General features: G+C 37.6%; 2 protein-coding genes across 2 annotated transcripts in view; both read left to right on the forward strand.

The window, feature by feature from the left end:
- The first annotated feature begins 23,809 nt into the window (after positions 1-23,809).
- Positions 23,810-49,755, forward strand: LOC136256998 (tyrosine-protein phosphatase Lar-like). Its single transcript, XM_066050091.1, has 10 exons — positions 23,810-23,945; positions 24,008-24,304; positions 30,598-30,743; positions 37,870-38,008; positions 38,060-38,226; positions 38,275-38,398; positions 41,024-41,215; positions 41,268-41,657; positions 49,195-49,378; positions 49,427-49,755. Exons 2-10 carry the CDS (start codon positions 24,016-24,018, stop codon positions 49,611-49,613), a joined length of 1,818 nt encoding a protein of 605 aa, XP_065906163.1. The 5' UTR covers positions 23,810-23,945; positions 24,008-24,015; the 3' UTR covers positions 49,614-49,755.
- Positions 49,756-62,811: 13,056 nt separating this feature from the next.
- The window catches only part of LOC136255982 (phosphatidylinositol phosphatase PTPRQ-like), a 15,331-nt gene continuing 6,053 nt past the window's right edge, over positions 62,812-72,089 (forward strand). The window contains exon 1 of the mRNA XM_066048889.1: positions 62,812-62,950. The gene's annotated coding sequence lies outside the window, so the exon portion shown is untranslated. The remainder of the gene's footprint in view (positions 62,951-72,089) is intronic.

The following is a 72,089-nucleotide window of genomic DNA, read 5'->3' on the forward strand; positions in this document are numbered from 1 at the left end:
AGGTGCTATAATTATTTTGCATGATCATCTAATACAAAAGAATACTATAGTATATACAGTGTCCCATTAAATACTGTGCCTGATGGTGTGCAAAGTATAGGTTTAGTTAGTGTGCGGCTTAAGATGGTGATCCCTTAGAGGAACTTCCCATTAAATTGTCATTATAGGTACGTAGCTCTTATAGCAATGTCTTATTCAGCAACCATGCAGAAATATCTCCAAAATAGATTAGTATGTGCTATTCCCTGTATATAGTCAGAGTATGTGTATATATCACAAGAGTGTTTCATGCAGTTTAGAACTTGAGGTATTACATTCATTCAATTCTGAATTTTATCTTTACTGTAAAACATGTGACATTCATTACTGAAATGGTTTGCTGTACCTTTTTTACTCTAGTTACAATTGGACCTACAGTCACCATATCACCACCTGGTCCCATACAAGGAGCTATGGTGGGTAGTCCCCAAATAATCCAGTGTATAGCAAATACTACTACTGTGTTGGATGTCAACTTGGTGATGTTTACTTGGATCAAACCTGGAGGAGGCACTATTACAAGTGATAGTAGAGTGACCATCAACCCAACCACTTCTAGTGGTAACAATTACACTAGCAGTATCCAGTTTAGCTACCTGATGGAGGGAGATGAGGGCACATACATGTGTAATGTGACAACATTTGGTATTACTGGATCAGCATCAGTTGTACTGGAGCCTTTGAATGGTAAATAATCACACACACGTGAATTTTGATTTTCACACTAAAGTTTTGTGAACTATTCCGAACAGCCAAAGCAAACCGTAAAGTAAGATGTGACCTTCAAAAAAAGCTAAGGTTAAAAAGAAGCTGTGAAACTGAAAATCATGGCCAAGAAATGAATTCAAAAAAGTTGGAATAAATAAATTTTAATAATATTAGCATTGCCATGTCATTAAAATGTAACAATATTGTAGCCGTTTCTTGACTACCATTCTTTGATATCATTTCTTTATAAAACTATCCATACTCTTTGTAGAGTACAGCCCAGTTGATTTGGATAATAATGTCATATTTTTCTGTATGCAAGCTTCAAAGCCAGTGCTTTTGGACTTGTTTTTGGGATTCGTGATGTTATATGGATTTGTGTCAATGCATAACTAAATAATTACTACTAATTCAGAATCATAAGTACATATGTATGGAATGTTGTTTTGAAATGCATGACTTACGGTATTTACATGTATTAGAGTGTTGTTGTATGCTAGGTATAGGTTGTAACTCTTTGATCATCTTTGAACAGTTTCCTTAACTAGACACAAGGTAGTGGGTCGTAAGCCAGCAGACAGCACTGTGAATATATTGACAGGAAGAAAGAAAATGCGATTTTCATGCATTTGTAGCTCCGTGCTACCTTTATGAATGAAATGATTTTTGCAGTGGACATGCACTTCACCATCAGTAGTCCACATACCAAATTCGAGCAAAATTGCTCTATGAGACTTCAAAAATTGGCTTAGTTTCTTCGTGTTTTTATTCTTCTTTTTATTTCTCACACTTACAAAAGCTGCCATAAAATGTTACTGGGTTGGTTATCTGATTGCCTTGAAATTTGGGACCCAGAAATAGGGTATAAAGGCACACCTTGGTACTAAGTTTGGCTGGAATATGTTAAACAGTAAAGGAGTTATTAGCAATTATTCACGTAAAAATAGCACCAATTATGTTGTCACATCTACAGGGTAAACCACTTATGTGAAGAAGAAACTGAAAATCAGTGTGTGGATAGGTTAACTATTGATCCTCAAACTTTTTGTGGTATGAAAGAAATTGAGCTTAATATCATGAAGATACAACGAAAAACCAACAGCATGTAATAATTGCGCGATTGAGATTTGCTAATAAAAACAATTACTTGCCATGCCTACCAGACAAACCGCTCAGTAGAATGATTTGAAAATCAGTGTATAGATTCTTAAAAAGGCCTTTCAATAATTTAGAGGAAACCACAGAGTTGTAACACAAAATGCAATAATTACTCCGTGTAGTGAGTGTGAGATCAATATACTCTAATAGAGCAGTCACCCTAATAGAGCAGTCAGCTAAGAACTGGATAACTCTATCAAAGCATTCAACTATGTCTTGTAGAGAATTTAACTCTGTTAAAAGTCACCCTATAGAGACATCAGCTACAATCCAGTGAGAATTTGCTACACTTCAAGTCACCCTGCAGATATTTCAGATAGAAACAAATCACCCTTAGTCACGTTCACTATGTACCTTTGTTCAAAGTTTATGGAGATTAGCAAACCTATACATTTTTGGAAAGCTTAGAGCATGAGAAATCTGAAAATTAATGTTTACATTTGCACAGATTCCTGCAAGGTCAGCATTTTTAAATTTCAAAACGGCAGCCAATAAAGTAAGAAATTCCCGATATATCAATTTAAATTTGACATAAAAGTTCACCAATAAACTCAACAAATTCTCTGGTGACATTTTTACATCTCTATTTATTAGAGGTGATAGTTAATCAAGAATAATTAGAAGTTTTTACAAACGGAATAGAAGAACATCAATTATGCTGCAATAACTCAAGAATAGTTCTAAGCGAAAAGAATTGTGGAATATTCCAGATTAATTTAATGAGATCTATGTATAACTGGAGCAAAGTATAAGTTTGGCTTTCACTGAAACAGTTCAAGTCTAAAAACAGCAGAAAAATTGAGTTACTCTAATAGAGCAGTCACATACTCTAATAAAGCAGTCAACTTTGAGTCCATATTGCTAATGTAGCAGTCACTTTTATGAAACTCCTAGCTAGTGTGCTTATGTTAGACATAAATTTCAGGAGATTAGCTAATACTAGGTTTGAAAGAATAATTGTAATTTGCATAAAATATTTTCTCTTAAAAGAAACTTTGTTAATTAGCAATTGGCAACTATGACTTCACCCTGACTAGATCCAAGAGCACTTTTGCACGTACCAGTTGGTGGCATGCATTGACACAGTTTACTATGTCAAATAACTTTGCTCAAAATTTATGGGCCAACATAATTATTATTAGAAAGCTTAGAGCATGGAGATCAATGCTTACATTTAAACAGATACCTACATGTTAGTTAATTAGTAGTTTGAAAATAGCAGTCCATATGGTGCAAATTTCTCCATATATCAGCCTCTTATTGACAGAGAATTGCAACAAACACTATTTCTATGTTCTCACACCCATATAGAACCATTAATAGCCTCTAAAATGCTAAGAAACTTAAAAGCAATTCATTTGGCAAATAGTTATTGCATGAAACAAAGTGAATAAGTGAATTATTAACACTGAGATGTAGGGTACAGCTATGTATAAAGACATCATGGCTATGTACGTATGTACATGTACATGTATTTATATCTATTACAGTTAATTCAAAGATATGAACCTTATGTCTATTACAGTTAATTCAAAGATATGAACCTAACAGTCATCATGATCAACACTGTCACTGTTGTCATTTTCGATGTATTATATACAGTACGATAGTACTATATATTAGGGATCATGCAGAATTGAGCTTTTCCAGGTCAAAATATCACCCTAAAACCAGTCTCAATTTCCCTTCATGACAGCTTTGCAACATTGGCTAGGCACAGCCAAGCTCAAAAATGTCTTTAGACTAACCCCAAACTCTTCCAACAAAATTTCTATAGCATTTTAAAGTTTTTCTATTCAACAGAATTTTACGCTGACTGACTGACTGACAGCCAAGCATAATTTGACATATGTGCTTGATTTTGCCAACCACAGTACATACAATACACACATCATGGGCTTGCCTTTGTCCTCCTTTGTGTTCCAGTTCTCTTCACTGACAATGCAAGGTGTCAATTTACACTACATAATGTGATACGGCTCAACTGTGGCTGTGTTAGCTTATCGCCAGTATTTTCCATAGCAATATGATTGATAGTGGAGACACTTCGCACGCTGTTCTTTGTTTGCAACGCTGTGTAATGTGAAAAGTATAGCTGAAAATGAATCGTAATGGCTTGCTACAAAATTGATAGTTGGGGGCTTGGGGCATGTGTCCAGGTGTAAGGTTTTCCAAGTGCCCTTCTTCTTTGATGCAGTATATGTGTGGGTTCACCAGTCATAATTATGTTAGTCCCACATTTAATCCCTATATTTCAGTCTATACAGTAGTGAACAAGAGAGGTTGCCTATATGCTGCAGTGGACATTTAATCCCTAATTCAGTCGTGGTTATAGACTGAATGAAGTATAGGTCCACTAGTATATCTGTAGATGTTAAGGCAACCTCTCTTCTTTCACTACTTTTTAGCAATTCCCTTGTTTCTTCACTTTTTTGATCGTAATCCAACTTCATTTTTCCTTCTACTTGTATGTATAAATCTCCGTCACTTGTGCATCTGTACCACACAAACACAGTTCTGTGCAAGGTAAATCGTTGCAATAGCACCAGCATTTTAGCATGGAGCAGTTACTTGTAAGCCTGCCATTAAAAACATCTTGGCTAGATTTTTGTCATCTTCTGGATAAGAATCACTCCATCGACAATGGCAATATTTGGATTATTTAAAGATGATAATCATTCTGTCACTGGAAAAGAAATTTACATTGGATTAACAGTTAGGTAACAGTGGATACTAATTTTCAAGATCATGTATCAATTTTAACTTGTTGGTGCATGTCTATCTGGTGCATAAAATTGCTCTTGGTGATCATGGTGAATTCATTGTTTATGTAAAAAAGAAACTTCCCTTTTAGGAGAGTGCTAATTCCATTTACTTTTAAAATGAAAATTCTTTCAAAATTCATCTAGTGCTAATTATGCTAAACATATGTAAGCATATTAGCAAAAAAATGGACTCAAAAGTTGACTGCCTTTAAGCGAATGCTCTATTAGAGTATCTAAATTTCAGCTTTTTTTAGGTTTGAACTGTTTTAGTAGAAGCCATTATTATACTTTGCACTAGTTATACTTTGCACCAGTTATACTCCAAATAATCCAGAATATTCATTAATTCTTTTCATGATAAAGTATTCCTGAATTATTGCAGTATAGCTAATAGACGTTCTTCTATTCCCTTTGTAAAAACTTTCAATTGTTCATGATTAAATGTCTCACCTCTAATGAAAAGAGGTGTAAAAATGTCACCAGAGAATTTGTTGAGTTCATTTATTAAACTTTTATGTCAAATTTAACTTGATATATTAGAATTTTCTTATTTTATTAGCTGTCACTTTGAAATAAAAAAATGCTGACCTTGCAGGAATCTGTGCAAATGTAAACATTGATTTTCAGATTCCTCATGCTCTAAGCTTTCCAATAATGTATAGGTTTGCTAATCTCCATAAATTTTGAGCGAAAGTGTATTTTTTGACATAGTGAACCTGACTACCTGTAGAAAAATCAGCTAGAAAGATCAGCTAGAAAGGAGTTACCCTTTATCAACTAGAAATAAGTCACCCTGTGGAGAGATCAGCTATAAATAAATTACCCTGTAGAGAGAAACAAGTCACCCTCTAGAGAGATCAGCTAGAAACAAATCACCCCATAGAGAGATCAGCTAGAAACAAATCACTCTGTAGAGAGATCAGCTGGAAACCAGTCACCCTCTAGAGAAATCAGTTAGAAACAAACCACCCTATAGAGAGATCAGCTAGAAACATATCACCTTATAGGGCCGGGAGTTCAACTACATTTCAAGTCACCCTGTAGATAGTTCTGCTAGAAACAAGCCACCCTGTAGAGATATCAGCTAGAAAAACATGTTACCCTGTAGAAAGTTCAACTGAATTTCAAATCACGCTGTAGAGAGTTCAGCTAGAAAAAACCCTTTAGAAAGATCAGCTAGAAACATTTTGCCCTGTAGAGAGATCAGGTAGAAACAAGTCAACCTGTAGAGAGATCAGTTGGAAACAAATCACCCTGTAGAGATATGTATCAGCTAGAAACAAGTCATCCTGTAGAGACATATCAAGTCATCCTGTACAGAGAGATCAGCTAGAAACATAATCACCCTGTAGAGAAATCAGCTAGAAACAAATCACTCTGTAGAGAGATCAGCTAGACATAAGTCACCCTGTAGAGAGTTTAGGTATGTTTCAAGTCAACCAAAGAGAGTTTAGCTAGAAACAATTACCCTGTAGAGAGATCATGCACCTAGAAACAAGTCACTCTGAAGAGAGATTGGCTATAAACAAGTCACCCTATAAAGGGTTCAACTACATTTCAAGTCACCCAAAGAGAGTTCAGCTAGAAACAAGTCACCCTGTAGAGGGATCAGCTAGAAACAAGTTATCCTGCGGAGAAATCAACTAGAAACAAGTCTCCCTGTAGAGAGTTCAACAACAGTTCATGTCACCCTGTAGAGAGTTCAGCTAGAAACAAGTCCACTCTGTAGAGTGATATCAGCTAGAAACAAGTCACCCTGTAGAGAGATCGGTTAGAAACAAGTCACCCTGGAGAGAGTTCATCTATACATTTCAAGTCACCCTGTAGAGCTAGAAACATGTCACCCATTGAGAGAACCGCTAAAAATAATAATTCACCCTGTAGAGAGTTCTACTACATTTCAAATCACCCTTAGAGAGTTCACCTAGAAACAAGTCACCCTGTAGACAGATCAGCTAGAAACAAGCCACCAGAGAGCTCAACTATATTTCAAATCTCCCTCTGTAGAGAATTCAGCTAGAATTAAGTCATCCTGTAGAGAAATCAGCCAGAAACAAGTCGCCCTGTAGAGAATTTAGCTATAAACAAGTCACCCTGTAGAGAGTTTAGTTGCATTACAAGTAACCCTGTAGAGAGTTCACTTACAATTATACCATCCTTTAGAAAGTTCAGCTGTGTTGAATTTTTTTTTCTGTAGAGAATTTAGTTGGGTTACAAGTCGCTCTGTGGAGAGTTCAACTACAAACCATTCACCATGTAGTCTAAGAGTACAGCTACATTACAAGTTATCAGCTACATACAAATTTCACTGTAGAGTATTCAGCTACAAACAATTCACCTTGTATAGCTAATAGTATGGTGAGCTGATCTGACAGTAATGGAACCGGAGTTGTAAAAAGGGGTCTTCCACACACATCCAATTACATGAACTTGTAAGACCGTAACTTAGTGGATCCGGATTCCAAATGGTCTGATGGCTAGTATCAGCTCTGGAGAGGAGTTGTGGGACTGATTGAAAGATTGAAGTGGGAGGTTGAACATACATTTCATATGCATCACTGCTCCATCTCCCTAATGTTTTGATTAGCCAAGTGGGTAAGCCAGTGGCTGCTACAGTTGTTGCTGCCCCTATCTGAAAGCTATGACTCGCAAAATGCCGTTCATCAAAATGGGTTTGCTGCAGCAGGCCGCAGAGCGTAACTGTGAGATTCAGCCTCGTGAGAGGAGAGAACCATCCTCCATGAAACAGTGGACCTTGCCTCTGAGACTCTGGTACTTGACTAGCATACTGATGCATGGCTTGGACAGGACAGGTGGAAGTACCTGATGCATGGATGGTAATAACATGGCCACGGTGGAATGGATCAGTCTTTGACTGATGAATTAACATGGTGTAGTGGTCATTCTCCATGTGGAGATCTGGCCAGGTAAGTTCAGCAGTGGCAAATTCACTAGCCCTCAGAAAGCCGTAGAAGGCTAGGGTAAATTCCACCCATAGCAGATATTTCTCCAGCAGGGAAAAGGATGCTTACAGTCTCAATTGTGTCTTTTAGGTGCAAAGTACCGCAATAGTAATAGGCAGGCAAATTCTCTTCTTATTGACTTGTACCCTCTTGATGCCAGTACACAGGAGGTGGAGTAAAATATCCTCAGCTGGGTCTGGGAAGTGATTTTCTATGTGTTCAAGGTGAATCCCAGTAAGATATACCTTGATCATGTTATGGGATACTCTCTGGGCGAGATAGCAGCAGAAGTAATGGAAGGTAAGAGGTGAAGCTGGGACTGGCCTGATGTTAAATACTGTAGTTCACAAAGTTGCCAAAGTGCATGAACCTCAGCTTGATACGTGCGGCGTGTAGAAGGGGCTGCAAGTTGCTGATGGTGATGGAGGAGTCTTTCAAGTAGTGGGCTGGCCATGCAGGGATGGTGTCTTGCTGTGGAGCTGCTTGTGGGGCTAAACATTGGAAGCATGCCACCTGGAAATGAGGCAGAGCATCTGCTATTGAATTGTCCACATCTGCAATGTGCGTTACAATTACATTTATGTTATGCCAGGCAGCACAGAAATACAGCAATCTAATGAGGGCCATAACACCACTCAATGTCTAGGCAAGCTTCTGTATTGATGTCTACTCTGTGGTGCATGAACTTTACCTTGCAGCTTAAATCTATCAGACGCCTGAGAAAGATTCGCCCTGCTGGTATGACATTGCAGGAAAAGGAGAGCTTGCCAACCAACGGCAATATGTGGTGCTTTGTACACTGGGTGAGAGATCTTAAGATTTGTAACTCCTTGAGGAGCTCTGACTTTTGTTCCATGGAAATTCCAGCCTGCAATGTACTAGTGTTTGTTATGTCTAAGTAGTGAAGAAGATGGTGGACATTGCATCTGTGCTGTAGTATCCAGTGTAGGGCAGAGGCAAACTGATTAAAGAGGAATGGGGCTGGGTTATGACTGTCGCTCAAAAATTATAACCTTGTAAACATCCTGCACAATGAAGCGTAAGCACGCAAGCAGCCGTACCTCACATACCCCGGACGATAGTAGAGACGATGATGATGACGACAATGAAGATAATGAAAAAGGAGCTAGAAATTGCACTATTCAGTTTGACACATTTAAGAAGTGACAGAGAGACTTCAATAAAGAACTCAAACCCCTCACATGGCTGGACTGCATAACTCAGACACGCATCAGCAAGAAGACAGTAGTGGCACTACGATGTTGTAGATTTAAGGAACGAATAGAAAGTTCGAGAAACTTTAGCGATAAGTGGATAGTGGGAGCCAACTCACTGTGTACCAACAACATACGCGACCACGCCAAAACCATACAACACTGCACGGCTATGAGTCTGTTGGAGAAGGAGCACGCCATTGCAAGAGGAGATGGCCCATCCACCTACGCTCCCATTGCTAGAGCTATTGAAAAGATGCCTGTTACTGAAAGTGCTAGACTAAGGCGGAAATTTGACATAGCCTATCTAGTAGCTACTGAAAAGCTGTCATATTTGAAATACCCAAGTATTTCTGAACTAGAGAAGAAACATAGAGTAGACATTGGAGTGGCTTATACAAATGAGAGATCTGGAAGGGTATTTGTACATTGTATTGCAGAAGCAAGGAGAAGGGAAATAGTCAATAAGATTAACCACACAAAGTTCTTCTCTATTTTGCTAGATGGCTCCACAGACAAAGGTAATATTGATAACAAAGCAATATTGTTGATTTATTGTGATACTGATGGTCATGATGAAATAATTCACACCAGAACTGTGTACTTTAAACTGATCAGACCAACATCCGTTACAGCAGAAGGACTTTTTGATGTGGTACAAAAATGTTTAAAATGGCCTAGGAATACAGTCAGTTGATATTGAAAATTGTCAAAAATTTGTTGGTATTGGAACAGACGAAGCATCAGCAAATATTGCTAATGCTGGATTGAAAGGTATAATTGAAAAAAGATTGACTGGGTTTACTGGATGTGGTGTTTAGCCCACCACTTAGAGCTGGCCATAAAAAAATGCTCTGAGTGGTACCTATTTTGATTCAATAGATGACATGCTATTAAAATTATATGTGACCGGATTTGCGAAAAGGTACCTTTTCCACACATTTGACATACCAGCAAACAAAATGATGTACCACTTGATGCCTTATACTGATTAACTTTCTCTTAGTATCAAAATGTAGCCAGATACTGTAGCTACATTCATTGACAATTTCAAGCAATTATATGCCATGATCAAAATTTTATGAAGCTTTAAAGTTCAAAAAATGGATCAAAATTTGTGTGTGAAAAAGGTACCTTTTCGCAAATCCGGTCACATATTATCTCTATGAAAAATCTCCCGTGAAGTGATGGACATAATCAATGACTTAAAGGAATTTCTAAGTTTTGATGACAGTAATATAAGCTGATTAGAGCTAACGGGACAAGGTGAGTAACACACAAGCTTTGTGCAATGAAACGAGTCCTTTCTAAGTACAGCCACCACCTTGCAGCTTTATCTGTAGACCCAGCTGTAAAAAGTACTGACTGGGCAAAGTTGAAAGGGTATTATTTACAGTGGACTAATGCAAAGTATGTTCTAGGATGTGCATTGTTTATTGATATCCTGATACCATGCAGTAGTTTCTCTAAAGTAATGCAAAATGATGAGATAGATATATTAGGGGCACTTACGAGTCAATTGAAAACCCTATGTGAAACAGAAACTCTTGCTTCTAAACCCCTGGAACAACGGTCAACCTACAGTGCAACACTTAAAAAGTTTACAGATGAGGATAATAAAGTTTTGTACCAGTCACTAGAAGTAAAATATTTCACACAAGTGAAAGAATATTACTTGATTCACTATGAAGATGTCTGCAGAAAAGGTAGTGACTGCATAAAATCAAGACTAGACCTTAGTAATTACAACCCTTATGAGGAACATTATAGTTCTAAATACCCTGGGCTGGGAAAAGTTAATACAAGAAAACAGTCCTTTACATGAAATAGACAGGCTTGTAACAAGGTTTAAAATCCCACTTGAAAGTGCTGGATGTACAGAGGAAATTCACAAAGGGTTTCAAGACATGATAGAATATGCAGGCAATTTTATACAGCTTTCCACTATGGATTACAGCAGTGTTTGGTGGAGACTGTTTCATAGCCCAAGTAAAACAGACTGGGTAAACGCTTTGACTCTAGCTGAACTTTTGTTCTCTATACCTGCATCCAGTGGTAAAGTTGAAAGAGTATTTTCAACTTGTAATGTCATTAAAATTGAAAATAGATCTTTACTGTCAAATTAGTCACTGGACGACCTTTTGCTACTTAACACTGACAAAGTTCCACTAAGCAGCTTCAACCCAGATAGAGCAATTGAATTATGGTGGAGCGATAAAACTAGAAGACCAAATCAACACAAAAGGAAAATATATAAGCAATGGCACCAAGTCCAAACTAAAGACAAAGTTATTATACTAGACAGTGATCATAGTGATGTAGAGCAAAACTCAGATAACTCTCGGTCGTCTTCAGGTGATGATGATACAGGCGCTGACTTGCTAGAAGAATGGGTTCATCTGTTTTGGGCGTCTGGATTCAGTGGAATGGAATGGTGGACTGGAATGGTGGAATGGACTGGAATGGTGGAATGGAATGGACTGGAATGGAATGGAATGGTGGAATGGACTGGAATGGTGGACTGGAATGGAATGGTGGAATGGAACGGTACTTTGGTAATTTCAATTGGTGGTCACCTCTTTATAAAGACCGTTTTACTTTAATGTTTAAATTGTTGCTATCTTGTTGTTTTAGAGTGTATCCCCATACAATGGTCTTATTGATCAGTTGTGTGCCACATGCCTAGATAAGTTTGAGTGATATCTGATTTGTAATACAGCAATATATCCCATGCAAAAACAGTTTGGCTGTACAAAAATGACGTCCCCATCAAACTAAAAGTAACTAACAACCAAAGGAGCTAATATCTGGCAAATAACTTGCTATATAATTTATAAAAATTTGGTCCTTTATCATTGACTTGTACAATCTTGCTTCATTCCTAATTAATTCCCTGTAACTCTAATTGGCTAGTAATTTTTTCTCCTCTACAATGCCGGACTATTGAGAAAGGTACCAATTTAATAGCCTATTAGACTTACAGGGAATTAATTAGGAATACAGTCAGACTGCACAAGTCAATGATAAAGGACCAAGGTTATTGTAAATTATACTTGGTTGCCAGTATATATTAACATTCATTTCTTGGCCTCACCAGATATTAGCTCCTTTAGTTGCCAGTTGCTTTTAGTTTTGTGAACACATATAGCCAAGCTGTTTTTTTTTTATGGGGTATATAGCTATTACTGTATTGTACCAATGTACCATAAATCAGATATCACTGGCTTTTCTAGACATACCATGTGGTACACAATTCATCAATAAGACTGTCTTATAGGGCTCTAAAACAACAATTCAGATATTAAAGTAAAACGGTTTTTATAAAGGGGTGGTCTTTGTTAAAAGGTGGTCTTTTTAAAGAGGTAAACCTAATTGAAATTACCTAAGTACCGTTCCATTCCACCATTCCACTATTCCATTCCAGTCCAGTCCATTCCACCATTCCAGTCCACCATTCCATTCCACTGAATCCAGACGCCCATCTGTTTTCCTCATGAAGCTACCTAGTGTGCATTTTTACCTGTATAACATGTTATTATTACTTATGTATTGTTTCCTGACTTGTATCAGTATATGTACTAAGCAATTGTAAGAACTATTTGTAAAACATAATAATATACCCAGATAGAAGGTGAAATTCAATATTGTGGCTTGATTTTCAAAAAAAATTACTGAAGAGCCATAACCCCAGCTCCTGCATGCTGACCATGGTACAGTGCAATTTGTGTGGATGGCCACACATATGTTTTTGGTTATTTTGAACCCTGTGTGTCTATGTAGTATATCTGCCCTTCCAGTAAATGCCGAGAAGATTCCAATCATCTTGGCATACAGGGATCAGCCTGAAGGAATTTTTCAGGCAAATCTTTGCCAGAAAAGCACCCTTGCCCAGTTGGTTGACAATGGCAAGTGCATGATCAACAGAACAGTATGTAAGGGTGTACTTATCCAGGTTAATAAAGTCATTAATGCCTTGATATCTCGGTGCAGATAAATGGTAAATGGTGCACCTGCTGCCATCATGTTTCGGAATTAGGCCTAGGCCAGAGCAGCACAGGTTTGGCAGTGAATGGTTGACATAAGGGCCCAGAATGCAACCTGTAGCACATTCTGTGGTCAGTGCAGCATTTAATACTTCTGGTTGTTGGAATGCTGACGGGAGATTGTTGCAAGTATGTGCAAAGTGTGCACCCTCATATCCTATGGAGCATCCATGTGTCAGTTTGTGTATTAATTGCCTGACAAAGGAGCAGTCAGGGTGTGAATGCAATTCATTCTCAAATCTATCGATTAACACAGGGGTGAAAGACCAAGAAGAGAGTGCAGTGCAGTGGACAGTGCACTGAGTGTAAGTAAGAGGTGTGCTTTGAATAGGGTGCACTGTGCAAACTACTGGAGTGCCCTAATGGGGACAAGGTTTTAGAACTAGGTGATCAAAGAGGAGTGCTCTGTGCAGGTGCAAATTTGCATGAGGTGTGGTGAAAAGCCATGTCACACTCAAGAATGAGTTAGTGTCTAGAGTGAGGACTGAAGTCCTCGATTGCGCTTCCGCTGTGGGCAAGCAGATACGGGGTGGTTCCCTTTGCAGAGAGTGCAGATGTGCTGGTATCTGCACGCATGGCGGATGCAATTGCCACGGTTGAAGTCTCCACAGATAGGGGGTCTATGGCTAGGTTGCTGAGGTGGTTGGTGGCTGACTCGAAAGGGCAACCGGAGAAAATTCTCAGGGAAGTGTACCGTGGCTTTGCAGTACGGACAGGGCCAGTGTTGGGCAGTTTGACTAAGGGGCATAGCAGAAATGGCCTCAAGCCAGTAATAAGAATGCCACTGATCCCATCGCATAGAGGAGTTGGCAGCAGCAAGGGCCCTAAACTTTCTATCATACTTCAACCAGGCATGCAAGGGCAATGACTTACTAGCAGAGCAAATGATGGATTGGTAAGCAAGCAGTTCTAAGGCTCTAGCAGGGTACTCTCGTAGCAGAACCATGGCATAAATATTCCACTCCTCCATCCGGGCTGCTAATGATGAAAATTTTATCAATGGTGTGAGTGAAGATGAAGCTTGCCTAGCATCATCATAACTACAATTATTGAGCCACACACAACAATCAACATACTCACCATTGATGATCTGCTGACAAAGGTGGGGTGACACTGGTAGAGTGGCACACGTGTGAGCACTGATTGCAGGAAGGTTGAATGTTGGCTGACGGAACAGAGCTGGCTCTAAAGTAGGGGGTGCACCATAAACTGAGGCTGTGCCAAGTGGGGGCTGCTGTAACTCGCTGTGGCTGTGCAGAAGTAGGAGTGGACGGTTGGGTATCAGTTGCCTGCCATAGGAACTGCTGTAGCAGTGCCGTTAGTGTCTGTAGAGTAGATGGTGTGACAGATGACACTGTAGGGGGCCGAACACTGGAGAACGTTCATCAGAGGTAGGGCGGTGGGTGACAATATGCACGGCGGCTGCTGGGGAGTGCTCATCGGTGTTATAGCAGTGTTAGGAGCAGTAGGAGCAGGCAGCACCATCATTGTAGCAGCACTTGTAGGTGGGAATGGTGTAGGAGTGTTTGTTGTTGTGGCTAGGTCCAGAGACTGAGTGCTCAACCCTGGCTGGGAAATAGAAGGCACCGACACTGACAGTATCAGAGTTATTGGTTGTGAGGCTGTTGACACACCTTGTAGTATAGGAGTAATTGGTTGAGAAGCCATTGACACACCTTGCAGTTGCCCACTTTGCTGAGATGAAAGAAAGTGAAGGAACTGCCTGCGCGATCTGTTGGCCAGCTTGTGCAGTCAGAATTTCAGATGCAAACCCTTGGCTAGCTTGCGGTGTCAGCATGCTGCCACTCGATAACTGCTGTGTACCATCAGCTGGGAACAATGCTGGAGACGATGTGGGAGGATGTAACACCTCATGAAGTTGCTTGTCCATCACAGATTTCGTCCCTGTTGCCGGTAGGTTGTGGTGGATAAGTGCAGATGGAGCACCCCCACTGGAAGGTTGACCAATTGCTGCAGTGATGCTGTGGTGACATTAACAGAGCCATCAGGGTTATACTTCTTTGAAGTTCTTGGCATCTTTGACTATTTGCAACAGCTTCAATCTTAATACTGACTTCAGTATATGCAATTCCAAATAGAGCCCCTTTAGACAGGAGTAGAGATCACGTGATTGTCGTTTGTATGTGCAACGGAATCGATTAACAAATGTGGGTTCTAATTCTATCAACTGGGATTCAATACCAACTACACCCGAGGCTCCCTTGTCTGTTCAGCAACTGTAGTATGTATATACACATTGAGCTGGATCCTCAAAACTCATGGATCCAATTACACACAATCTTGAAATTTGGCTTATTTGTAGCACTGCTTGACCTGCAAAAATATTTCAATTTTTTTCATTCAAATGCCTGATACAATATTTACAGTCAATCAAAATTTTCACCATACATTTCCTATGGAGAAGCCGTAATAAAAGTGCAATACCCATTACAACCCTTTCCCGAATTTATATTGAAACCAGGCCACACATGTCTGTTGTTGACACTTTTACTGTCACTATTGATCATCTGGTTGGCTGAAAAGAAAAAAAAATCATAATTAGGTTTGGGCCAATTATGCTTTGAAAATTGCCTATTATGCTTTTGAGCAGTGCTCAAAAATCCAGCCTATTATGCTCAAAATTATACTCTCAAAATCAAGATTATGCTCGCAAACTGACAGTTTTATTAGAGTAGATCTGCATTTCCTGACTACTGTATTAGAGTAAGTGACTGCTCTATTAGAGTATCTCGATCTTATTTCCATAAAGTGTGAAGAATCAGTCAAGAAGTAGTAAAAATAATAATACTGCAAGGTGTAATAATTTGCAGTGTGTTCATGTTGTGCAATATTTTTGGCGCATGCATTACATGTTTTATTACATGCATTGCATGTTTTAATTAAAATTCTCCTGTTATGCTGGCATAATGCTTGATGCTTTTGCTAGCCTATTATGCTCGAAATTATGGCGGCATAATTGGCATAAGCCTAATCGCAATTCATTTTTAGCTGTTTTTCAGGATCCAATACATACTATATGCACTTATAACATTGGCAACATGTGAATATTTAACTGTATAGCAAAGGCCATTTTGATTAAAGGAGATGTAACCAGTTTGTGTTTACTACAGCAATTATCACATTTAATCTTACAAGCAGCCGTCACGACAACCACAACCAGCTATGATCTAATATGTTTTTAATTCAGGCCTTATTGTAGTGCACTTGCTTCAATCAGGTGCCACAACACTGGACCTTTGGGTTACTAAATCAAGAGAATCCATAGGCAGTGTTGCGTATTTATATTAATTTCTTGGGTCACACTTGCTGGTTGACTGTTTGGTATTATAATTCATCAGCTTTAGATTCAGCATCAAAATGATGAGTAGTACCTGATGTACATATTTTCCTACACTGTATATGTAAATTGTACACCTTAAAAGCATAATTGAGCCTCTAACTTCTGTGTGCTGATTCATTCACAACGAATGAATATTTGTTGTGGTGCCAATTCATATGCGTACATAGCACTGTTCAATCATTCTAAGTAGGCATACAGTACATCAATATACTATGATTTTAGCAGTGAATATGGACATATGAGCAAGCACAGTTTTTAGATGCATTGACCTATCAACACCAACTTCATTTATGAGGAGTAGCCCAAATTGATAGACATGTTATGTATGCCATGAGCTTAGTTGGTTAGTCATTAGTGCCAAAGCTTACTAAAAAATAAGTAGTTAGTAACTTCTAATTGCTGTAAGATACTTTGGATCATCAGGAAAGCACCTTTAGCACAACTAACACTGCAGATTTTCTTGCTATTTTAGGCTGAACAGTATGTTTTAGCTTTTATTGATGGATTGTCATGACCCAATATATAATTGATAGACCTGAGTGTGCTTTTGACTGTCAACCTATATATTCAAAACGAACTTTGGCAATTATGCAATTTTTGTAGTTCCTATAGTCACCATAGTCAGTAATCCAGCTGGTACACCAGTTAGTGGATCTACTAACACATTTGACTATCCCATATTGAGTAGTGTCACTCTGACATGTATGGTGATAACAAGTGATGGATCAATACCTACAGTGGCCAACTACCAGTGGAATACTACAGGATGTTACACTCACCCTGATCATAATAGTGGTAATCCAACATGTTTTCCTACTGGTCAGACAACACAAAGTGTAACGGGTAATGATCTAACTGCAGAGGATGCTGGTGCTATCACTTGTACTGTAACTGTTGCTGATGTCGACTATACTAGTGGATCATTAACACTTCGTATATCAGGTGTGTTGATGTGTGCATAGTTGTTTATAATTATAAATACAGTGGAACCTCAGTTATCCAAACCCTTTAGGTACAGTACGTAAGTCTGAAAAGTCCATAAGTCTGAAATTATGATGTAATACTTTCAAAACAAAAATATACATACACCTGTACACCTGCACATATGCACACACTGTACATGTACGTACAACAATACAACTACACGTTATAGTGTCAGTAGTTATTATAGCACTGTTTATCATTTTTATAAAGTATCGTATGAAAATGCTCTTCTACTATTAAACAAAGTCTGCTAACAAATATTTTGTGGCTGCAGCATGTATTGGTTTCTCCATAAGCATTAGTTGGTGAGAGGTAGTCTCTTCCTATTGTTCCATACAAATCACAAATACCTCAAATGTTTCCTTGTGGGATACCAGATGTGGGTCTCATCTGGGGACTCTCTTTCTTCATCCTCCCATTCATCCTGGTGACCACACACTTCAGCTATGATTTCTTCATCACTTAACTGCCAAAATCCTGGTCACCAGTCAACCACTCATCAGCTTCCTCTTGTATCATCACAATCAAGACACACGATAGTGTCATGCAGCTCAAGAAGCCAGCATACCACACCGTGGTAGATATTGACAGGAAGAAAGAAAATGCATTTTTCACATATGTACCCTGTGATCCCTTAAGGGTGCCCGTGGCTATTTGAAGCCATACAACATAGAGTTTTTAATTGTTTCTTGTACACAGACAATGTGTAAAATGAATCCAAATGCTACTTACATTGGAAGCACTTCCCTTGCTCTTCAACATAATCCAAACGGAATTCTGCTAGCCTATACCGTTTTATAGTGACGTGAAATTCTTTATAGAGCACTTTAATTGAAACTAGTCCTTCATTTCTACACTAGCACGCTGGAAATCACGTTGAATATACTTCAGCTTATAACTCACAACTCTATGTTTAGTATCTTTCGTAGAACACAAGTTAACACTTAAAGTGTGTTGCACAATCCAATACCTTGTGTTTTCATTGCCATAACTCACGAAGCCATAAGGCTACACACAAAATCAAAACATAGACCTCTAGAGAATTTATCAGTGAACCTCCATACAAAATTTGAAGCCTTCACAGGTATCACTTGAAAACTAGTTTTATTTTTAGTACAAATGTGCAAAGATAACGTACGCCAAGCATTAATGATAAATAACCACGCAAATGCTTATCAACCATGAATACCAACTTTTCGCAATAATTATAAACACTGTTACAAATACAAACAAGTTCTTATTCCTCTTCTTCACACACTGGAATAGCTTCCTGCTGCACCTGGACTCCCCAAGTTGCTCTTCATGTGATAGGTTATACTGGCACACTAACAGTCAACAGCTTGTAAAACCTTTTGATTCCAGCTGGTAACATCATCCCCTACATTAATCAGGCTTACAATTACAAATGTGAATGCATCAAGTAAAAATCAGGCCTTCATGCACAAACCATTTAAGAGAAATAAACTGTTTTATACTGAGACATATTCACTGGATGCATGCTATATAGTGGTATAATTGAAAATGAACAGTGGTAAAAATTTACTTGATACATGGACATGGTACATTCGTAGACCATGAATATGTACAATTAAAAAAGCATTTTTAGTTTAGTGATCTGAAGGCCTGGTTTTTCTTGATGCATTCACAAATACAAGCTACCAGCATACACTATCACTCAAGAAAACGAGGCATGAATGCATATTGGCACAAGCAACATCTGCATTCACGCATGTCAGTTAAACTAACACTTACTTTTGGGCTAATTCATGCTAGTGTACGATACCTCTTGGATTTTCAGACAATCATTAGCTAACACTTCCTTGATGATTTTTTCTGCACTACATACTGTTTCTTGCTTGTGTTCTTTGGTGCAAAACATGGCTGCTTAACACGGATACTTCAAGTATGTGTAATAATGCAATTATTATGCAATAGCCACATGTGGTTGAGTAGGCTGGCACTTGAATGGCTTCAAAATTAGTGAGCACCCTTATTCAATTGAAACCAATATTGCTGTAGAGTTTCTAGCTAGGTAGGGGATTGTCCACATACCAAATTTGAGGAAATTGCCTAAGCCTTTTCCGAGATATGAGTGGCCACAGTTTTTTTCCTTTTTTTTTTCTTTTTTCAACTTCTTTTTGCATACTTTGCAAAATCTGCCATAAAACACAAACACATACTCGCATCAAGCTAAACTTTAATACACGTAAAGAAGTTATTAAAGCAATTTCAGTACCAGTTTTAGTGGGAATCCAATGAAAACTCGCAGAGTTATGACCAATTGCATGCATAAAATAAGATCTAACTTCTGTAACATCTATAGGTAAACCACTTCAAGAACTTGCATTGTCAGAACATCAAATTTGTTCCCAAAGATTAGCCACAAGATAAATATAGTCCTTGATGTTCAGAAAGTCAAAATTCTGCCCATCTATTTCTTCATAAAGTACCATCTTTTCTAGCAGTAACCTCTTATATCTTCATTTCAGATTGTTACTACTTGATCCATACGTAGGCTGTATCAGGCTTGTAGTATTGTTGGGTATATAGAAACATAGTTTTGATGGAACCATCCCAACTGGCTAACTCTTTGCTACCAGGATGGGAAGGGGCATCGTTGATTAGAAGCAAGGCTTTAACAGGTAATCTGTAGATTTCAAGTAGCATTTGACCTTTGGAACAAACTTTGTCTTGAACCACTGAGTAAAAATTGCTGAATTCATCCATGCTTTTTTCTGTGCATAATAATCAACAGGTGAAGAAACTCTATTGGAACACTTTAGTGCTCTAGGGTTAATACATTTATCAATTAATACCAGTGGTAAACGAAATCTCCAAAAGCATTTGCAGTGGTAAGGAAAGTTATCTTTAGCCAGTTTGAACCCTCTAGCATAATTTTCAGTGCCATTGGCCAGTATACAATAAATACACTTAATACCCTCCAGTTTAAGCCTGTCAAATATTTATGTCCTTTTTTCCTATTAAACCAGCTAAGAAAGGTTCCATGTCCTCCGACTGATGTAGAGTCTAATCCAGCTCATTATAGTCAGGCTTTATAATTATGCACCTTTTGGTTCCTGAAATGTGCTCTATTCTTCCTTAACGAATGCTTTGAGACGATCTTCACTTCTAATTATATCACAGGTACATAGTAGGCTTTGTGAGATTGTATTCAGTTGCAAGTGATGGTGTCGTTTGTCCCAAGCTCTACATTTGACGTATCGTCAGTTTCGTTTCTATTGACAAATACTGTTCTCTTCCCTTTTTTGCCAACATCATTCTCACTACAGGAAGCCATATTTTAATTAACATGTGTCATGTACAAAATTAAAAATTTGGTTGCAGAAGGGTTTGGTTTACTGAGAATTCGGATGAGTAGGTTCCAAACATGTGACAATATAGGAGTACCCTGTCAAGGAGGATGTGTAGAATTAAGGATGCTTTTGCCCTGATGGTCTGGTCATTTTAGATGGTCAATGTGTTGACCCCATAAGATGCACAGGTTAGTAGATCATCTCTGTGCAAGTGTCAAAATAATTACGACATTATGGCTATGCATATCTGAATGTGGTGCTGTGACATAATACTATGTTAGTCTTTTAAGTTCACCTGAGCCATTGCTTCCCTGAACAGCAATTGTTAAACAGGCCACTTGGCATACAGTGTAGCAAAAGCAATAATTATGTCAAAAAGCATTTAATTATGCCCATACAGTCTAAAGGACAATAATTAAAGATACAAATCGGTTACTTAACAGCAGTAAGAAACCATTAGCATGCATATCATATAGACATGGAAATTAATAACTGAACATAAGACTATATTCACTTACTGCTGTAGGATAACTGAGGTTCCACTGTATAAAGGAATAATAATCACTTTTTTTTGATTTCAGGTGATTCTCCCACTTGCTTTTATTGTAATTTTCCCTACTAGTTTGTAATATCCATAATTTAGCTTATTCAATTTTTGTCAAGTTTTTGCAACATAATTATGTAATTCATCATTAGTAAACTTCTATAGTACAGCATTAAAAGAAAGAATGGTGCCAGGTATATATGAGACTATAATTGTTCGACAAAATGCATGCCCCCATACTAATTTATAATAAGCGCAGTAACATTTTGCTTAGTGTTTGACTATGTTCTTCCTGTTACTCATGGAGAATGATACATGAAGCTAGCCTAGAATCAATCTGCTTACATACTTTAGCTGTTGGGGGCGTGGTGGAAAAATTATGGACAGTTTTCATTTTATCCGTGATAGACAACACACAAAGCCATAAATGTGCCACTGTGAATTGACTCCTTGTGCTGCTATAGTGACAATAAATGGGACACAAAATAGGACAAAAGATGCAGGTATCAAGCCAGTATATACGTAGTCTTAGTAGTTACGTATGCTTTTCTGAAGTCAGTAAAAAAATCTGTAGCATCTTAAATGGAAGTGTTTAAGGTCACACGAAAACAGTTTTGGGCTTGGGTATACCTACCCAACACTGCCAAGGAGCCATAAAGGTATTACAAAGCTGGTTTCTGATATGTATTTGTTTTCACAAAAGACTGCAAACCTACGTATGTGACCCCTACTATACAGGACTACCATACTGTATGTATGTATGGTGAGGACATCAGAATTATAACATATGCATAGTTTAAATGCAGGTGTTTTATTAACGATCCCACTGAACACTTCCACAATGTCTGTACAGTAATAAACATTTGATCAATTGCATATCAATGGATTAAACTTAGAATACCTACTGTTACCGGGTTATAATATATTTTCAAATAAATTATGGTAATGCAAAGACTGCACACTTGAGTAGCAAAGATTTTGCCATGTGTTATTCAAACATGGACTCACACTAGAAGAACTTTCCTTGGTCATTAACATATACTTGTAGTCTTAGTGGTCCAAAGCAATGACTGTCTGTAGAAACGTCTTGCTTTTAGGCATGAGTTAATTAATTACTCAATGAAGTACTGTTACGTAGAAGAAAATACGTAACAATGACCACACAAACCCACAAGCAATAGACGAGAATGGTTCTACCAATTCATCAAAATCTCAGCCGACCAAGGTATGCCTGCGCCACACACATATGGCACTGACACAGAGCTTAATGATGATGATGAAGACCATACATTAATTAATGTACCAATATCTTCAACAGAGCTACTCCCAGTCCACAGATACCCTTCAAGAGAGCATAGGCCTCATCAAAAATTTGATGACTATAACACTGTAATAAGACATCAATCTTAGTGGGATGTACCTGGTAATAGACCATTTATTTGTAACTTTTACAGCAGTAGGACTATAGTGACCGGATCTGCGAAAAAGGGACATAATCGCACAAGCCTAAATTTACAGTATAAAGCATTGAATACATTGGGTGAAATACTTACGTATCATTGAAAAAATTCCGTAAAATTTTTAACCTCTCTTTCTTAGTGAAGGAAGGAACTAACAATAAAACCTGGATATCATCTTATTCACCTGCTCAAGAGGAGATGGAAAATCTTTGTTTCATTGCAGTATACCTAAGTTATGAGCGTTTGTTTACGTCATGTCGAAGCAATCATACATGATTAATATTTCTTCACGAATTTTGCTTTTGTATGCAGTGAAGAAGAGCAAGTAAAGGAAAAATGTACCCAGTAATTGATTCCCCTGTTCATGGTGAACACGATGGTGAAAATTTTAGCCCCGTACCTCAATCCCTTGGTAAGTTACAATGGTTTTTGTAAGTTTCTGTAATTTATTTTCCCTATACTTGTTCTACAATTCAATTTTTCTGTTGTTGCTACTTTGTAGGACTGTAACTCCCAAAGTTATTGGCAAATGAAGCTGAAACTTTGCCAGTGGGTACACTTGGCTAAGTAGATTATAAATAATTAATAAACAGGAATTCGAAAAAAAGCAATTATATCCTGTTTTCGCAGATCCGATCACAATGTATATTATTAATCATGTGTTGTGAATGGTAATCTACACCCTTGTTGTGCATCATACACACACCATGTCTTATTTGATTGCTTCAATATATCAAGTTATTGTACTGTTATTGCTATGAGTATAAGCAGGTTCATTGCAGTAGACTATTCTACCAAACATTATTACTATGCCATTTGGAAAAACCTATTATATGTATGAATATTACATTAGTTTCATTTCTTGCTGGTCTGCATGTTCCATTGGCATCTTTGGCCACACAATACACTACCATGTAACAACTTCTCTATTTTAAGCGTGCACTTGGAATAAATTGCAAAGTTATGTATTTTGTATGCCATTTTGTCACTACTTGTATATTTTAGGAATAGCAGTGACTGGAGTATTAATTGGTAATAGTCAAATTGTTACCGGTAATCTCCTCACTGACAACTCTGTTATTAGAGATACAGACAATGGTCTGGTTGCTCGTTGTGTATCTGGACTTGGACCTACTAGTAGTGATGATAATACTGCACTGGGTATATGGTACTTTAATGGAGCTCCGCTACCTTATGGACTATGTGAAGATCCTGTTGTTAATGTAATACAATCACGTATAGCAGGTCTTCGGAATTTTGTTGGAGTAATCAGCTTGTGGCAGTGTGTACCATCCTTGACTCCTGCTGCAGAAGGTGTTTACACATGTGTAATACTGGATAGTTCAATGATGAACCAGACAACAAGATTGGGTATATAGTTTAGTGGAAGAAGTGAGTCACTTGATATGTACCCCATCACCTCATAGTTAACCATATTTCATCTCTCTACACAGCTGCTCCAATGATAGACCCTCCATTATCATCTACTGTAACAGTTTCTGTTGGTGATTCCCTCACATTGTCCTGTACCTCTCGAGGTTCTCCCCCAGACACATTCACGTGGAGGAAGGATAGTGGTCCAATAGTACAGTCCACTAGTATCACTACAGTGGAGCACACTAGTGTTACTGTAGTGTTCCGTGCTAACTATTCCATTGATATGGTCACTTTAGATGATAGTGGAGCTTACACATGTACCGTGACTAATCCTTTGGGAAGTGACAGTGAGATCATCACTGTTGATGTTATGGGTAGGTTTCATGTATGTTAGGCCTGAGCCTATTATGCTCAAAATTTTACCTATTATTCTTTCCAGAATTTCCCCAAAAATTCTCCTATTATTCTTTTTGTTATTCTTGTATCCAACCTATTATTCCATAATTATTCTCATTCAGTATATATCTGTGGTTAGTCGCTTAGTTTTCAAGATGCTGCTATAAGTAGTTTTGTTAGATAATAATGCTCAAAGACTTGAAGAAGATAAACTGGTATAAGATGTACAAGTTTCAGAATTGCAGATAATCATGCAGTTAAATCCCTGATGCTGGCTGCAGATTGTTAACATGGAACGATCTGACTGCTCTATTAGAGTATTTGAGTGTTCTATTAGAGTATATCGATCTTTTAGAGGCTTTTCAGCTCCTTTTAGCCAGCACTCCTGTCAGCTTTATATCATTTGTAGTAGCTTAACTCTTTCTTCTAGGTAATCAAGAAGAGGCACGCCTCCTGATTCCACCAATTATTCCCGTGGTCATCCGATTATTCTAAAATTATGCCTGTAACCATCCTATTATTCCGGAATTATTCTCACGAAATTGGTGACCTATTATTCTCAAGATTATGCCGGCATAATAGGCGCAGGCCTAATGTATGTACATATTAATGTACTCTATGAGTCACTGTGTTACAAAGCCATATAAGGCCATGAAAACGTTAATTACATGTTTCTGGTTTTCTGCATGGTTATTTTTAGCTGAATAAATTGTGCATCTATCACACAATGATAGTCAAATCTTCATACACAATTTTTTACAATTGTACTGTTGAAAGCTATGTCTTGTAAACAGTTTTTTTTCTATTAAGATGCACTGACTTTATACATCAACTATGTTTGCCACAATTCCATGTTGGTTGATGTTGGCGAGTTGAGTGAACCAGAAAAGTATCATACAGTATGATAGTACTGTATAGTAGGGACATCGAAGGTGTGGGGGTGATTCGTGATATAACACAAAAATCTGCTGCGATTTTTCCTCACAATGACATGACAGTATTGGTTGGGTAAAACCAAGCCCAAAAGTGTCTTCAGATCGACCCGAAACGTTTCTGTCAAGTTGCTACAGAATTTTTGTCAACAGAATTTTCTACTGCCTACCTGCCTGCCTGCCTGACACCTTTAGTCAAGTGTAGCGGAAAACTGGCTACAGCTCCAGCCCTACTACTTTTGCAGAAACATTTCTAGCTCGCTTAAGAAAAAACCTTTGGTATATTGATAAATATACAATACTCGCACTATTGTCTTACCTTTTATCCTTCTTTACCATGGCCATCAGTCAAGGTGAGTGATAATAGGCTGCAGTATGGTTCCATCTACCAGTGTATATTGCATCAAACTATTCGAATACACATGGTCACCAGTTGTACCAAGCTATTTGAACACACGCATACGTGACTTGCTGTTAATATCGATCAGTGAGAGCAACTCGCGGCGAACTATATAGCAATGTGTAAGTCAATAAATATAGTTTATTTAGTAACAATGTTAAACCAAGTCGGGTCATCCAGGTCCTGCTTTACAGATTATTCAGGTCTGACCCCACATGCTAAATTAAATGTGGACGTGTTACTGCACGTCATAGCGTAGCCCTGCTTCTTTTGTGAGCCACGCCCACTTACGTAAATTACTGTCTGTAGACATGTGCTAAATTAAGTGTGGATGTGTTACTACACATATAGCATAGCCCTGCTTCTTTCGTGAGCCACGCCCACTTACGTAAATTACTGTTTGTAGACATATGGTAGCCATGCCATCAGTCTGTAGGTATGCACGAATCCACGTCCATTATTGCCTGCAGGATATGTAGAGCCACACCCACTGATCAATTGTGTCATAGTCTAGTATAATAGTGTTATGATTAACTCTAAAAGTATTGTGACTGGTTTTGTGAAAAGCAGGCTATTTGGTGGTCATGAGCTTGTAATAAATCTTCACAAACAAGTATAAGAAAAAATTAAGAATTTTAATTAGAGTAAGGACAGTGTGTAGTGCTCTGCAATAAAAAGTACTGAAACAAGCTGGATCGGAGTAATACGTAATGTTCAAATACTGTAAAACAATAAGAAGTGAATATCCCTACTGTGCATTGAGTGTAGCACAGTAGGGATGTTCACTTCTTATTGTTTTACAGTATTTGGACATTATGTACTACTCCGATCCAGCTTGTTTCAGTACTTTTTATTGCAGCACTATACACTGTCCCTAGTCTAATTTAAAATTCCTAATTTTTTCCTATACTTGTATTTAAGTTTGTGCAGCCTTACAAAAGATATTGAAGTTTTAAATGTCACAACAACCAAGATGACATTGTGCTATACTTGTAACATGCTAGACACCCAGAGTGGAAAATTAATTAACCATTTAATTATTGCACACATCCTGTAGTTTGTATCTTAATTGTATACGAAGCTAATTGTATTTGGTAATGTAATCAAATCTTAAGATGTAGGTATGAACATTCAAACAATTACCAATTGTTGCTTAACCCTTTCACTGCCACAACTGCCATGTGGCGGTTTCGATTATAAACGCCCGTAGCATCACATTTTAAACGCTCTGTAACTTCAGTCGAGCATTTTAGTAGCCCCTGCGCTTATCCTGTAGTGGGCACGCCCTTAAGTGAACGGGAACAGGGATAACTGGTCTCTCACGCACTATTGCGCGGTTAGATGATGCAATCACGTACTTTTGGAACGTCGATAACAAGCATTGTAGACGATTCTTTGATGTGATAATGGCACTACTAGTAAAGAGACATAGTAAGGAGAGGGATTATATAGGTTGGAGTGGCATGTTGCTACTTTTGTACGCCTCGAAACAGTGACCTTGTGCTTGTATGCGCATGCGCACTTTCTTAAATGCTGGAAAACCAGACTTAGAGATAATCGCTTCAACTGTAAACTGGTTAGTGATGTTTATTGTGTTATTATAAACAGTGCTAGCCTGTAAAGTAGTGAAATTTCAAGTTTGTTTTCGCTTAGATCGATTTTCGTACTTTAAAGTTATATAAGGGATTTGTGGTTGCTCTTGTGTAAACAACAACTTCATAATCGAATTCCTTGTTCTATAGCGAGTAAATTGATATATAGTTTTATAGGATTATATGGTATGGTGTGTAAGTTATAGCAGTTTAGAAACAGTAGATTGGAACCTCTACAAATTTGGCGGTGAAGGGGTTAAGTAATTTAAACTGGTTTGTAGCTAATTCCCCAATGGTTCTGGAAGGCAATGTATGTGTACAGGAGCATTGTACACCCAGGCCTTGAGGCCTACCCAGGAAGCAAGGCAGTTCCCACCACTAGAAGCAATCTACAGTACATATAGGTCATGCGATATGACATTTTAAAGTTAGCAGTTTTCCCATACATTATCAATGGGAGGGGGTAACAGTTGCCCCTTCTAGGCAATCACATGGACAATGTATGGGAAAATCACAAATTTCAAAATGTCGATATCTCATGATCTATATTATATACATTTTAAAATTTGGAGAGGTTAATTGTGAGATTCTCACCTACAAATAATGCTAAATTGAGAAATGATATTAATTGAATTTGCTGTTTTCACACACATTATTTATGTGATTGCCCAGAAAGGGCAACTGTTGCCCCCTCTCATAGACAATGTATGGAAAAACGGTAAACTTTAAAATGTTGTATCTCATGACCTACGTATATATGCTATCCTTTTAAAATTTGGAAATGTTACTATAGACATTTACCCCTACAAATATAATAATAATTGTAAAATTCAGGTTGCTAGGGGCAGCTTTTGTTATTATGAAATTCACCCACTATAGTTGGGTAGTGTTCACCTGAGCTTGCTTTTTGTTAATAAGGCTTACGGTGGCACTGAACCAATTAAGTCCAGCCGCACAAAACAATTTGTTTCAACCCACGCACTTAATGAGCTATTTTAGGGTGGCCCAAAATTTTGCTAGTGTACAACTTAATCTACGCCTTAAAAGCTGTTGTGATAGCCTGTGTTACTTTAGTTTAGCATACAAAGTTTCGTGAAATAACACACCTTCATTTTTCGCTTATAAAACTCTCAAGTTTTAACCCGATTTTTAAAATAACTTGGCCAATGAACAACCTATCACTAAGCCACTTCGGTTCCAACCATTTCTCACCTTGTAGAACAATTCTATGCTTTCCTTTTCATTGATAACAACATGGAAAGTAGTGAAAATGTACACCTGTGGGCTGCAACATTGGCTAACAACTCCATCAAACCTGAATCACAAAAATTTGAAGTGTACTATTGTAGAGTATCACTCACCCAATGCCTATACCAAATTTTGATGGTCTGTGGTGCATAATTTTGAAGTTATTTAGAGAGAAAGGAGACTGTGTGGCTAATCAGGGTGCAGTCTGTATAACAGTAATCACATGATGGCAGCTGGTGCCGTTCACCAGTGAATTAACCAGAGTTGTGACAAGCTAATAGTTTTAAAGCGTGAATAACATCAGTTGTATCAACAAAAGTAGCTGGGTGGTCTGACAGAGCTTGTTCTGTTAGTCCACTGAGACACTTTGCTATTGTCTATGAATTTCCACATTTGTTCGTACATTACCACAAACATGCTGTACAATTAACTTTGTGCGGCTGCCCTTAATCAGTTCAGCACCATCTTAATTTCAGGTTTCAAATCCCCTGCCACATTGCTATGTCTCACCACCTAACTTTGGTCATTATTATGACATCATGCCATTATTTCATCATATCAATGTTCAATGATTGTGTGGGAGTAATAAACTAACTTGCTTACATAGCTAGGCATCAATGAAGACAGGATAAATGGGCTGAAGACCCATCTCAATCTCAGTAGGGGGGATTTTATTTAATTAACTATTTTACTTCTTCAGATAGCGGGACAAATTGAAATACTTTAATAGAGCATTTCAGCTAACTCTAATAAAACAGTCAGGTGCATGTACAATTGTAATGAATAGTAAACCGCCTACCCGCATTGTTTAGGCTATAATTTTCCTAATCTAAAATTAACAATAATTGGCCTAACTCTTAATACATGAGCCAGCTGCCCTAATGCTGTAAAACACTTTAAATGCAGAACTGTTTATCAAAAAAGTGCTTGGATGAGAACAAGAATATGAAGCTTTAAGATTATCCCATACATTTAGTATAGAAGATTCAGGTGCACAAACATGTTTACGTGAAAAACATGCTAGATCCAGTACAAAACCATTGGGAGTGAACACAGGTTCACCTCTTTGATATTACTATATTTGGCAGGCCATAGATGAATGCAAACTGACTATAGTGAAGCCATAAATGATATGGTGGTACCAAATATCATATGGTAAAGCTTCTAAACAGTGCCCAGTATTACATGATCCCATTTAGAAATTTGAGTAATAGCAAGTTGATTGTATGCTAAAGCATACTGTAGTTTAGTGAAACTGCTGACTGGACTGCAGTACTGGATAATAAAGTAGTTGTTTTAGTAATGGTGCATGAAAGTCAATTATATATAACTACTGCAGGCCAGGCATGTTGATTGGATCAGTTGGGCAGGAGGATCAATTCAAGACCTCTCAATATGTGCATGCAAGTAAAGTCTATGTTATGCATCATTGTTTAGATTTTGTTTAAATAAGCTGCACAAACAGCTGTGTAGTAGTAGCGAGCTAGGAACATGTATGTACTTTTAATCAATTTTTCAAATGCGAATGTGTAATAAAGAGTTCACATTGATGGGTTCATATATTTTACTAAATACACAGCTTGCATGGGAATAGTTGAACCTTGTGGAAGAAGTGTACCTGGACATCTCTGAAAGCTAATACTGCCCCTGTATCTATTCTATGATGTTCTATACAGTAAATAATTGCATGATGTATAATCACCAAATTTATATACCTAGTTTATAAATATAGGAAATTAGAGGGTGGAAAATTTGGCACACAAAAGCTATGAATTAGCAAGGAAATTTTTGGTGAACAACTACAGTAATTATATGTGCAATATCATACGGCAGGAAATTTCAACAGAAGATAAAGTTGATGAATCAGTTAAATTTTTAATTTGTCAAATGTTAAATATAAACATTTTATATTTGATCCTAGATTTCTTGATTCATCAACATGTACCCAATACTCCAATGTATTGCTGGATTGTATCTTCCTTTATTCTCCTTTGAAATTACATATAATTGTTAAATGTTGGTCTTAAAAATTGCTTTTGTCATGTGTGGTATAATCTACCAAACTTTTGTCCTATGTAATTACTATATAATTCTTACAGCGTTGCCACCAAGTGTAGCTCCTAATGACTTCACACCTACTACCACTACATCAACCAGTATTTCATTCCAGTGGACTCCTCTATCTGAAGAAGAAGCCAATGGAGTTGTTAATTGGTATATCATCAGCTGTAATGAGTCAATTGTGGTAAGTAATGAATATTATTTATTTTATTTATTTATTTATTAAGGTTTTACAGCACAAATGCTGAAGGTCTGTAAGACACCTGGTCCTACAGCCTGTTTAAAGTTGTTACAGAAAGTGTGTTTGAAAAGGTGGAGATGTTAGTGAAGCCCTACACTTCACAGTGTATACATGAACTGTGATAGTTATTACCTAGATAATATCTACCACGCAGTCCAGTAAACTAAAGTGTTGATGGTGTTATAAACTGCTTAGTGAACAGATAAATTGGAGCAGTTACTTACTATTTTACTTAAAGTGCCATCCCAGTAGGAACCCATATAAAAAAATCAGTACTAGAAATCAGGGAACATGTTTATTGGATGAAAAGTCTGTACACTGTATTTCAATATAATGAATTGGTATTGATAGTTGCATCTTGTACCAGACCTTCAAGCATACACATATTGTACCATCATACAGTATGATAGTACTGTATAGTAGGGACCACAAAGGAGTAGGCATGGCCCACAAAATAATATCACCCAAAAAACAGCCTCAATTTCCCCTGACAATGATGAGGCAGTATTGGTTAGGTAAAACTAAGCCCAAACAAGCTTTCAGATCGAACTGAAATGCTTTCAACAAGTTGCTACGGAATGTTAAAAATATTATTTAACAGAATTTTTTACTGACTGACTGAGTAAGTAAGTAACTGACTGACTGATGCCTTCAGACAAGCATAACTCGATAACGGCTTACGGGCTTGATTTTTTCACTGTTCGACATCACTTCGGCCCGACAGGTGCCTTTTGGCATACTGCAGTACATACAATATATTCTTCATGGACTTACCAGTGTCCTTGTTTGTCTCCCATTCATCTTTGCTGACAGCAAAAGTGTTGATTTGGTGATAGCATGTGATGGCTTCCCTTCGTAACGGAAATCATCCATATTTTTCATAGTGGTTATTTTGATAGCAGAGGTGCTTTTCAAGCAGTTCTTGATTTGTACTGCTGTGTAACGGGTTGAACATAGCCAACAATGAAGCGCAATGGATACTTCACTTTTCAGATGATAAATGATATAACTGGGGCGCGCTAACTGGGGTGCGTGGCACCATTTCTTTCGGTATACGTGGATTGCAGAGGAGCTTTTCGAACAGTTCTTGATTCGAAATGCTGCGTAACGCGTTGAACATAGCTGACAACAAAGCATAATGGATACTTCACTTTGCGGTATACATGGGTTCACCAGTCATAATAATCATTTACAAAAAAAAATTAACAAACAAGTACACAGAAAAATTTGGAATTTTCAACTAGAGTAGGGACCATAGCATATCGATAAAAAGTACTGAAACAAGTTGGAGTAGTCCATAATATTAAATCACAGTAAAACTATAAGAAGTGTTATATCCCTACTGTGCATTTCCGTTATGATATCTTGAGCACAATAGGGATATACCACTTCTTATAGTTTTACTGTGATTTAATATCATGGACAACTCCAACTTGTTTCAGTACTTTTTATCGATATGCTATGGTCCCTACTCTAGTTGAAAATTCCAAATTTTTCTGTGTACTTGTGTGATTGTATTTGTGTAATGTCCACCCCTAGCTGGCTTCACCTTCAGCTATGCTGGTGGATATTTAATCCCTACTTTTGTCATGAATTCGAACCTGCTGTGGACAGACAATATGAAATCAAATGTTCACTTGCATAGTAGCAGGTGTTGGTGACCTCCCTTGTTTTTTTATTGGTATGATTCTTCCGCAAAACTAGAATTCGTAATTTTTTGATGTTGTTTGCCATAAGGTGTATATTATAAGTACTTTAACTTAGTGATCAAGGTGGCAAGTTAAGTGTTATATGTAATACTGTGTAATGCAGCCCAACTTTTGCTAAAATGTGTTAGAACACAGTACAGTGGGACCTCAGTTATCCAGACCCCACTTATCCGGATTCTCAGAGTTGGGGTCACTACTCTAAAAATGTAACTTGTTACTTATTTCTATACAATGTAATGCATTACAGTTACATAATGAGTTACATATTATATACAAATTACTCTGAGGGCTGTAACTAGCAATATTATTACATACTACATTTGTTTGTTACAAGCTATGAAATTAATTAAGTCCAACCTTCTAAATACATGCTCCCAGCCTACGACTACAAGTGACAAGAGTGATACACAGGTTTCTCTGGTGTAGTTTAGCTTCAAAGACAGGCTTTGTTGTAGTATCTTGGTCTCAAGGGCACTCCCCATGCTTGTTCTTAAAAAGAAGTAATACGCTACAATTTCTGGATGTAATATCCGTTACATATTACTAGTGATGTGCGATACGCCTGAAATGGTGTATCTGTATCTAACAGCTGTGTAGTCACGATACGATATCGATATGCGATACAGTGTATCCTTTGTACAAAGAAGCCAAATTTAATTAAGTGCGTGGGCGGCCGATGAATTTTTTATTTTTTAGTACCAGCCTTTACATCATTGCACTATTATATAACAAGCTTAAGGAGTCTAGGAAACAGGTAAAAAACCTAGCTACACTTTTAAATTGAAGAAAGCCAGACCTTCATATTTCCGTGATTGCGCAATCAAAATATTGATACGTGTATTTGTGTATCGGTATCGCGATACAGCTGGAGTATCTCGATATTCCGATATATCGATAAGTATCGCACATCACTACATATTACTCGTTACTTTGTTATGTAATGCATTATATGACTTCGTTACAACATAAGCATATTATTACATAGCGCATTACAAATATAACTCATTACCCCCAACTCTGCAGATTCTTGGTAACCAAGATACAGAAATGACTGCTCTATTAGAGTAGTAACTGTTCTATTAGGGTATTTGAATAATACTGATATTTTTACCAATGTTCCTTATGCTATTTTAAGGTTATTTATACAGAAATGAAAATTTCAGACTTTTGAACCACCCCTGGTCCCAAGAGGTTTGGATAACTGTGGTTTCACTGTAGCTGAAAACACTATACTTATGTGCTATATGTGTAAGTCTTTTGTTGGAATCTCCATAATAGTAAAGTGAATTAATTATCACAAAAGGTAATTGCTATTACATATCAATTAGTAGTAACTATAACACATGTACAGTGTACGTCATTAGCTATAAAATCATACATCTATGTAACATACATATCATCTTGCTTTTGATGTATGAAAATAAAAGTTGTATTCTACCATATTATACACTACATGTACAATGGACATTCAAAGGTACCGCTCAGGGCTTAACTTGCATATTGCCTGGGAAATACCCACAAATCAACACCTTCAAGACAGCAGAGAAACAAATAGGACACAAAAGTAAGTCCATGATGCATGCATGCATGCACTAAAGCTGCTATGGTTGGCCAAAAGGCATGTCTAGGAACAAACAGTGAAGAAATTGCATTAACCATAGTTTTGAATTATGAGTTAGTCAGTTAGAAAATTCAGTTTAGTAGACTTTTTATGTTTACATAGAAACTTGTTGGAAGGGTTTGGAATCACTCTGAAGGCATTTTAGGTCTTGGTTATGCATAACTAATACCACCAAGCTGTAATGAAGGAAAAGTTAAGCTGTTTTTTGGGTGATATTGAAGGGCAAGAAAATCCCAAACCTCTTTTTATGCAGTACTACTGTACTGTATGGTATGTACTTACCTAACCACAGTGACTCATGATCAGGTGTGCTTGATAACAAATAGTGGGGTCAATATAGTGAATGCAGCATCAAGACTGAACTGGTTTTGGTCACAACCTACATCTTACTATTACCAATTCTATCAAGTGTGACGATCGATGTACAAGACCTCTAGAACTAGCTAGAAAGATTGTTAGCACATTTTCTGTGTCATGGAAAAAGAGGCGGGACCTTGCTAAAGCCCAGACAGGTAACAGTTTGCCATCTCACAAATTGGTTGCTGATTTTCCTACCAGATGGGGATATACACTGTATTTCAAAAGATGGTTTTCTGTATTCTCGAGCAAGTTCAAGCAATCCATATAGTATTGAGTGCTGACCGCAGGTATTCACATCTGTTGCCAACTTGGCAGGATACGGAAGTTCTTGAGGCTATCAACACAGTGTTGTCTTCTTTGGATGACCTCACAGATTTTTTCTCTGGTGAGCATTATGTATCAATCTCATCTATTAAGTCTGTATTCATGAAGAAGCTTCGGTTAAGAAAGATGATGACATTTCATTAGTCAAAAATTTGAAGCGTTGCATCTGCACTTATCTAGATTCAAGATAAATGGATTCCGAAGTTCAACACCTCCTAGGCATCTCTTCTTTCTTAGATCCAAGGTTTAAAACTGAGCATATAGCTGAGGAAAACCAGTCAGCTTTTAAAAAGGCAATGATTCAAAAAAACTAGTTGTTTACCATCTTGCAGTAGAAGCAAATGAACCAGAACTAGCCCAGTCTTTACATACCTCAGTTGCTATGGGAAGTAGTGACCCTTGTGATGAGCAGCCTCCTCCAAAGAGGTCCAAGCTTGAAAGAATTTTGAGGAGCTCCAATGAGAGTGAACAGTGAAGGCTGACACCAAGGGACAAAGTAGTGAAGGAGGTATGATCGTACATAGACAGGCTATGCATAGATGTTGAAGATAACCCATTAGAATGGTAGCGTATTGAGTGCAACAAGTTCACCATCTGAATGTGTTTTCAGTGCTTCAGGGAAGATTGTCACACCCCATCACAGCCATCTAAAGCCTGCAGTGGTTGACAAGTGGTTATTTCTGTCCCAGAATTTTGCTTAACTCTGAATCAGTCACTTAATTGTAGTATTGTGTATTGCTAATTTGCTGCGTGTGTGAATACTGTGTGTGGTTTGTCATTTGAATGGAGTCTTTCCTTGATGTAATGTACACAATTGTTATTATTTCACATATGAAAAAGGTTACAATCATGCATCATAAAATACAAAACTACATACGTATATCATCATATGTAGATGTCAGTTTTCAAAATACAGTGGAATGAGCCTGTCTAAGCTGGAGACCAATTGGCTGACCTTAATACTGTACATAGGTGGCTGCATCAGACATCAGACAGGTGAATTTCAATGAGGTAGCCACTTAGACAGGTTCCACTGATATTGAAGGTATTTAGTTGTACCGAGGTATTTTTCTAAATACCGTACCAAAATTTTAAAATGCAATACCACCCAACTCTTTATATATACCACACCTGTGGTTGAGATCAAAAGCACCACGCTGTGGTATACAACTGATATACCACAGCAAACTGTGGTATATAAGTGAAATACGTACCATGTTTTGTGGCTACACTTATCGTATATGGTGCAACTTCACACATTCCGCAAAATCCTTATCTAAACGGTAAACAAGTCTCACATCTGATCCATCAAGGGTTTTTACTGATTTTGATCTTCAACAGGTGCTGTTCACTATAAATTGCTATTTATAATTGTTTCATCTACTGAGTTGTATTATAGCATGTTTACTTGGGATATGACAAAAATATATGCACTTGCACCCTGCGGGCACTCATGCATATATTTTTATCATATCCCCCATATCTGTGTTATTACTATAAAATATACAGTATAACAGCACAAGAAGGTCCTCTGCAATCAATCTGCTCACTACAGAAATTACAGATGATTCTCGTAGCAGACAGCTTGCACTGAAGGAACCGCATATATTTCATGGGAATGTAGTTTGCTAATGGCTTTGATGCCCAACCAGTTCAAAGATATGATATGCTTTGACTCATTGTATTGAGTGACACAGCGCATTAAATTGTGGCTAGACTCAGTGTAGTTGCTAAGTTTCGACTGGTTGATAGTTATTCTAAGATGAATGATCAGTGAATAATTGTTTTGGCAATGCATGGATGCATATTTCTACCCATCACACGTCAGTCATTGAGCAGACCACAGAACAACACAAAGAGTACAATTACCTCAAACCACAGGTATGTTTCAGTATATATGTACCTTCCAGGGTATCTTTCTTTGTATCAGTAGTTGATGCGTAGTTGGGGCACATTTTAATCACAGCAATTTCTGTAGTGACTCGATTGATTGCAGAGGCACTTCTTGCACTGTTTCTTCATTTGTAATGTTGTATAACAAATGAGCCAAAGCTGGAAACAAAGCAAACGGCAACAACTCATTCCAGTAATTGTTAGTCAGAGTACGCGTGAAGTCCATCTACAGGGTTCTGCCCAGAAATTCCTGAGTGGTGGCCTGAAGTTAACATGAACTGATATACTGTGTGTTATATTATGGTATATATTGCATGTGTATCAGTGATATATGTAAGAATTGTACTGGTCGGATTTAAGAGGGTACTGGTAGGTTTTTTGAGGTAGTCCACTACCGACCAGTGTGGGCAGAACCCTGTATCTATTCTTTGATGCGGTATGCGTAGCTCACCAGTGATAGTTGCAAAATAGTAAACAAACAAGTATAGGGAATAAATTAGAAGTTCTGTATTTGAGTGGGGATCATAGAAATAAAAAGCAATGAAACAAGGGAGGTCATTTACACCCGCAGCTGTACTAGTGGATGTATAATTCCTACTCAGTAAAATATAGCCATGACTGAAGTGGGAATTAAATGTCCACTAGTATATAGCTGCAAGTGTAGATGACCTCCCTTGTTTCCTTGCTTTTTATTTCTATGATCCCTACTCAAATATAAAGTTTATAATTTCTTCGGTTCAGGGTGTACATATATAAGTGCAATACACCTCATAGCCATTGTTTATATATCTGTGGTTTGGGGCACATATGCCTAATATATAACCAGTGGCTCCTTTGAAGTATGATATCATCATGGTATATGTTTCTAATAGACATTTTACTCTGATTCGTCACATTCCATAGAAAATCCATGAAAGAGTTCATATTAAAAATTTCCCACATAGTTAAAAACTTCAAAGTATAGCAAAAATAATTGTTCGTGCACTGTGCAAGTACTATAAATCATTAAATTTACGATTGACCATACTCTCTCACATGTAAACTAGTAGTTGTCTAGAACAGATGATACACTGCTATATATCTTGTTTGCAGAGGAACATGTATATGCCATTAGGAGTATATGAAAAGCATGATGAAAAATTATTTTTTGATGTACTCCCAGGTCAACGTTACTGGTACTGCTACAATGGGAACAGTTTCTGGTTTGGGCCCGTTCACTGATTACTCTTGTACAATACATGCTGTCACTGGGTCTGATGGTCCAGTGAGTGATCCTGTTATAGTGAGAACACCTGAAGCAGGTATGGTTATTGGTTAATCATGTGGTTACATGTGTGTTACTCTTTCAATAGCTCCAGGTCCTCCAGTAATCAATACAGTTACTAATATCAGTAGTAGTGTAGCACGTGTGACATGGACCAGACCTACTGTACTCAATGGAATACTAGCCACTTATACTATATCCTATGTAATTAATGCTGATACTAGGAGAGTAACTGTTGACTACAATGGAGAGGAAGTAAACATGTGTATTTTATGTAACCGTATCTCATTTCTTGTGTAATAGATGCAATCCTATAACATTACTGGACTAACTCCATATCAACTGTTCACAGTAACTATCACTGCTACTAATGGAGGGGGAACCAGTGGCCTTAGTAATGAGGAATTTGGTAGATCAAGTGAAACAGGTAATTATACCAAAGCCTAAGAGGGCTGCACAAGATTTTGTTCATCATGCAGACATACAATATGCAAGCATCAGTTAATAAGTTAATCAGTCAAAATTCTGGTAAAATAATTTTAAAATTCATGCAAACACATTGGAGATTGTTCTAAAGGCATGCTTGGATTTGATTGGATATAGTTAAATACTGCCAAGTCCTCATGAAGGAAAACTCAATAATGGCTAATGCTACAGGTCTGATTTTGTTTGCAGTTAAATGTTGCTTTTGCCTGGAATATGCCTTTTAACTAGGCCTGCGCCTATTACGCTTTTGAAATTGCCAATTATGCTTTTGAGCAATGCTCCAAAATTTTCCTATGTTCCAATTATTCCCAGTTGTGTCCCATTATGCTGCAAATATGCCATATAAACGTTTATCTTGACTGCTAGGCTCTATTAGAGTATCTAATACATCTGTGAATGCTCTAGCGATATATCACATGTGGTGACTGTTCTATTAGAGTATATTGATCTTTACCTAGTGTTTCTTTCACAAGTCACTGTAAATCTGTGTTTGCACACTATCCCATCCTGCATCATGCAAAATATGCAGAGTTACCACTTCTCTGATAACCAGTACACACAACTTGGGCCTATTATGCTGTCATTATACTCAATGCTTTGGCTACTTATTATGCCGAAATTAGCTGGCATAGTCAGTGGAGTCCTACTTCGTACATACTGCAGGCTGTAGAATGCATACATGGACTTTTTTGTCCTTTATGTCCCAATCCTTGTTGCTTGTTGCACAAAGGCATTGATTTGCTAGTAGCACATCAATTCCTTTGTATGTTGTACAAGAGTATAATAGTAATTTTGCACCATGCTCCCAACAGTTGAAGTAAGTGGAATGGTTACAAGCTAGTGTACTTCAAATATGTAGGACTGTGTTACATACCTTTGGGAGCTCTAGATGTACTGCAATAGCATATACAGATTCCATGTTGCCAGTCAAGCCAAGCCAATAACAATGTTACCAGGTACTCTATTGTCTTCCCAAGGCCACTAGAGCACTGTAGAAACAACTTTAAGACAAGGGTAGCATGAAAACTATTAGTCAGATAGTGTAGCCATCTTATGCTGGTGTTAATTAGTATAAAACTAATTTATGTGCCAAAATGGTTATATCAAATCATATTTCAAATAGTACAATAGTACTGTTTAGGAGGGTTCTCCCCTAAAATGAACATCATGTGTCAAAATGCTACCAATGAAAGTCATCATAGAAATATCATACAGTATGTGACAAAAATCATCTTTTAAAGAAGAGTCTTTGTTCAATTCCAGTGCTAAACATCAGAAAACATTTACACAAAGCTAAATATTAAAAATTGTGTAAACCCGCCTGCCTTCCTGTCTGCTTGACCACAATCGCAAGGCTAGAGGCCAAACAAAGCATTGCATGGCCACCATTTCACACCACAATAACAAACTGACCTGTTTTTGTGGTTCCAGCTAGTGTCTGTTTTTTTGTGCTTTGTCTTTCCCTTAGAAGAGCATATTTAGATGCTTAGAGGAAGTAGATCAGTATGCTACAATGTCATGGGTTCAGCGTTCATTTGCTTGAAGATACATCACTTAACCAGTAGCAAAGCTCATGTAAATGAATATCTCTTGATTTCAGCTGATATTATCACAAAATATCATAAACTTAAGATAGTTATGCCTAGGCAAGGCTTTTGTTTTTAAATCAGGTATGCCTGGTTTATTGAAATTGTTCTCTGAAAAAAAGTGTGTGTTTGTATGTTATGTATGTACAGTATGTTTATATATGTTTGTTTGTCTTTCCACATCCACGTGAGCTAAGTGGCTTTTGCTAAAAGCAGCCTGTATGTGAGAAATGAAGGCTGCACACAGTGCCAACATAAACCTTCCCAGTAGGTAAGCTTTTGCTTTGAGACAGTTTATTCGTGCCAGCTTGAAAAATGGGTGAAGTGAGTTCCTGAAGACATTACGAATGGCTTTCACAATGGGCTATATGGGCATAAAACAACTGAAAAACAGCGTATCTGGCTTTGTAGGCTACCAAAAATAATGAATTCCTTTGAAGTGAAAGGAAACATGTCCCGTACTTATAAGCAAAGAAAATGAAGGGAAACCTCAAAGCTTTCTCAAAACAATTCACGTGAGAAAACACGATAGAAACACTATGAAACAGTTGAGAAGATACTTCTGTGCATAATTTGCAGTTTAAAGTGGTTTTTTGTAGTTATGCTTCCTTAGCTGTACATGGCAACATAATTACCAAATTACAAAATAATTAATGAATATATATTATTACAAAAATTAATATGCTAAATTACAGCATTATCTAGCTGAATTAATAAATAGAATATAAACTAAATTATATACATGGTTGATTAATTGGATAGTATTAACTGCAGGGGAATTTGGTTTTTAGAAGTAGCATAACATCAACTTGTTTATACTGATAAGTACCTGGTTAAACATTTTTATATACTTGTGGATATCCAGTTTATGCCAGTGATATTCAAATGAATAATTATTATTTGCACAGTGGTACAGTATAATTATGTATGTTGGCATGCTGAAAACGCAAATACAGTGCCTAATTTTCTTTACTTACTAGCTCCTGGAGTAGTACAATTCACCACAAGTAGTGTATCAAACACTGAAGTGAATGTAATGTGGAGTACACCATCACAACCTAATGGTATTATCACAGCATATCAAGTGATCTATTCTGTTTATGACAATACCACTACTGTAAAGAGTGGACTGTTAGGTATCAGCAGGTCAACGTATTCTATCAGTAATCTCAGTAAGTTATTGTATTAATATTTAACTGAATATTATTGTGTGGTACAACACAGAACCTGGTATACCATATCAAGTGTTAGTAGTAGCATTTACCAGTGCTGGAAGGGGAACTGAGAACAACATTGAAGTATTTTTTAGTCAAGAACTTAATCCATCAAAAGCGCCAGCTGATATTAACATTGCAAGGCTAAACTTCACTTCAGTCAATGTCACTTGGACCCCATTAACACTTATTGAAGCTCAGGGATTTCCTCACTACAGAGTTACCCTCATGCTATTGTCTAATAGTAATCGTACCAAAAGACAAACTGACTCTATTACAATGGAAACTACTAATAGTTATGTCGTATTTCATGATTTGATTAGCACTACAGCTTATTCTGCAGTAGTTGGAGTGAGAACTGGATCATCAGATATGTTTGAAGATGCTGACCCTATTACTGGTAATATATTAAGTGTGATACTGTGCATAAGTTCACTGATACATGCACACCATATGTTTGATAATGCGTACATTATATATTATCTAATCAAAAACAGCCAAGCTGTAAAAAAAGGGTGCGGCCCCCAAAAAGGCCATGGTGAAAAAAGATATGAAATCCAAGGTGGCGGCCAAGAAATGGCTGTGATGGTAGGTTAATGGTTAAATTTTAATAACGACATTTCAGGTGAATTTGGTGCCAAGACCAAGCGGCACAAAATTCACCTGAATTGTCGTTATTAAAATGTAACCATTAACCTACCATCACAGCCATTTCTTGGCTGCCACCTTGGATTTCACATCTTTTTTCACCATGGCCTTTTTGGGGGCCGCACCTTTTTTACAGCTTGGTTATTTTTGATTAGATATCACTTCTTTTTGTATTTGTATACTGCAAAGCCGGCCTATGGCTGGCTTTGGGGCTTTTTTAACCCATGTGTTTTTTTCTTTACCACAGGAAGAAGAAAAGAACTTAAAGAAGATTTGTAATACTTCAATTATTTTTGATTTTATTAGTAATTATACAAATTATATACATATATTTATTACATGCCCATTATTCCCCACAGGATAATTTTTTGCAGCTGATCTCTCTACTGGGTGACTTGAAATGTAGCTGAACTATATACAGGATGGTTTCTTTGTAGCTGAACTTTCTACAAGGTGACCTCTTCTAGCTGGTCTCTCTACAGGGTGATTTGTTTGCAGCTAAACTCTCTACATGGTGGTTTCTTTGTAGCTGAACTCTCTATAAGGTGACTTCGTCTAGCTGAACTCTACAGCGTGATTTTTTTGTAGCTGAACTCTCTACAGGGTGATTTGTTTGCAGCTGAACTCTCTACATGTTTCTTTGTAGCTGAACTCTCTACAAGGTGACTTCGTCCAGCTGATCTCTCTACGGGGTGATTTGTTTCTAGCTGAACTCTCTACTGGTGATTTGTTTGCAGCTAAACTCTCTACATGGTGGTTTCTTTGTAGCTGAACTCCCTACATGATGGTTTCTTTGTAGCTGAACTCTCTACAAGGTAACTTCTTCTCTACAGGGTGATTTGTTGTAGTTGAATTCTCTACAAAGTGGTTTGTTTGAGGCTGAACTCTCTACATGGCGGTTTCTTTGTAGCTGAACTCTCTACAGAGTGATTTGTTTGCAGCTGAACTCTCTACATGATGGTTTCTTTGTAACTGAACACTCTACAAGGTGACTTCTTCTAGCTGATCTTTCTACAGGGTGAATTGTTTGTAGCTGAACTATCTACAAGGTAACTTCTTCTAGCTGATCTCTCTACTGGGTGATTTGTTTGTAACTGAACTCTCTACATGATGGTTTCTTTGTAGCTGAACTCTCTACAAGGTGACTTCTTCTAGCTGATCCCTCTACAGGGGGATTTATTTGTAGCTGAACTCTCTACAAGTGATTTATTTGCAGCTGAACTGTTTATGTGGTGGTTTCTTTGTAGCTGAACTCTCTACAAGGTGACCTCTTCTAGCTGATCTCTCTACAGGGTGATTTGTTTCTAGCTGAACTCTCTACAGGTGATTTTTTGCAGCTAAACACTCTACATGGTGGTTTCTTTGTAGCTGAACTCTGTACATGATGGTTTCTTTGTAGCTGAACTCTTTACAAGGTGACTTCTTCTAGCTGATCTTTCTACTTGGTGATTTGTTTGCAGCTGACCTCTCTACATGGTGGTTTCTTTGTTGCTGAAATCTCTACAAGGTGAATTATTCTACCTGATCTCTCTACAGGGTAATATGTTTGTAACTGAACTCTGTACAAGGTACGTTTTTGTGGGTGATCTCACTGCAGGTTGATTTGTTTGTAGCTGAACTCACTAAAGGGTGATTTGCTTGTAGCTGAACTCCTTGCATTGTGTCTAGTTTCTAGCTGATCCCTCTACAGGGTGATTTGTTTGTAGCTGATCTCTCTACAAGTTGATTTGTGTGTAGCTGATCTCTCTGCAGGTTGATTAATTTGTAGCCGATCTCTCTACAGTGTAATTTGTTTGTAGCTGAACTGTCTATAAGGTGATTTGTTTGTAGCTGATCTCTCTGCAGGTTGATTTGTTTTAGCTGAACTCTCTACAGGGTGATTTACTTGTAGCTGAACTCCTTACATTGTGTCTAGTTTCTAGCTGATCTCTCTACAGGGTGATTTGTTTGTAGCTGATCTCTCTACAAGTTGATTTGTGTGTAGCTGATCTTTCTACAGGTTGATTTGTTTGTAGCCGATCTCTCTACAGGATAATTTGTTTGTAGCTAAACTCTGTACAAGGTGCTTTTTTGTAGGTGATCTCACTGCAGGTTGATTTGTTTGTAGCTGAACTCACTAAAGGGTGATTTGCTTGTAGCTGAACTCCTTGCATTGTGTCTAGTTTCTAACTGATCTCTCTACAGGGTGATTTGTTTGTAGCTAATCTCTCTACAAGTTGATTTGAGTGTAACTGATCTCTCTGCAGGTTGATTAATTTGTAGCCGATCTCTCTACAGGGTAATTTGCTTGTAGCTGAACTGTCTATAAGGTGATTTGTTTGTAGCTGATCTCTCTGCAGGTTGATTTGTTTTAGCTGAACTCTCTACAGGGTGATTGCTTGTAGCTGAACTCCTTACATTGTGTCTAGTTTCTAGTTGATGTCTCTACAGGGTGATTTTTTGTAGCTGAACTCTCTACAGGGTGATTTGTTTCTAGCGTATCTCTCTACAGGTAGATTTGTGTTGATTTGTTCATTGCTGATCGCTCTAAAGGTTGTAGCTGAACACTCTGCAAAGTGTTTTATTTGTAGCTGATCTCTCTACAGGGTAATTTGTTTGTAGCTGAACTCTCTCCACAGTGACTTGTGTGTAGCTGAATTCTGTGTAGCTGAATTCTCTAGAGAGTGACTTAATTGTAGCTGAATTCTCTACAGGGTGCATGACTTGTTTATACGTAGCTGAACTTTCTTCAGTGTGACTTGTAATGTTCTGAATCTCTATAGTGATATATTTGCTTAACTCACCAGATGGTGACTTGCTTCTTGCTGAACTGTCTATAAGATTAACTGTTTGCAGCTGTGAACTCCCTACAGAATAACTTGTGATGTAATAAAATTCTATAATGGAGTAAATAAATTAGCCGAATGCTCTATTAGGGTGACTGTTCTATTAGAGTATCTCGATCTCGCATTTGCTACACGGAGTTGGCTTTAGAATCATAACTCAGTGGTTTGTAATCTGATTCTTCTGTACTACTGCAAGGACTTTCTATGAAGATTATTGCAGCTATACACCGATTTTCAACTCATTGCTCTAAGCGGTTTGCCTAGTAGGCGTGAAAACTAATACTTTTTTTATTCATAAAAATCGATCGCGTAATTGTGACACAGGTTGGGTTTTGTGTCATATCTCTATGGTCTTTATCTCGATTCTTTTCAAACCACCAAAAGGCACTCCTATGATGGTTACTCCATCTACATAGCAATTTTCAACTCATTCCATGAAGCGGTTTACCCTGTAGGCGTGACAACAAATCGATCTTGTTTTACGCGAATAATCGGTCATAACTCCTAAACCATTCATCGGATTTGCACCAAATTTGATGCTAGGATTCGCTTTTGGAGTCCCTTTCTGTGTGCCAAATTTCATGGCGATCGGAGTACGCGTTTGCTTGTTATAGCAATTTTTGCAAGTGTACGAAAAGACGAAGAAGAAAAAAAAACGAAGAAAAAAAAACCAAACGTTGGCAGCTCGTATCTCGGAAATGGCTTGAGCGATTTCCTTCAAATTTGGAATGTAGACTCCCCTGGCTGGCGGGCAACTGTGTAGCAAATTTGGTTCCAATCGGATAAGTGATCACTGAGATACAAAGGTGTGAAAATGACGTTTTCGTTCTTCCTGTCAATATACTCACGGGTTAGGCGCGCCGGCTTCTTGGGCAGCACGACACACTACCGTGTGTCTTGATGTGACCGGATTTGTGAAAAGGTACCTTTTTCACACTCAAAATTTGACCCATTTTTTGAACTTTGAAGCTTTATAACTTCTTTATCATTGGATATAATTGAATGACATTTTCCATGCATGCAGCTAAAGTATTTAGCTACAGTTTGGTACTAAGAGCAAGTTAATCAGTGTAAGGAGTCAAGTGTTACATCATTTTGTTTGCTGGTATGTAAAAGGTGTGGAAAAGGTACCTTTTTGCAAATCCGGTCACATATATACTGTACATAACACGTGTGTAAAATGCGTTAGTCACCATAATGTTGGATATTAAAGTTGTGCAATAAATATACATAGTTAGTATAAGAATTATCTGACCAGGGTTTATTCTAGAATTTCACCTTTGGGTAGGCACCGGCCGATTATGCCGGCATAATTTAAAGCATAATAGGTGACCAAAAGCATCAAGCATAATGCCAGCATAATAGGGACGATATTTGAAAATTTAATTAAATGCACAATACGCGCACCTGAAAGAAAGTAAATATTTACTGTCAATAGTATTATTAGTGCATTTCATGTTTAAAAACACTTATTAAACTGTTTTTTTTGTTGATTATTCACACTTTGCTGAAATAAGATCGAGATACTCTAATAGAGCAGTCGCTTACTCTAATACAGCAGTCAGGAAAGGCTGATATACTCTAATAAAACAGTCAGTTCTAGAGCAAATCTTGATTTTTAAAGCATACTTTGAGCATAATAGGCTTAATTTTTGAGCAATGCTCAAAAGCATAATAGGTAAAAATTTGGGTATAATAGGCTTGTAGCCTACCTTTGGGGAGAAATCAGGAATTCGGTGGGTGACCAGACGAAGTGTAGTTATATGATAGTTAGCTACACTTGTTCCAAGTTAATAAATCATGTAAAGCAACTAATTAACTAGTCGCTTGACTGTAGCTAGTTGAGTCTGTCTCATGAGTGTTGACTTTTGTGATTGGCATTAGATGAAGCCAGACACTAAGGAAGGTAGAGCTATGATAGATATAAATGTGTCATCTAGGTCAACCATGTGCTCCTCATCTACACAATTCTAGATCTATTAGTAGTGTACTGCAAATTTAGCTGCAGCTGACGATGCCAAAAGGTGCTGCAATGTAATAAAAATCTGGGTGGGTGTCTTCCAAGAAAAATTATTATGCAGTGGAACCTCTGGACCCCACTTGTCTGGATTTAACCAAACTACCAAAATGACTACTCTATTAGGGTAGTGACTGTTCTATTAGGATAGTTGAAATTTTAAAAATGTTCTTTATGGTATTTTAAGATTATACGTATGTACCAGGGGCGGTGGAGCAGTCCAAAGAGTGAGGGAGCCAGGCCAGCTGTAAGTTGAAGACCAAAAAAAAGGTCACAGCCTGCTGACAATAGCTGCTCTCCACCAATTATACGTATCTCCTTATTTATAACTACACATATGTAGCTAAGTAACTTGCTACACTGCTTCTCTGAATACTGTGCGTGGCTGCTCTATTAGAGTATCCAGATCCTGACTGTTCTATTAGAGTATCTCGATCTTTTCTTGCAAACAGTGTCCCATAAAAGTGTGAGGCCATGGCCCCCCGGCTACCCTGTCTCCACCGCCTATGGTATGTGCACAGTTTCAGAAATAGAGTTATCAGACTTATGGATCACCCCTGGGGTTCGGATAACTGAGGTTCCACTGTAATTAGGCTGTCTGAGATGCATGTCAGGTTATTTTCATATCATTAGCTATAGAGCTATTTTAAAAACAAGGAAATTTTTTTTCTGATATTGAATCTGAGGTTATTTTTCAGGTTGTGCATACTATTTCAAAAGCAAACTGGCTTAAGCAATCATCAAAGTATTTTTTTTTAATATTGTGTATATATGCAGTATGAAAATTTTTGTATTAAGCTGTCTGAGATTGAATCTGAGGACATTTCTGTTGATTTTGGCAACTACGAGCAAGTTTAGGGAAATTACAAGTTCAACTGAAGTAGTATGTACAGTGTAGTTGCCACTCACAATTTAAGAGGGGGAGTCTGATATTTTAGGGAGGGGATCCTCCCCCCAGAATAAACGCTGTGTCTGACTGTAAGCTGTTACCTATACAGTGCGATATGAATACAGTCATTATCAATCAATAAAGTTCATTTTATGTGGTATTGTGGTGGATTCTTCCTTGCAAAAATTAACCTATTAGAGCTCATCATGTCAGTGGCTAAAATTGAATCACCCAGTTTTGCGACTTACTGGACAAAATATTCCACAAAGTTTTCTGCTAACAATCAAACCTAATTTGCCTTCAAAGTGATTATGAAATGCTCCAAACAGTTTCTACAATGATTTATTAGATTTTCTTTTGGTTATTTGACTGACGGAACTATATATTCTTTTGGACAAATAAAGCTCCAGATGTGAAGTAGAGCCTGAGAAATGAATTATGCTGTACACCAGAGGAGGTATACAATGTGTTGATTGTGTGGGCTTACCTTAGTGCACCTTGCTATGTCCTGTTTCTTTTTCTACCAGGCCAAAAGTGTTGATTTAATGATTTGCAGGTAGCATGACAATAGTTTTGGTGGTTGGCTAGCTACCTATAGTAGGTTCACGTTGAGCTGAATCCTCAAAAACATTTAATAACTCATGGATGCAATTACACACAATCTCGAAATTTGGCTCATTTGTAGTACTGCTTGACCCACTAAAAATATTTCAAAATCTTTTTGTTCAAATGTTTGACATAATATTTACAGCCAATCAAAATTTTCACAATACATTTCCTATGGGGAAGCCATATAAGTACAGTGTCCATTACAGCCCTTTCCCGATCTTGTAATGGAGCCAAACCATATGTGTCTGTTGTTGGCACCTTTGCTGTTACTAATAATAATCTGGTTGGCTGAAATGTTAACTCTGGTGAGAAAAAATCCACTTTTAGTTTTTAGCTGTTTTTCAGGATTCAGCTCAACGTGAACATCCTATAAGAGAGTGATCAAAATTTCCCATAATGCTGCTTACAGTTTTGGTGATAAGATTATTACATTCTTTGTGTACTGTTCTCTAACAACAGTGTATGTAGTTAGCAGAGTACGGCTGAAACAAAGAAAAGTATTGAATATTTTATGTGATGTGCATTAATTATTCTCATAATTCCAGACCCTTTTTTCTTTTGATGTGCATGATAATAATGAAATGCAACAAAAAGAAAAATTGGGATCAAATTGGGATCAAATTTCAGTAGAGATCAAAGCAATAAAATACTGAAGACATCAATTCAAATTTAGCAACAACTAAAATCGTGACTACACACTGGACAACTTTTATGTATGAAGTATGGAACTACTGTAGCTGCTGGTAAATGCAACCTCCCTATTTCAATACGTTTGATTGCTTTTCTTTATAGTTTAGTTTGTCTAATAGGCAAAACTTATTTAGTTTGTGAAAGCCATCTTCTTGTTTAAAGGTGTCGTCTCTCATTGAATGTACTTCCCTTTTTTCACAATGTATATATACCAATTGTTTGTCATTAACGTGTGTTGTAATTCACATTGTACATGCAGTGACTGTAGCTGAGTGTCCAACCTGCAGTTGTGAATCACCACCAGAGGCAACATGTGATGACTCCAGTGTAAATGCTGTTTTTATTGTATTATTTGTTATTGCTGTTGTGCTCAATGTTGTCCTAATTGTTGTGATAATCTACCTGGTTGTGAGACTGAAAAAATCCAGCTACTCACCAAACATGTAAGTTGTCACCATTATGATTAGAGTAGTTGTAATGTTGTATGACAGAACTGGTCATGTTTATGATGCAGTAGAATTACGGTCAAAAGATGATAAAACATTTTCCTCATCTGATGCTGAATATGAGATACCATCAACTGGTAGTATGGATGCAAAGCCAAAAGGAGGAAAAGTTGATGCTGTGAAACTTCAAGCAAACCCTGCCTATCAAGTTACCAATTACAATAAGCCATAAATAATAACAACCAGATACACTGTATGTGTCTCGTTAATTTTATATTGTCTCCTTTATATTTTTGTTATGATCATGCAGTAGTAGACAAGCATACTTAGCATACCACAAGAAATAAAAACAATTATGTGTTTTTTTATTTATATATAGTGGAGTGTAGCTACAGCTACAACCATAACTGAAGTTTAAATGCAAAAAGCTGAAACTTTGTGATTACAAGTAGGTACTTCCGGCTGCAAACATCTACCCATTAAAAGATTTAAAACAACTGGTATCATGTTAAAATATGCCATAATTTGCCTTTTTCATATGCAAAACTTGCACTAAAATTTCTTACACCCAAATTTTTTGTATAACATCAAACTACTCTAATAGAGCAGTCATTCACGTAAAACATACGAAAATATTTTTACACAAAAATTTCATCACGAAATTGTTGCACAAAAATAGAGCACATTACTGGTCAGCTGAATAACATCTTGTTATGTTTAGTTATTACCCAATGAGTTAAACATCTGAGTGCTACCGGATGATCGCATGGCCGTTGAGCAGTAACTGCAAGAGGATTGCATGATGCAAAAACTCCTAGTCCATTTGTCAGATGTAAACATCTCATTTATTTATCATTATTAATTTTGCAGTTAGGAGCTAATGTTGTTTGCTATAAAGTTTAATGATTCATTTGGTTGAAGTACATTTTTACTTGAGTATTAGCTATATTGTTATCAAATTCTAGTAATGCTATTGTGTCATTTTCGGTTTGAGGGATCATTAACCAAGAATCAAACTATATTATTGTAATGCACTCTTACATGATTCACAAGCTTCACATTCAGCAGCTACACAGGAGGTTTGTAGATATGAAAGGAGGTTGACCAAGACAGATAATTGAATGATTTAGGAGAAAGCTAGCTAAGTTTAGGATGCAGTTCACCAAAAGTTGTATTTATAATTTGCTTGATTCAAAATTCAGTATAAATTTAATATTGAACAGTTTATGGCTCCCAATGCATTTTCTAATGGTTTTATTTTGTCAGGTTCGGAATTTAAGCGTGATATGATTGGTAATTTTAATGCACCATATAATATGAAATAGTATGAATCAAGTATAACTGTTACTTTATACAATTTTTTCTCTGATCTGCTCAATTCTTGTGAAATTTGAGACATCATTATTGTTTTAATTTTGATGACGTCTCCAATTTCACAAGAATTGATTCATAGCTGAAGTGTAATTATAATAAATTCAACTTTAGCATAATCAGTAATTAATTAGCTAGTAGAAAAGTTTTTTGTCTCACCATAAGGGCTTTGCAGCATTATACATGAAATCAAAAAAAAAAAAACATGCATGCAGACTTGGCTGTGTATATATAGCTAGTGATTTCGAGAAGGCTTGGTACGATATTAATGCAATGGTAACATAGCAACGTGAAAGTCATTTTGGCTGATGACCAATAATTAGCAATGTTTTTCTTTAACACTAATTGTATAGGTCATTTAACTGCTTTATTGGAATTTTCTACTGTTTTTAATAGTCTTATACGTACCACTCTATTATGTTGGCGTAATTAATTTTGAGTATGATACCTAAGCAGTCTTTGCAATTGAATAATGCTAGCATAATAGGTAAAATTAGAAGCATAAATTAGGTTGGTGCACGTGTCTAACCAATCTTGTCTTGTGAAAGTGCTGGCAGCTAAATTAGGCCATGACAACTTACTTTCATAGGCCCAGCTGACCCACCTTTTTCAATGATTAAAATATTAAAATAATTGCTACCTGAAACATAACATTTCCATATGGTTAAAAGTAAGATATTATCTTTGGAGAAAATAATGTGATGTACTACTTAATTAATTTACTATTATACTGTAGGAATCAAGACACACGATAGTGTGTCGTGCGGCCCAAGAAGCCGGCGCGCCACACCGTGAGTATATTTACAGGAAAGTAAACGCGATTTTCACACCTTTGTAGCTCCGTGATTCCTTATCCGATTGAAACCAAAGTTGCTACAGAAGTGCCGGCTAGGTAGGGGAGTCCACATTCCAAATTTGGAGAAAATCGCTCCATCCATTTCCGAGATACGAGCGGCCAAAGTTTGGTTGTTTTTTTCTTCGTTTTATTCTTCTACTTCTTTTCGCACACTTTTGCAAAATCCACAATAAAACACGAATTCGTGCTCCAATTGGGAAGAAATTTGGCACACTTAAAGGGCTCATTAAGGCGAATCTCAGTACCAAGTTTGGTAGGAATCCGATGAACATTCACGGAGTTATGACCGATTATTTGCGTAAAATAAGGTCGAAGGTCTGTCACGCCCACAGAGTAAACCGCTTGAAGGAATGAGCTAAAAATTGCTATGTAGATGGAGTAACTATCGTTAGGCATGAGGCTATTATGCTCCAAAAATTGAGCATTATGCTTTTGAGCAGTGCTCAAAAAATCACCTATTATGCTTTTGAGAATTGCCCATTATTCCCAAAATTATGCCACCATAATTGGCTAATAATGACAGTTTATTCCTGTATCAGCCCATTTTCATTGATGTTTAAGCTTCAAATAGTCTTGAATTTTTAGCTGGTCGCTGTATTAGAGTATTTCATATCAATGTGACTGCTTTATTAGAGTAAATAATATTCGGTGACTGTTCTATTAGAGTTTCTGACTGCTCTATTAGAGTATCTCGATCTTTTTTAACGGAATTATGCAATCTGCAGATTTTCCTACTGTTAAAGCTTTATAATCACCTAAAAATGCTAGCATAATTCCTGATTCCCACACATACCTATTATGCTGGCATAATCGCCGCATCCCTAACTATCGTAGGAGTGCTTTTTTGTGGTTTGAAAGGAATCCAGTTAAAGACCATCGAGATATAACACAAAACCCAACCTGTGTCACAATTACGCGATCGATTTTTATGAATAAAAACTAATAGTTTTCACGCCTACCAGGCAAACCGCTTAGAGCAGTCAGCTGAAAATCGGTGTGTGGCTGGAATAATTGTCATAGAAACTCCTTGCATTTGTACAGAAGAATCGGATTACAAACCACTGAGTTACGATTCCAAAGCCAACTCCGTGTAGCATATGCGAGATCGAGATATTCTAATAGAACAGTCACCCTAATAGAGCATTCAGCTATACGTTTATAACTTACTCCATTATAGAATTATATTACATTGCAAGTTATTCTGTAGGGAGTTCAGCTACATACAGTTAATCTTATAGCCAATTCAGCTACAAGCAAGTCACCCTGTAGAGAATTCAGCTACAAATATGTTGCAGAACATTATAAGTCACACTGAAGAGAATTCAGCTAAAAACAAGTCACCTTGTAGAGAGTTCAGCTGCAAACATATCATCTCGTAGAGAGTGCAGCTATGAACAGATCACCCTGTAGAGAGTTAAGCTAGAAAAAGTCATCCTGTAGAGAGATCAGCTAGAAGGATCACCTTGTAGAGAGTTCAACCACAAACAAATCACCCTGCAGATAGTTCAGCTACAAACAAGTCACCCTATAGAGAGATCAGCTAGAAGAAGTTACCTTGTACATACAAAGAAACCATCATATAAAGAGTTCAGCTGCAAACAAATCACCCTGTAGAAAGTTCAGCTACAGATCACCCTGTAGAGAGATCAGCTAGAAGAAATCACCTTGTAGAGAGTTCAGCTACAAAGAAACCACCATGTAAAGAGTCCAGCTGCAAACAAATCTTCTGTAGAGAGTTCAGCCAGAAACAAGTTCACCCTGTAGAGAGATCAGCTAGAAACAAGTCACCCTGTAGAGAGAGCAGCTACAAAGAAACCATCCTGTAGAGAGTTCAATTACAAACAGATAACTCTATAGAGACTTCAGCTAGAAACAAGTCACCGTGTAGAGAGATCAGCTAGAAACAAGTCATCCAGAGATCAGCTAGAAACAAGTCACCTTGTAGAGAGATCAGCTACAAAGAAACCATCCTGTAGAGAGATCAATTGCAAACAGAAAACCCTATAGAGAGTTCAGCTAGAATCAAGTCACCGTGTAGAGAGATCAGCTAGAAACAAGTCATCCTGTAGAGAGATCAGCTAGGAACAAGTCACCCTGTAGAGAGATCAGCTACAAAGAAACCATCCTGTAGAGAGTTCAATTGCAAACAGAAATTCCTATAGAGGAAAGTTCAGCTAGAAACAAGTCACCCTGTAGAGAGATCATCTACAAAGAAACCATATTGTAGAGAGTTCAGCTACAAACAAGTTACACTACAGTGAGATCAGTTTGAAACAAGAGATTTCAGCTACAAACAAATAAACCTGTAAAGAGTTCAGCTATGAATAGATCACCCTATAGAGAGTTAAGCTAGAAACAAGTTACCCTATAGAGAGATCTGCTAGAAACAAGTCACCATGTAGAGATTTCAGCAACAAACAGATTATCCTGTAGATAGTTCAGCTAGATACAAGTCACCCTATAGAGAGATCAGCTCGAGGAAGTCACCTTGTAGAGAGATCAGCTAGAAACAAGTCACTTTGTAGAGAGTTCAGTGACAAAGAAACCATCCTGTAGAGAGATCAGCTAGAAGCAAATCACCTTGTAGAGAGTTCAGCTACAAACAAATCACCCTATAGATAGATCAGCTAGAAACTAGACACTATATAGGGAATTCAGTTACAAGCAAATCACCCTGTAGAGAGTTTGGCTACAAACAAATCAACCTGTAGAGAGATCAGCTAGAGGAGGTCACCTTGTAGAGAGATCAGCTAGAAGCAAGGTACCTTGTAGAGAGTTCAGTGATAAAGAAACCATCCTGTAGAGAGATCAGCTACAAACAAAATACCTTGTAGAGACTTCAGCTACAAACAAATCAACCTGTAGAGATTTCAGTTACAAACAAATCACCCATTGTAGAGAGATCAGCTACAACCAAATCACCCTGTAGAGAGATCAGCTACAAACAAATCACCCTGTAGAGAGATCAGCTACAACCAAATCACCCTGTAGAGAGATCAGCTAAAAACACATCACCCTGTAGAGAGTTCAGCTACAAACAAATCACCTTGTAGAGAGTTAGGCTATACAAACAAATTACCTTGTGGAGAAATCAGCTACAAACAAATCACCTTGCTAAGAGTTCACTTACAAACAAATCTACCTGTAGAGATATCAGTTACAAACAAATCACCCACTGTAGGGAGATCAGATTACCCTGTAGAGAGTTCAGCTACAAACAAATCACCCTGTGGAAAGTTCAGGTGTACAAAAGTCACCCTGTAGATAGTTTTGATACAAACAAATCACCCTGTAGAGAGTTCAGCAAGATAAACGTCACCCTACAGAGAGATCAGGCCACCCTGTAGAGAGGTCAGCTAGACGAAGTCATCTTGTAGAGAGTTCAGCTACAAAGAACAGAGAGTTCAGCTAGAAACAAGTGACCCTATAGACAGATCAGCTACAAACAAATCACTTTGTAGAGATTTCAGCTACAAACAGATCATCCTGTAGATAGTTCAGCTATAGATACACAGGGGCTGATCCAGGGGGGGTGGATAGGGTGGCTAGCCACCCCTCTGAGGGTGGCTAATGATTAGTATCCATTACCCTGTTATTTTGTTTTAATCCTTTTTTATATCTTTCTTTTCTGTACTGTTTGCTTGTACATACATAGCCATATACATTATGTAATTTTTCATTCTTGCATGCACATGTATTATAGTCTTTTACAAAACCAAGGTAATCAAGTCTAATCATACAGAATAGAAGGACCACACATTTTCCTTGGGTGTTTTCTTTTGAACGCTTCACAAATATTATCAATATTTAGTGGAATGTCAAAGCTATGAATTGCCAAAGCTCCTAGCCACTCCCCTCTAAATAATCCTGGATCAGCGCCTGATACAAGTCACCCTGTAGTAGCAGAAGTCACCTTGTAGAGACCAGCTACAAAGAAACCATCCTGTAGAGAGTTCAACTACAAACAAAATCACCCTGTAGAGAGTTCATCTATGAACAGGTCACCTGTAGAGAGTTCAGCTATACAAGTCACCCTGTAAAGAGATCAGCTAGAAGAAGTCACCATCTAGAGAGATCAGCTAGAAGCAAGTCACCTTGTACAGAGTTCAGCTACAAAGAAACCATCCTGTAGAGAGTTCAGCTACAAACAAATCACCCTGTAGAGTGTTCAGCTAGATAAAAGTCACTGTACAGAGAGATCAGGTCACCCTATAGAGAGATCAGCTAGAAGAAGTCACCTTGTAGAGAGTTCAGCTACAAATTAACACACTCTGTAGAGAGTTCAGCTAGAAACATGTTACTCTATATAGAGATCAGCTAGAAACAAGTCACCCTGTAGAGATTTCAGTTACAAACAGATCATCCTGTAGATAATTCAGCTAGATACAAGTCACATTGTAGAGAGATCAGCGAGAGGAAGTCATCTTGTAGAGAGATAAGCTAAAACAAGTCATCTTGTAGAGCGTTCAGCTCCAAAGAACCCACTCTGTAGAAAGTTCAGCTACAAACAAGTTACCCTATATAGAGATTAGCTAGAAAGAAGCCTGTAGAAAGCTCGGCTACAATCAAATTACCTTGCAGAGAGTTCAGTTACAAACAAACCACTTTATAGAGAGATGAACTAGAAACAAGTCACCTTGTAGAGAGGTCAGCTACAAAGAAACCATCCTGTAGTTCAGCTACATTTCAAGTCACCCAGTAGAGAGATCAGGTGCAAAGAAATTATCCTGTGGGGAATAATTGGCATTTAATAAATATATGTATAAATAATTTGTATAATTATAGAATCAAAAATAGTTGAAGCATTAAAAATCGTCTTTAAGTTTTTTTCTTCTTCCTGTGGCAAAAAAAAAACAGATGGGTTAAAAAAACTACAAAGCCAGCTATAGGCCGGCTTTGCAATATTTAAATACAAAAAGAAGTGATATCTAATCAAAAACAGCCAGGCTGTAAAAAAAGGTGCGGCCCCCAAAATAGCCATGATGAAAAAAGATGTCCTAGGAGGCAACGCAATTCACCTGAATCGTCGTAATTAAAAATTTTGCCATTAACCTACCATCACAACCATTTCTTGGCCGCCACCTTGGATTTCACATCTTTTTTCACCATGGCTATTTTGGGGGCCGCACCTTTTTTTACAGCTTGGCTGTTTTTGATTAGATTCAAAATAGCTGGATAAACTTTACCTGGCTTACCATCGAAGAATAATGCATGAATGTGACTGGTTCTGAGAAAATATTGGTCATATATATCACTTGTGACAGCAGGTTTGATTTTTCACCCCAGACATGAATGTCAATAACATATTAATCAGCCAGAGTTAATTATACCAATAGCTGGTTGACCCTATGGTGAGTCATCTGTGTGGTCTGAGGCCTTTATGGAATTGGGATGATTGTGTGCATTTATTTATAACCATAATTATGGTGTATAACTCTGTGGTGTTGGATAAAGTCCTAAGACCCGTACTGTAAATTTCATTTCATTTTAACCAGTTTTGAGCTTTAAATAGTTTATGCCAGACATTAATATTGCTATACTCATTTCTCATGCATTTGAAAGCACCCTAGCTTTGCCCTATCCACATGCAGTGACTCACCACCCCGATTGGAACTCTCCTAATATTCTTCAACTTGAGTCTTTACTTGACTTCACAACAATTCTATCTGGGAAACTGGCCATGGACTGTTGAATTCTCAGGAGTTCCTATAAAATGTACATATGCGAGTATTTGGAATATATGTAACTTTTAACCACTGGCAAGTGATACCCTCTGAATACTTGAAATCAGCATTATTTTATCACCTCTAGCAAATAGGTGATAAGACCAGACTCCCCAATGACATCATGCACAAATATTCTGTACAAAGTACAGGAATTATTATATCATATTATAGTTTTACCAGAACATAATATTTTACTTACAACAAGGATTAATTGAAGTTTCTGTATAATTATGGTAAGCTATATAAAGCAATAATAATAATATTGTACGCACCTTACCAATGTAATCTATTATAGAACTAAGTGAATAGCAACCAAGCTTGTTTTTTGTGACTTTGATATAGTCTAATACAACAGTCATGTCAGATCATGTGTCTTCGCAGGGTAGAAGTTATACTATAATATTATTATAATCAGTTTGCCTAAAATAAATACTCTATGCTTCAAGCACCTACATACAGGTAGCCAGCATAATTGGCAGGCGCATACCAACATAAAGTTCTAGAATTTTGATATAGTGACTGGTTTGTCTTTAATCACAGTGAGGCTATTCTCCACCATTACAGTATGATCAAGGGAATATGGGTAATTATTTTCTGTGAAAAGTTCTTGATGGAAAGTTGGTTGAACCATTAGCTATGTAGTGACCTTCATCAGGTGTTGGACTAGCAAGCTTGGCATTCATTAGGATGTTGAGATCTTTCTCCCTATACACTGAAACAAAGTGACTGTCAATTTCTTGGTGGGCATGTCTGCTCCACCAGTTGGGTTAGTACCTGAAGTATCTGTAGTGATGAAAATCATATGATTGAATAACTAATTGAGACAGTGATGGTTACTTGCATTAGAATAAAGGTTTTGATTACAGAAGAAATTGACCACCTTGGGTTACCATTAAGTCTGACATAGGATTTGCTGGAGCCGAGGCAGTGTATATTATTACATTACTGTTATAATTATACAGGTCTGTTTATGGGTTAGCTGGTTAGCAAATAAAATTGGTGATAATCCACTATTCCCAGTTAAGAGGAAGATGGCTTGTGGGCCTATCTGGACATGCCTGAAAAAAGTTGGAATGCTGTTAATTCTTGCAACCAAGGGGAGGAAATTCTGGTGGGAATCTATGTATACTGCTTATATCATGCACTGAGGATTTGTTCTCTACAAGTTTTAAATAATTTATATACAACGAAATTTAATTTTAATTAGCCTCATCTGATTCAGCTGTGTTCTATATTCACTCTTGCTGCATTCTTAAGTAATTCTATAATTGGCTGGTAATTTGGCTGCCTTTTTTAATAGTCAGTACATGGATAAAAAAGATGGCCAAATTACCAGCCAACTATAGAATTAAAAGAAATTACTTAAGGATGCAGAAAGAGTGAATATACAACATAGCTGAATGATAAAGGTTCAATGTTTAAATTTTGAATTAGTTGTATATGAACATTCATTCTTGGCCGCTTCAGATATCAGCTGTTCCAATTGCCAGTTAGTTTTACTTCCATGTATATTATTGTACATGCACCTGCTTTACAGCCAAGGTGTTGTTGCATGGATTAAAACTTTAGTAATTGTAGGTAGTTGTATTCTTGGCCGCTCCAGATATCAGCTCTTTAAGTTACCAGTTATTATTCTGAACTGTTTTTTTTTTACATTGGGTTCCAGGTACTGGTACTGTAGTTTCTTGGATGCGCCTTTGTTACAGCGAAGGTGTTTTTGGGGTGGTTTTAATTAGCCTCATCTGATTCACTGTGCTAAAGTATGCATCCAGTGTGACATTAAACATTGTTCTGCTTAAAATGTTTTAGTATAATGCATGGTATAAAATTATACTGTAAGTTTATTTACGTAATAATATTATTTTAATTGCCGGACAATGTTACTACTATAATATATGTTTACGGAAACAGCTTAGAGTAACATACAAAATATCATTTTGTAAGCGGAATTAATAGGACCCCTAATCATGCTCAAATTTGAGTGTGGTTAAACATTCAGTTAATTAAGTAGCCAGTCACAAGCCGATACTGATCCAGATAATGTTCTGCAATAATATTGTATGATGATTATCTGGTCAAAGTGAAAGCCAAGACACTATACACTAGGGTGTAACACAATGTTTCAGATTATGATTGTTCACACCAGCTATGCAGGTTTGGCCTGCTTTAATTTATTAGTAACAAAGGACGGTTAACTGCCACTGTAATATGCGAGGTCTTGACTGTAGATGAACTATATTTATATGCATGCCTGAGCGTTACTAGCTGCGGGATACAATAATATTATTATATATAGCAACACTTCATTTAATGTCAAATCTAGTGTGGTAGGGGTCTACCATCCATAACAGACCCATGAATGCCATGAGTTGATAGCATACCACACTTTGTAGAAGTGGGTTAAAAATTTAACATTGTGATTATTGCTGAGCATAACTCAAGCAAATGCACCTCACCATAAAATTATGACAACTTTAATCCTCTTTTTGATATCTTCCAAAAACGGTTTTAAAATTACTTCCTGCTTTTACTGTAGCAACTTGTAATACATTGTGAATAATAAAAATTGACAGACTGCTATCTATGATTAGAGTGTTTGAAAATATTTCTACCTTATAACAGATAACAGAGATAGTGCTTTACTTCAGAGAATTGATTGATGCATACAGACATCTTTAGTTGTTGATCAGTTGCCTATCTAACCAATAAAATCCATACAACTGCAATTATATTCGTATGGTATTATGTGACAGTAAGCCTTTTCTATGTTGCATTGATTTTCTTTCATTATTGAAGGGAATTCAGTGCACATGGCAATAGCAAACCTTTCAAGTTTTCTTCAAGCAATTACTGTTCACTGTTAGAATAGCTGAATCCATGACCTGGTTGACTGCTTTGTTTTTAAATAATAATAATTGTTAACGTAAGTTATACCAGAAACAGTGGTACTACTGTATATTGCCATTTTTAGTGGTCAGCTAGTTGCTTATTCTGGTGACGAAATCCTTACAACTTACTAATTATGTGAAAGTTGTTACTGATTCAGAATCATCTAGTAATTGCCCCGAGCATTCGACTTTAGGGGACACATTTATTAGTTTCCCCAAACATTTGACTTTAGGGGATGCATTTAGTAGTTTCCCCAAGCATTTGACTTTAGGGGACGCATTTAGTAGTTTCCCCAAGCATTCTACTTTAGGGGACGCGAAAAGTGGCATTGGTGTTAGGATCAAGTTCAGCTTTGGTTTCTTCTTCACCTTTAGGTTAGATTTATACTGAGACTACTACTTGAGTAACATTTATAAGATAGAAAAGTAGTCGGTCCAATAGCCAGTACGGCTTATTGAACTGACTTCGGTTCAGTATTCACTGCCTAATTATATTCATAAACTCCAATGAGACAGGTATAACATATTTGGTTTCTTAAATGCCATTCATTATTAAAGTAAGTTCATTATTGGTCCATAAATATAGCACATTACTATACAGACATACTGGCTATACATACAAGGTTTTCTGCATACCATGAAGACTGCATTTACATACTCTAATAGGGCATTCACTCAAGTTGCAAAATTTTTATTATGATTGAAAATTCTGATAATTTAATGCATGGCCATAATTATATGCAACTGGTTGATTGATAATACTTGAAAATCAATATTTTGGTTGCAACAGAGTAGGACAACTCCCCTAATGCCACTCTTGCTATAATCCCATTGCATTTCACTTGTGTCAATAACGATCCTCTTGTATAACTACCACCTCACTTTCCAACTGAAAAGGATTGGTTATAAAAGTCAATGTACTTCTTGCAAATTGATCAATGAAAATACATACAGTAGCTCAGTATGCCATTTTACATCATCAATATTGTGGTCTTATTGCAACTAAACTTGCATAAACATTCTTTGACTGTATTATAACCTGACCTTTTAGCATGCTATGGGCCAACAAAAAATATTACACTGCCTCCCACAGTATTATAAACTGACAGGTAAAATTTGGAGCTGATGGCCGGCATACTTCTCTACGTGACGTGCCATATTTTTCTTGAGTACACCTGACTATGTTGTGAATGCAGATTCAGTGAGTAGTTTTAAACCTTTGTTGGGATCTATATTGAGTTGCAATCCTTTAAACTGGATTTGTGTGGAGACCTGAAAACCGCTTATAGTTACATATCTGCAAACACTGAAAACTTTGAAACTTAGCAGGTCCAAAACATACTCTTGAAACATATACTGCATTATAGTTGAATAATAAAGGATATAGAGTTGTACCTATTTCCACTTTTTTTGGCTAAACCGATATCCGATATTTTTTTACCAATAGATAATAGCCAATTGTACTGCAGGTCTCTACATGTTACACTTGTGCATGCTCCACTAAAAGTACAAGCCAATGCTATGGGATTGTGCACTTATCTCAACTCAAAGTTGCTAGTCAGACAAGTGGGCTAGGGCTCCAACCATCACTATTTATTAATGTGGTCAAAACATAAACAAATTACCTAAGTACATGCCAGAGCTTTGACACCAGCCCTCCAGTGGTACTGCAGCTGCTGAAGCTGAATAGACTAATAATCTGCTGGCCACAGCGCATTACAACCGATTTCCAATTATGATAAAAACAGCTATTGCCTAATTATCGGCTTCTACCAATTACCAATCCGATAATCGGTACAACTCTAATAAAGGATACAGTAAGAATACTAATAACTTACTACAAAATTTTCGACTTATTACAAAAGTATAACCAAAGCTGCTATCTGTGCAATATCTGTGCCTAACCAAATCTACTACAACTGTACTGATACCAAACTGGGATAGCAGCTCTGTAGGTTACTACTAGACCACTCAGGTATTGAAGCAGCAACTGAAGTAAGATGAAAGAGGAGCACTTGATCATATATATGAACAGCATTCAGCCATGCAGTCATTTGAGCAGCAGCTAGCAGCAGCAAGGGCCAGCAGCATCAATAGCAGCAGTCAGCAGTATAACACTGTAGCAGTAGCAGCAGCAGCAGCAGCAGCAGCAGCAGCAGCAGCAGCAGCAGCAGCAGCAGCAGCAGCAGCAGCAGCAGCAGCAGCAGCAGCAGCAGCAGCAGCAGCAGCAGCAGCAGCAGCAGCAGCAGCAGCAGCAGCAGCAGCAGCAACACAAACCTCAACTACACCAGCACTATTACTCAGCCAGTCATGTGAGCAGCAGTACATGGAAGCACTAATAGCGAGTAGTAACAATAATTATACTGTAGCATATCTATGCATGGCAGAGTAACTCACGGTAGTAGCTAGCTAGTACTGAGCTGCACTGAGCGGAACTAGAGTAGTAGCTATAGCTAAGCTACCAGCTCCAAAAGGCAAATGTGATCAGCTGCAGGTAGCTACTGTTCACGTGCTCTTTGAATGTGTTTCACCTAAAGAAATGAATGATCTTGATGCACGATAGTGTGCATGCCTACACGTGTACTTACACTCTAATTAAGGCACATTTTGATTCAGTTTTCAGGCTAGCTAAGCTCCTCCCACGTTGCTAGCTACAGGGACAACGAACGAATGGCTTGGAAAGTGATATTGTGTCACCTGATACTGGGGCTACTGGCATGGTTTAATTGTGAGTGGTCTTATACTACGTGTGTATTGTTGTGCGCCAGTCTGTTGTAAACCATGGCCATGCGCGTTCCTATACACTTAAGGTCATCCGAGACCGTCATCTCATACGTTACAATGGTTACTATTGATCGAGTTAGTCTGTCGCCGTCCATGACAGACAGAAAATCCAGTGAAGGCAGCCCAAATAGGTCGGGTCTGCCTCATACGCAGTGTTGCCAGATGATTTGCTCCAAATGTTCATGTGGAAAAATAAATTTGTTCATAAATAAGTTCATAAATCCATAGTCACTTTCCAAAAACTACTCCACACATTATAAATAGGTGGACCTGTGGGTTAGTAGGGCATTGAATAGCAAAAAAAAAAAAGGTCGCCACCTAAAACCAAAAGTTCTTAGATTATTCCAGGTTCACAAAAAGTTCATAGATTATTTCAGGTTCACAAACAAGACAAAAAGTTCATAAATCTATTAACTTTATTCACAACATGGCAACACTGCTCATACGCGTATGGGCCATCCCATACACACAAATCGGTATTCATGTATGTATTGTGGAATGTATGATTATTATTATTATTGATTATTACTGAGCAGTCAGCCCTGCTGGTGTGCTCATATTTACCCAAACACATACAACACAATTACAATGTGTAGTCCAGCTCTAAAAATGTCAGCATCTGCAACTTCAATGAGATCTACTGGTAATGTGTTCCAATCATTAATTGTGACCGGATTTCATATAACAAGGCTTCCACGCACACAAAATCAAACTTACGTTTTTACCAGAAATGGATTGCTGGTCTAATACACTATCATATTTCACCTGTACTTCCTTTAGGACTGGCAAGTCTGGTTTCTGTAGCAGCTTTCTTCCGACCCTGTCAAAGCCACGAGTGGGAGATTGGCGCCATTAAATGGCCATGGCTTTGTGATAATGGTGTGTAGTAAGCTGGGACTTCACAGAGAGCTTGCCAATGGTGTTCTCAGTCAATTTGGAGTGATTTGAGGGCCATGGAGGGCCATGGAGAGCCCAAACTTGGCCTCTGGATTCCAGTCGTCTTCTTACTTCATTTTATACCCCTATATTAAGCCCACCCTCCCACCCTATTACTACCACCTGTGATATTATTACCCGCTCGAAAAAAGCTGCCCAAAACGGCAAATTTTGGATATCAGAAATGTATATACCCACTCAGTGATAGCTAGTAAATAGATGAATAATTGGTGCACGATTTGTTTGCACAGCTGTAGGCACTGGGAAGTTATTACACAATGATTCCTTAAAAACGCCATATCTCCTAATGAAGCTTTGTGCGTCGAAGCCTTGTTTTGTCAAATTCAGTCACAATTGTTCTTGAAAAATAACTGTTTTGGTGTACTGTAGTAGATACGTATGGTAAGATGTAGAGCAGTGGATGGTACTGTCTCGTGGATCATGATGTTAGTAGGTAGTGTAGAAGAATTGTAAGTGATATCTGTTGGTAAAAAAAATTGTATACTGCTCATGAGCTGTTTATTTTTTGTTTTTATCTGCTTTACCAGTTTAATAGGCACTGGAAGGCGAAGACTGGAGGGAAAGCCTGTATGAAGTGTTTATCACGAGCCAAGGAACCTAAGTGAAAATCATTGACTAAAGTGAAACAGGACAAATACCTAGAAGGGGTTTGAAAAAATCCATCCCTAGCCTGAGCTGATTAATAGTGTGAATGCATGTCAGTGTCTTATCTTTCTGTCTTGTCTGATAGACATTACAGTATCCCCCATGCACCACAATGACGTTCAAGTAACCATGATAATTATCCTTTTCTACACTAGCCAATAGGGAGAGCACTCTATGTAATTTAAGCTCATGCGAGCTAATGACATCGCACAACTCTATTTTATGGGATGCATGTTACTAACTGTTAACTATTGTGTATACTGTATTTACTCAATTTGTGCCGCAGTGCGGTACGGTAAGTGCAGGTAATTCCAGACAGTGGCTAATTCTGTACACTTAGATTGTTCTCTTAGATTGTTCTCAACAATGGTAGAATCCCTGGGCCTATAATTTGGTTTACTAATGCAGTGTCTTATGGCCTATCTACAAACCAAAATTGAAACGAATCTGTTATTCCACCGTGAAGTTTGATACGGGTTTGTAGCATAATTATGGGTATTTTTGCTCAAAAACTTTGAAAATGTTAATCTAACCAGGCAGCCCAAGCTCATATTTTCGATTTTCAAAGAATTATAAGAAGATCCCCTTGGGTAATTGCAGAGCAAAATCCATGTAGCACAGGCTGAGTGGAAGTCAATTTTTCAGCAGTTATTCTATTGAAATACAACGAAAATATTCGTGAATTACATAAACCTTTTAAAATACGCACTACTGCTTCCTATCAAAGGGTATGAACTTTCTACTTGATTTATAAGCTCCAGATGAGTGGTACTTTAGTCTCTATACTTTTAAAGAGGATTGGTAACCTGTAGAAGGTGCTAGTTGTTTGTTATTCGAAATGTCCGGAATTAGCCACATGTTGCATTTTTGCACGTTGTTAAATTTCGGCTCATGACTCCTCAACAGTTGATTGTATCGAAACGAAAGTTGTACTTCACTATGTGATTATTAGGCAATCACACACATTTTCGTGCAATTATGGAATAATTGTACTCATAACAGCCAAAATTGCACTCAGCTTCGCCTCTTGCAATTTTGACTGTTACTCGTACAATTATTCCCTAATCGCACTCAAATGTGTGTGATTACATATACTAACCAAGCTCACCCCATGCATAGCAAATATGAATGGCCAACAGTACATTGATACCACAAACTCACACGATCAAACACGTGATCTTCAAAAATGAACAAAAACATTTCATTTACAAATTTTATGGGTCGGACGGGTCCGAGAAACAAGAAATTTAGTTGAAGTGGCCTAAGTTTAAAAAAGTAGTTGGCCATACACATAATACCAATGAAATCTAACCTCGGTTCCAGATGCATCATAAGATAGGTTTTAAAACAATTCCTAGAGTTTGTGCTAATTCGTAGTGTTAGAGTGATTTTATCAGAGTGTCCGGAAATACCCTAATTTACCTTACTCGAGGGGTCACCAATGCCCTCGCAAACTTCTAAATTGTGTACAAGAGTCCCAATATTTAAGTATTTCAACATGTATTTCTGCATTATTTCAATAAATATTTCATGTATTTATATGTATTTATAATTGGATTTCTCAGATGATGTACGACAGTCCCAAGACGTTAGCTACCCTCGACCTTACTATTCGAAGGTCTTCGTCCTTTTTTCTGAAAATACTTTTAATTGTACCAACCCTTGAATAGTACCGCACTATACTTTCGTAATTACTCTTTACTAGTGTTCCAATACCTTCAGTATTAATCTCCATCTTGATTTAAGGAAGGCATTGCCCTGGCAAAACTTAACCGGTGATATTAGTTAGTAAATTGACCACGTAGCAGGAGGCATGACATGGTTGTGCTACAAGGACTTGAGTGAAAGAAAGGTCTTGTATAGAAGAAGTAAGTAGCAATGTGTTGTGATTACCGGTTTTATAAAACTATAATGTAGAATAACTACAGTAGTGGCAGGTTTAAAATATTAGTAGCACACCTTCAAATAATACCGCAGTGCAGCACTATTCGAAGGGTTTTATCTTTATTATTGGGGGAAAAAAAAGTAATAGTACCCTTGGGGCACAAATCGAGTAAATACGGTATGTATTTGTACGATATGCATGCAGTGTATTTGGCACCATATAAAAAAAGCGTCATAGCCGAGCACCATCGATTTCAGCTAGGAGGGGTATAAAGTGATGCATGGAAGTGGTGACTCAATGTAACCTTGGATCTGCAGGTCCGGAGTGACTGTGCCCAGTGGGTGCACATAAACAACATTTTACAAATGTTTTTACTGTGGAAAAAATGTGGCTGAAAAGGTCTCGAACAAAAAGTACGGTGACCTAAAGTAGAATCCAACCAGCAACTCCTGACCATAAGTCTCATGCACTACCGCTTCGCTACTATCACTGCTTATGTAATATTAAGTTCTAGCTATAATAATTGAGGACAATGCAAGGGAAATGCAACTGTAAAGGCCTTCTAACTTTATTAACCTTCCCTAAAACACTAAATCAACTTCTAAACGCTTGCCTAACCTTTATCCTAACCCTAACATAATCCTAGGGGTGCTGTTCCTAATTCTAGGGGTGTTGCTCCTAATCCTAGGGGAACTTCTCCTAATCCTAAGGGCACTGCTCCTAATCCTAGGGGTGTTGTTCCTTATTACTGATGAAACAGAACACAACACCCTCTGGCAAGTAGAGTACACTCCCAGAACAGAATCCAAAATGTGACTTCCTACAGGAGTACATGGACATCAAGATTTCAGTTCGACCAGTTGGAGCTTATAGTCTTAAATTTCCATGGAAGAAGGTCCACATCTGCCACTAACATCCAAGCACAAGATTAACTCGATCAATGGCCTATCGGTTGGTAAGAACATCATAGATATATGTCAGAGAGCAGGAGGCAAGACGATTCATTCAGAAGGTGAATCATGACAGTGAACAGACTTCAGAGCACTATGGCATCCTGTGAGGAAGGAGTTGACTGCAGCTGTAGATAATCTCTTGACTCCCCCAGCCTGAATGACTGCATTCCTCTGATCCTCAATAACCTCTGTGGGCCGTGGCATACTCATTTGCTTTTGGTAGCACAACTTTGCCTTTTAATCTGATATATAAAAGGCATTTGTACATGTTCACCTAGCTGTTGAGGACAGAGACTTCACTTGTTCTCTATGACTCTCTGATTCATCTGATGTAAACAGTTTCTTTTTTACGTTTAGTTGTGTTGTTTAAAGCCACGTGCTCGCCATTTACGTTTATTGCTGCTCTCACCCACCATCTGACACGCAGAATAACCCAAATGTATCTTGAGACCTTATCTGTAACCTCTACATGGATAATGTGGTTTCCGGCTGCCATACTGAGACAGACTGTGTGGATTACTTTGTAACTTCAAGAGTAGTAATGGGTAGTGCCAGACCAAGACACACGGTAGTGTGTCGTGCGGCCCAAGAAGCCGGCGCGTAACACCCGTGAGTATATTGACAGGAAGAAAGAAAACGCAATTTTCGCACCTCCGTAGCTCTGTGCTGCCTTGATGAAACAAGACGATTTTTGCAGTGAACACTCCCTCCATCTTCAGCACTCCACATTCCAAATTTGAGCGAAATCGCTTCAAGCGTTCCCGAGATATGCGACTTCACAAATTGGCTTAGTTTCTTCGTTTTTTTTTTCTTCTTATTTTTCTTCCTCTTTTCGCACACTTACAAAAACTGCTATAAAACGCGAACGCCATATCCGATCGCCTTGACATTTGGCACACAGAAGGGGGGTATAAAGGTGCATCCCTGTACCAACTTTGGCTGGAATACGATAAACAGGCAAAGAGTTATGAGCGATTATTCACGAAAAATAACACCAATATGTTGTCACGCCTACAGGGTAAACCGCGTATGGGAAGAAGCTGAAAATCGGTGGGTGAATAGGTTAACTATTGAACCTCAAACCTTTTGTGGTTTGAAAGAAATCGAGCTAAAAACCAGGAAGATACAACGAAAAAACCAATAGTGTGTAACAATTATGCAATCGAGATAAGCTAATAAAAAATGACTGCTTGCTACGCCTACCAGGTAAACCGCTTGGGGTAATGCTTTGAAAATCGCTGTAATGATGGAGTTGTCATCTTAGAAAGGCTCTTCAATGGTGTAGAAGAATCAGACTTAAAGCCACGGAGTTATAACACGAAATCCAACTTGGTGTAGCAAGTGCGAGATCGAGATACTCTAATAGAGCAGTCATCCTAATAGAGCAGTCACCCTGAAGAGAATTCAAGAGATCTGTTAGAAACAAGTAACCTGTATAGAGATCAGCTACAAACAAGTCACCCTGTAGAGAGATCAGCCACAAACAATTCACCCTGTAGAGAGATCAGCTAGAAGAAGTTACCTTGTAGGGAATTCATGCAACTATAGAAAGAGATAATTCAGCTAGAAGAAATCACCTTGTAGAGTTCAGCTACAAAGAAACCACAATGTAGAGAGTTCAGCTACAAACAAATCGCCCTGTAGAGAGATCAGCTAGAAGAAGTTACCTTGTAGAGAGTTTAGCTACAAAGAAATCTCCCTGTAGAGAAATCAGCTAGGAGAAGTTTCCTTGTAGAGAGTTCAGTTACAAAGAAACCACCATGTAGAGAATTCATTTACAAACTAGTGACCCTGTAGAGACATCAGCTAGAAGAAGTTACCTTGTAAAGAGTTCAGCTACATAGACACCATTCTGTAAAGAGCTCAGCTGCAAACAAATCACCTGTACAGAATTCAGCTACAAACAAATCACCCTGTAGAGAGATCAGCTAGAAGAAGTTACCTTGTTGATAGTTCAGCTACAAACAAATCACCCTGTAGAGAGATCAGCTAGAAGAAGTTACCTTGTAGAGAGTTCAGCTACAAAGAAACCATCATGTGGAGAGTTCAGCTGCAAACAAATCATCTGTAGAGAGTTCAGCTACAAACCAATCTCCCTGTAGAGAGATCAGCTAGAAGAAGTTACCTTGTAGAGAGTTCAGTTACAAAGAAACCACCATGTAGAAAGTTCAGCTACAAACTAGTGACCTTGTGGAGACATCAGCTAGAAGAAGCTACCTTGTAGAGAGTTTAGCTACAAAGAAACCATTCTGTAAAGAGCTCAGCTGCAAACAAATCACCTGTACAGAATTCAGCTACAAACAAATCACCCTGTAGAAAGATCAGCTAGAAGAAGTCACCTTGTAGAGAGTTCAGCTACAAAGAAACCACCATGTAGGGAGTTCATATAGAAGAATTTACCTTGTAGAGAGTTCAGCTACAAAGAAACCATCATGAAGAGAGTTCAGCTGCAAACAAATCTCCCTGTAGAGAGTTTAGTTAGAAGAAGTTACCTTGTAGAGAGTTTAGCTACAAAGAAACCATTCTGTAAAGAGCTCAGCTGCAAACAAATCACCTGTACAGAATTCAGCTACAAACAAATCACCCTGTAGAGAGATCAGCTAGAAGAATTTACCTTGTAGAGAGTTCAGCTACAAAGAAACCATCATGAAGAGAGTTCAGCTGCAAACAAATCTCCCTGTAGAGAGTTTAGTTAGAAGAAGTTACCTTGTAGAGAGTTCAGCTACAAAGAAACCATTCTGTAAAGAGCTCAGCTGCAAACAAATCACCTGTACAGAATTCAGCTACAAACAAATCACCCTGTAGAGAGATCAGCTAGAAGAAGTTACCTTGTAGAGAGTTCAGCTACAAATTTAAAGAAACCATCATGTGGAGAGTTCAGCTGCAAACAAATCACCTGTAAAGAGTTCAGCTACAAAGAAACCATCATGAAGAGAGTTCAGCTGCAAACAAATCTCCCTGTAGAGAGTTCAGTTAGAAGAAGTTACCTTGTAGAGAGTTCAGCTACAAAGAAACCATCACGAAGAGAGTTCAGCTACAAACAAATCACCCTATAGAGAGATCAGCTAGAAGAAGCCACCTTGTAGAGAGTTCAGATACAAAGAAACCACCATATAGACAGTTCAGATGCAAACAAATCACCCTGTAGAAAAATCAGCTACAAACAAATCACCCTGTAGAAAGATCAGCTAGAAGAAGTCACCTTGTAGAGAGTTCAGCTACAAAGAAACCATCATGAAGAGAGTTCAGCTGCAAACAAATCTCCCTGTAGAGAGTTCAGTTAGAAGAAGTTACCTTGTAGAGAGTTCAGCTACTATAATAATCAGCTACAGTAAAAAGAAACCACCATGTAGAGAGTTTAGCTGCAAAGAAATCACCTTGTAGAAAATTCTGCCACAAACAATTGCCCTGTAGAAAGATCAGTTAGAAGAAGTTATCTTGTAGAGAGTTCAGCTACAAAGAAACCACCATGTAGAGAGTTCAGCTAGAAGAAATTGCCTTGTAGAGAGTTCAGCTACAAAGAAACCACCATCTATATAGTTCAGCTGCAAACAAATCACCTGTAGAAAGTTCAGCTACAAACAAATCTCCCTGTAGAGAGATCAGCTAGAAGAAATTACCTTGTAGAGAGTTCGGCTACAGTAAAAAGAAACCACCATGTAGAGAGTTCAGCTGCAAAGAAATCACCCTGTAGAAAATTCTGCCATAAACAAATAAAGAAGTAGAAGAAGAAAAAAACAAAGAAATTAAAACGAAATTTTGTTCGCTCGTATCTCGGAAATGGCTTGAGCGACTTTCTTCAAATTTGGTGTGTAGACTCCCCTAGCTGGCTGGCACCTCTCTAGCAAATGTGGTTCCAATCGGATAAGGGATCACAGAGCTACATAGGTGTGAAAATTGCATTTTCTTTCTTTCTGTTAATATACTCACGGGTGGCACGCCGGCTTCTTGGGCCGCACAACACACTACCGTGTGTCTTGATTATAATATGTGACCATATTATTTTTGGAAAACCATACATTTGGGCACATGAAAAATTTGTGTGAATGCTCAATTGAAAATTTCAGCAAATTTTTTAAAGTTAACTTTTTTGGATATTCTGATAAAGCAACTATTATGCCTTCTTGCAGTGAAATTTCACACCCATAGCTTCTTTATTCTAGGAGATATACTCAATTATATCAGACCATGTAGTAGTTTCACAATGCGTGCGACAGCAATTAACTTACGAAGTGGGTGATTTGTTCATTCCCAAAACCAAACATTTTCTTGTCTCTAGACAATAATACAAGTGATTTAGTTGAGGAAAAGCGCAAAGAACACATGATTAAACTTTCAAAGATCTCTTTTCATCCATTTTAGATTGTAAAAATGGAGATCTTTGTCAACAAAGTGATTTTTCATCAATTTGTCACACCTAATCACTATAATATATGCAATATTATAAACTGATAATGGAAAGTTAGTTTGTTATGTATTAGATAATAAATTAACTATATGTTTGGAATGCTTCATTGTATCATCACAAAAATTTCACACAAGGTAGATAACCACTCAGTGCTTCATTGTAGCTATAAAAAGAAAATTGGCCAATGTGCCCAAATGTATGGTTTTCCAAAATAGCAGGCCTTAATTTAATTTTT

This window comes from Dysidea avara, chromosome 5 (genome assembly GCF_963678975.1).
Source record: "Dysidea avara chromosome 5, odDysAvar1.4, whole genome shotgun sequence".
Taxonomy (NCBI): Eukaryota; Metazoa; Porifera; class Demospongiae; order Dictyoceratida; family Dysideidae; genus Dysidea; species Dysidea avara.

Coding starts and splice junctions, on each gene's coding strand:
- LOC136256998 (XM_066050091.1), top strand. CDS start 24,016: ATGATAGACCCTCCATTATCATCTACTGTAACAGTTTCTGTTGGTGAT. Junction 38,227..38,274: donor TTGACTACAATGGAGAGGAA/GTAAACATGTGT, acceptor CTTGTGTAATAG/ATGCAATCCTATAACATTAC. Junction 41,658..49,194: donor AGATGCTGACCCTATTACTG/GTAATATATTAA, acceptor TTGTACATGCAG/TGACTGTAGCTGAGTGTCCA.